Source organism: Mesocricetus auratus, unplaced genomic scaffold (assembly GCF_017639785.1).
Source record: "Mesocricetus auratus isolate SY011 unplaced genomic scaffold, BCM_Maur_2.0 Super-Scaffold_100013, whole genome shotgun sequence".
Taxonomy (NCBI): domain Eukaryota; kingdom Metazoa; phylum Chordata; class Mammalia; order Rodentia; family Cricetidae; genus Mesocricetus; species Mesocricetus auratus.
In genome coordinates this window covers 79,993,846-80,065,934 of record NW_024429196.1, presented here as the reverse complement: position 1 = coordinate 80,065,934, position 72,089 = coordinate 79,993,846, and the positions used below count along the sequence as shown (strand labels likewise).

The 72,089-nt window shown below is 48.4% G+C and overlaps 3 long non-coding RNA genes across 3 annotated transcripts; all 3 read right to left on the bottom strand.

Annotated features, from left to right (window-relative positions):
- Nucleotides 1-26,209: 26,209 nt before the first annotated feature.
- LOC121143699 lies at nucleotides 26,210-36,910 on the bottom strand. Its single transcript, XR_005881017.1, has 2 exons — nucleotides 34,947-36,910; nucleotides 26,210-27,667 (listed from the first exon to the last, which is right to left on the bottom strand). It is a non-coding gene; the product is annotated as an uncharacterized LOC121143699 (long non-coding RNA).
- Nucleotides 36,911-47,316: 10,406 nt separating this feature from the next.
- LOC110342518 lies at nucleotides 47,317-62,111 on the bottom strand. Its single transcript, XR_005881016.1, has 3 exons — nucleotides 61,529-62,111; nucleotides 61,062-61,144; nucleotides 47,317-48,030 (listed from the first exon to the last, which is right to left on the bottom strand). It is a non-coding gene; the product is annotated as an uncharacterized LOC110342518 (long non-coding RNA).
- Nucleotides 62,112-69,468: 7,357 nt separating this feature from the next.
- LOC121143789 lies at nucleotides 69,469-71,610 on the bottom strand. Its single transcript, XR_005881114.1, has 3 exons — nucleotides 70,723-71,610; nucleotides 69,978-70,204; nucleotides 69,469-69,553 (listed from the first exon to the last, which is right to left on the bottom strand). It is a non-coding gene; the product is annotated as an uncharacterized LOC121143789 (long non-coding RNA).
- Between the last annotated feature and the right edge of the window lie 479 nt (nucleotides 71,611-72,089).

Here is a 72,089-nt window from a genome sequence, read left to right as displayed (position 1 = left end):
GACAAGGCTCCTTGGCTTTTGCTTGGAGTCACAGGAGTGAGAAACACAGACTTGTGTGACCTGTAGAGAAACATGGTTCAGTAAGTGTCTAGAATTCTCCAAAGAGATGCAAGAAAGTTCCAGATTCATGGGTTATAGAATATGAACATAATATAAACAGCATTTCACAATTCTCAGAAGAAGCATAGATTTGCTTTTGGTTTTCAAAACTATGAATATGTGAATCATATATATATTATAAAATTAGAAAAGAATAAAATTAAGAAAAATAAGATACCAATTTACCCACATTCTTCATGCAATACTACTTTCTTGCCATCTGCTATCTGCAAACAACAATTTGGTGTATATTCTCTGTTCTTGCAATTTCTTTATGTATTATGAATGCACACTTTTGTATTTATTGGCATTTTATATATTGCATCAGGCATATATTTTTCTATAGCTGCTCTTTTCCCTTAACAGAATTTCTTAATCTTTTATGTCAAGAAGTATAGTTATGTTTTTTTGTTTTTAAGTTTTTATTATGAAATAGTAAAAAATGCAGGTAAGAAAGAGAATGTAACACAAAAGTCATGCATCTGCCAACTGGATTTTCATAGCTATTAACATTCTATGTAGTTTGGCAGACTTTCCAAGGAGATAAAACTCTACAGATAAAGGCAAATTGCCCTCTTTGGCTTCACCAGAAAAAATCCTCTCTCTTCATTTAATTTCCAGGCTCCTGAGAAATGGTTGAGTATTCATTAACTGCTGACTTTCAAGAAAGGGTGTGCAGATATGAGCAATGGAGAATTACAGACCACCCCTACTAAACAGCTCATGCTAATTTCTTTATCATTTGGCATTTTAGCAACCCCCCAGATTTCAAGGAAACTGAAATGGCATAAAATCCTCTTCCCAGGTGAAAGTTCGAGTCTGCCCATGAGGTCACCGTCTTTTGACAGAACGAGTCCCAAAGCAGGCAGAGTTTACTTGCCCCCAAGAAAAAATTATTCATACTCTAAGAAAAGGATATGACAGCCAAAGGGTTCCTGACTTCTGGGGAAATGGAAAGTGGGAAGCTTTTGGGAAGAATTACAGTGTGCTGGTCCATGCCACCCAGAAGGGAAACTGAGTGTCAGACTTGTAAGTTAACACCGCTGAGAGACAACGGGGGTCCCCGGATAATTCTGTTCTCTCCCTGGCCATTCGTTTCTCTCCTCCTCTTGATTTTCCGTAAAAGGCTGCACGCACCTCAAATACCTCCATGTCTTTATAATACAGAACAGTAAACTGACAGCCCGATTCACACATCACTCTCACACAACGAAGGTAGGGTTGGAACAAAGACCCCAGAGCTCTGCGGTAAGTGGGGTAACGCATGCCCCCTTTTCTAAGCCTACGGCTTGCAGCATAGCCACAAGGAAACACTTCCTACTACTGGAACACTCTGGGCTCTGGGAATCCTAAACAAGGGTAATCCTCAGCCAAAGGCCTATACTCATCCCTCCCTACACCCTCACCCACTCCTTCCACCCTCACCCCACCCCACCCCACCCCCACCCTCCTCACCATCACCATCCCCACCCTTTCCTTCACCCCCACAAACGGAAGTCACAATAAATCCAAGTCCTAGTAACCCCTAGGAGACAACACGCTATCTGACTGCCTAGAGCCGAGCCCCATGCCTCTGCCCGAAAGACGTTAGTACGCCAGGAGAAACCAGAGCAGCTCAATCTGAGGAGAGGGTGCTAGCTGTTGAAAAAAACCTCTCAAACCTGGCTTGGCCCATCGGTTGCAGTCTGAGCATCTGTAGTCTGCAGTGCTAAAGCTCGAAACACTGGTTCTGGAGCATCTCTGGTTTAAGGCTTTCAAACGGCGATGGTTCAGTTGGTAGAGTCTGTGAAAATATCCCCTCCTCTGGGCAACTGACGTTGGAAGTGTCTTGGACAAAGGGCACTCGGTCTGCACTGAAGATTGTACCACTCATTTCCACTATCTTAACAGTGAAGGACAGGCTGTCAGCTTGAGATTTAGGGTCATGTGAACGCAGCTTAATTGGTGTTCCAGACATCAGGAAGAGCACCTCACTGGACTTAATGGAAAACCAAACTGCAGGCTGGTGAAGGGACAGTATCAAGTGGTCCATCTTGTAGCACACTGGCACCCAAGAGCGACCAGAACAAGGAAAGGGAAAACTGCTGTGACTTTCTGCCCTCGGACCACTTTCCCAACTAATAATGGCCACTGTAGTCATTGCTGGCCGGTACAATAAGAATTCGCCCCCCTTTAGATACATGAATATCACTGGCTGCCCATGCTGTTGCTTCTGATGTTTTGGCAGGGCATTTGAAAAAGCCCCAGATTTTTAATGAAGGTCAGATTCCTTCATAAGAGGAAAACATCTGTCATAAACACTGCACAAACATTTATAGGGCTAAGCTGGCAATAGACCGCCTCCCCGCCCTCCTCTTTAATCAAGTTTGAATGTGCAAGAGACAAGCAAGCGGACAGCAAACAAAGCAGGCCAGTCACAGATGGCGGCGCAGTGTCCTCAGATCCAGAAATAAAAAAAAGAACAAACCATTGTGTTGCTTTCCTACTTACTTTAAGTAGGTTGCTGGACTCTCTGGTTTATCTTATTTAACGAATGGTCTCCTTCCCTTTCTGGTTTGTCTTTCGTTGTGTTGGGGATTGATCGAATGACCATGTATATGGCTGGAGAATTCCCATCACTGAGCTAACTCCTCAGTCCATTTTTTTGTTTGTTTGTTTTGTTTTGTTTTAATGAGAAAATACAAATGTCCTAAGTGTGTTACTCTGATGACTTCCTCCCTACCTTCAATCTGTGTGATGTAGTTCAATATGCCATGCTAATTATACTCCACATTGAAATAATGTTTACATGATGCCCAAACACAGACTAAAAAGATTAACTCAACCACCCCAACACACACACAAACACACAAACACACACACACACACACACACACACACACACACACAAAATGACAATAGAAATCACAGAGATGCTACTGGTAACACTGAATTTTTTAAAAGTCTGTCTTTCAACCTTTTTTCCCCATTCCCATTGTCAACATTAAAGAAGAAGGGAAATATTTTGAGCTGAAAGAGAAAAAACAAGCAAATCAGATTTGTAGAATGGAGCTCAAGTCACATATCGAGGGAAATAAGAAGCTCTAGAGGTCTTTAGTAGAATAAAGTCCTCAGATTAATGTCCCTAATGACCCAGCTTCCCAGGTGTGACTATGAAGCAGCAAAGCTAGATGAAGGTAGACGAGCAGGCAGCAGTGTTGACGTCCCTCATGACTTCAGATTCAAATGTCCTCCGATATTTTCAGAATGGAATCCAACAACCACGAGAGGAATCCAACGACGGTTCAACACTAGAAAGCCAATAGATGTGAAAAGAAAATACTGCATTAAAAGACTATAAAAGGCTTGGTGCCCCTACGCCCTCTGCTTGAGAGCCTACATCCAGTAGCTGATGGAAGCAGAAGCAGGCACCCACAGCTAAGCACTGAGCCATAGTCCAGGAATCCAGTTCTAGAGAGGGAAGAGGGATGAGCAAAGCAGTCAAGACCCTGCTGGAGAAGCCCACAGAAACAGCTGACCTGACCTAGTGAGAGCACAGGGACTCCAGTCGTAAAGCTTGGGAACCAGCATTGGACTGAGTCAAACCCTCTGAATGTGGGTGCCAGTTAGGAGGCCTGGGCAGTCTATGGGACCTCTAACAGTGAAACCAGCATTATCCCTAATGCACAAATGGACTTTGGAGGCCCATTCCCGATTGCACCCCAGATACACGGAAGAGGGCGTAGGCCCTCCCCCAAATGATGTGACAGATTTTGATAATCCCCCATGGAAGGCCTCACCATCTTTGGGGAGCGGTTGAGGAGTGGGCTGGGGAGGATTGGTAGGGGGCATGGGAAGAGAGAACGGGAGGAGGATTGATATGTAAAGTGATTGCTCCTAAATAAAAAGAAAAAGGAAAAAAAAGGCTATAAAAGAAAACCCATTCAATCATTCAGTCAATGTGCTCAGCAGTGTCTGCATTTGGCAGACTCCAGCATCAAATTCTGATAAAAAATCCTCCCTAAACTGAGAACATAGAGTTGACAGCCTTCATCCATCCGTCAAAAGACATCTACAAAAATTTCTACGGCTAGGATTATTAACAGTGAAAGACTGACAAGCCTCTGCTAAGGCAAGGAACCAGGTAGCAGTGCCCTCTCCCATTTGTCCTATCCAACAGCATCCTGGTGGTACCATTCGGTAATGAGAAGCTAAGAAGAGCAAAAGGTTTGAGCACAAACTTTGCTGAAAACAACCTGGAAATCCGAGTAAGTGCATAAAAGACTTCCGACGCCCCCAACCATGAGACAAATGGAATTTATATAAAGAAAAAAAAAACCACGTTGACACACCACCGTACAACAAACTAAAATGGCTAGCTTTGAAAACCTGCCCAAGAAGAATGGCAGCTGGATGCAATGTTCTGAGTGATGGAGAATGGTACTACACCAGTTTAGAAAACATCTGGGCAGTTTCTGAAAAGCCATTGTATACCTTAAAAAATATGCTTGCCCTTTCAGGCCTGGGTACTTAATTAGAAAAGAAAAGAAACATAGTTTATACATCCATGCTCATAGCAATAATATTTAGAGTACTCTTTTTTCTCTCTTTTTTTTATTTAGAAACAATCGTTTTACATATCAATCCCCCGTTCCCTCTCTCTCCCATCCTCCCATGCCCCCTATCAACCGCCCCGCCCCACACAACCCAATTCCCACCAGCTCCCCAAGGATGGTGAGGCCTTCCATGGGGATCATCAAAATCTGTCACATCATCTGGGGGAAGGCCTAGGCCCTCTTTCACGTATCTGGGCCGCAATAGTATCCCTCCATAGGGAATGGGCCCCTGAAGTCCATTTGTGCACTAGGAATAAATACTGGTTCCATTGTTAGAGGTCCTATAGACTGCCCAGGCCTCCTAACTGGCACCCACATTTGGAGGGATTGTTTCAGTCCAATGCTGGTTCCCTAATTTTACGACTGGGGGTCCCTATGCTCTCACTAGGTCAGGTCAGCTGTTTCTGTAGGTTTCTCCAGCAGTCTCCACTGCTTCGGTCATCCCTCCTCCCTCTCTACAACTGGATTCCAGGAGTATGGCTCAGTGCTTAGCTGTGGGTCTCTGCTTCTGCTTCCATCAGCAACTGGATGAAGGCTCTAGGATGGTATTTAAGGTAGTCATCGACCTCATTATAGGGCAAGGGCATTTAAGGTAGCCTCTCCACAATCTAAACTTAGGTTCCTAGTTTGGGTCATCCTTGTGGATCTCTGTCTTGAAAAAACAAGCACTTAAAAGCCTGGGCTTGTGACTCAGTGGCTGAGTGTGTCCAGTGCAGCATGGGTGAGGATTCCAGTGAAATCCTCATCGCTGGAATGAGCAGAAACAAAAAAACAAAAAGCAACCCCAAGGGCCATCAGCAGCACGTAGAGAATTTCAGTGTGCCTGCATCGTGGATGGCTTTCTGACAATCACGACAAATGGCAGCCGAGATCTAGAATGACGGCATGAAACTCAGAGTATACTGCTGAGTGAAAGAGGCCAGGAAACACCAGTTAATCAGTTGCCCGTGTTTCCATTTATATAGAATTGTAGAACACGTAAGCGGATCTCTGGTGAGAGAAGGGGCTTGGTGGCTTTCTTGGAGTGAGGGACGGAGGCGGGGCTGGGGGCAGGAGGATTACAGGGGCCCAAGGGAAACTCCTGCAGAAGGTGAGCTCTGTTACAGTTTTGTCAGGGAAGACCACAGGTGCTGCCCTCGTCAAGGGACCGGTCACTGATAGACTCGTGATTTAGTCACTGATAGACTCGTGATTTGATCCGGTGTTGGGAGTTGGCAGGAAGTTCCAGTTGGAAGAAGCAGGTCACACTGCCATGAGCCCCTGAGGTCCTGCCCCTTCCTCTCCCTCTCCCTGCTTCATGACTCGTGTGACATGGCCAGCTTTGCCTGCTGCTTGCTTCCTACCATGAGGTGAAGCCTCCCCTCAAGCCCCATCAAAGAGTCACCTGCTGGGAACATACATAGCATCTGCCTCCTCCTTCCCAGGAACAGAAAAATAAAGGAGGAACAAGGGACAGAGGCGCCTCTGCTCATTTCCCTGCGTGCTCTTCCCTCGAGGCTTCAAAACTGGTCTTTAGAAAACATTTAGCCAAGTCCTTAATGTGTTTTACCAAACACTTTTCCCCTTGATTTCTAAACCCATGTGTTATTTCAAGAATAATAGAAACCATGTGTCCCTGACATATTTACACTTAAATCATCATGATGCTATTTTGTTGGAGCTTTTTGATGTCTTTTGAGTGTTTTTTTTTTAATGGGACCCTCCTAGGAGCAGCAAGTCCCCATCACAAATAAACAAATAATTAAAACAAGAAAAGGCCTGAATCAGGACTCAGTTTCAGACTAGCCTTATGGGACAGATTTGAGACTTGGCAAGTGGCGTAACTCTTCCCTCGCCCCAGGAGAGACCGAGAATAGAAACTGGTGTCTGATGGTCATTTCTGAATTGCGTAATTCTGTTTATAGATCCAGAAGGGGTAGCCGGTCTGATGACTCTACAGAACTCATTCTCTCATTCTTGCAATGGAGACAAAGAGACAGAGAGAGAGACAGAGACAGAGACAGAGACAGAGACAGAGACAGAGACAGAGAGAGGTGTGACACAGAAACCCCGTCATGAGATTCAGTGATGACCAAACAGGGGAAGACAGCAGAGAAGCTGACACACCTTGGGGAACACTCAGTCGTGCGTGTCCAGAAAAGCTGTCTGGGTTATGGTGACCTGGATTCCCAATACCCCAAGCTGGATCCCTCCTTTCCCTTGGGATTCTGTGCTGCGCTCAGCCACGGCTCACAAGCCTGCCCCTCTGAGAGCCCTTCTACAGCCAAAGACAGCTTGCTTGATATCATGCTATGTCCGGGTCAGTGGAGAGCCGCCGAGCGAACTGCAGAGGCTTCACTCGGCTGCTCCAGGGTGCAGCAGGTGAAGGGGACAGAGTGGACATCGGGGTCGGACAGCTGGATTCAGATCCCACCGCTGCCACTCACCAGCTGTGTGACCTTGGGCAAGGCCTTTCCAAAGCTGTTTCTTCATCCGCAGAAGGGAGATGACGGCGCCGGCTCCTTTGGACGAGGGTGTGAAGCTGTGACTCTTGCGGCTGAACACAAGAGATTCAGCTAAACTAAAAGTTACTATTCTGAAGCCTCACCGGATGTGGAAAAAGATCTTTCGATGATTACTTAAATTAACAGCATTTTAACTCCGGGGGATCGCTGTCTTACTACACAAAACAATTTAACAAAGGACGCAGGTGTTGTTAGACTTGAGGAGATGGCCCCGCCTAACACTGTTAGTTATTCTTGCCTGCCCAGTCACTTCATATATGCCACTGTTTGGTTTCAGTCAGCTAGCAAGTCACCACTCCATAAACCACCATTTTCAGCCCCTGGTGTATAAGAGCATCTCTGTTTTGCAAAGTTCTTATGAGTTCTTTAGAATTTTAGGACTGGAAGATGGTCTCATTCCCTGCTTTACAGACAAGGGAGGAACCGAAGCCAGGATGTGTACACTAGCATTTGGGATGAAGACTCGGGCTGTTGGGTTTCCAGGTGACCTCTCCCTCCTCCTTCCCCTCCTCTCCCTACCCTCCCCTTCTCCTTTCCTTCTTCCCCATTCTCCTCTTCCTCCCCCTCCTCCTTCTCTTTCTTCCTCTCCATCTTCCTCCCTCATCATCTTCTCCTCCTTCTCCGTGTTGACTCATAGCATCTGTTTTTTTTCTTTTAACCAGAACCCAGAACCCATAGACTGTTTTTAAAGAAGAACTAGCCTTTATCTACTGGTCAGATGAACCAACTCTGTCAGTGAGAGCTTCTGGCCAGAGAGTGACGAAGGGTTCAATTTCTCAGTGTCCCCACCCACCAGGTGCCAGTGGCACGTTACTCAACACTATAGCCAGTGACACAAGGAGAGACCTGTTTATGACTATTTAAAACTATGGAGGGGCGGTTTATGGGTTTGGGGAACATTTTTGGAGGGTTTTACTAAAGAGGAAAAGAAAGGGCATCTGGCATGTGCTAATTGACAGACTTTTCCAGAAGAGTCTGAAATATGAAATACAAATGGCCAAACTCAAGGACGTCTGAAGTGCAGTGTTGGCTGAGAAGGTCAGGGCTGCTGAGGAGCTGGGTGACCTGCACCCTGCTCAGGCACAAGTCATAGTTTCCACCCAGCTTCAGGGCTTACGCTGAAGCTCTGCCTGGATGATCTGAGCTCCTGAACTGGGTGCAGACATCCAGGTGATTGGGGTCGCCATGTGTCTTTAAAAGCACGTCCCACCTTGTCCCATCTAACCCTGCATCAGGCAGCTGCAGCCGGAGGCTCCGAGGCAGAAGGAAAAAGATGCCCACGATGGACCTGAAGCACAGATGGTGGCTGGTGAGACAGCCCCCAGTTAAAAGTGCTTACTGCCCGTCAACCTGAGTTTGATCACCGGAACCCTCAGGGCGGAAGAAGACAACCAGTGGACGCAGGTTGTCCTTTGACCTTCACGTTCGAGAAATGGCATATGTCCCGCTCACACCCCATGTACGGGGAGGGCCAAGAGGAGAGATGACGTCTTCTGCAGCATGGAGAGAGTCGTGGAGGAGAGCTAAAGCCACGTGTGCAGAAAGACTTTCTACCCATCTTGGACCAGCTGAGGGGATGCCTTGCCCAAGCCACTGCTTCCCCGGGCAGCTTAACCTGGGAGGCAGCCTGGACGTTCCCAGCTGCGAGAGCTTGGCCTAGGGTGGGGAGAAAGCAGGAGGCCCTTACGGATGGCAGCCACCCCTCAAAGTCGGCTGACTCCCCCCTACAAAACAATGAAGCAAACAAACAAACAAACAAAAAAAACCCACCGGACAAACACAGTGAAGTGGGTGACTGTCTTTAAATCTAACACTTTTTTTTACCCAGTAAGAATGATTTTATTAAGTAAGATATTTCGCTTGACTCATGTTTTACAGTATCTATCTATTATTCTTTGGTGCTATCACACATACGTGTACAAAGAATTTGATCGTATCCACAGGCAGCTTCCTCCCCAGTGCTTGGAGCCACAAGCGTGTGGGGGTCTCCCACAGTTCCCAGTAACATGTGCATAAAGGAAGACACAGATGCTGCATGTGTGGAGAGATGAGAAAAGAATACAGGGAAGAGGAGAGGAGAGAAAATGCAACAGGATGACATTTGTAGAACAAGCCACGTAGGACTCACAGACGTGTGATAGGATACCCGGGAGTTTCCAAGGCAACAATAATCAACAGTATCTAGCTCTCTGTTGCCAGCGTTTTCTGAATACTCAATACCAGTACGTACTCATTGTAATCTCAAAGCCTCCCTTCACTTTCCCGGGCCTCAAGTTCTTCAAAAGCATGGATCAACTAGACTTTGCTGTGAGATATCAGACATCAGGGATGGTGGCACACACTTGCAATCTTAGCTCTCCATAGGCTGAGGCAGAAGGAGCACAGACTTGAGGTCAGCTTGAATGACATAGCAAGTCCTTGTCTTTAAAAAAAAGAAAGTCAGAATGACAAGAACTCTAACGTTATGAGGCAGGTCCTCATGGTGTCACTTTTTGTCATTTTGCTGATATGGAAACGGAGGTGGCGGGAATATAAGTTAACCTCAGTAACTTCTGAGGCCACGAAGCCACTAAACAGCCAAGTGGCTTTGAGCCTCTGTATTGTATGCTACAGAATCGGTACGCAAGCAGCTATTAGCACAAGGCTCCAAGGATAGAAAATGACCAAGGTCAGGGCATGTGACCACTCAGTAGCAAGCAACTCTGTCGGTGAAACAGCTGAGAAATAAAAGGAGATGAAAGGGACTCTACTTAGCAGGTTGGAAGAAGGTTGCATAAAAGGGGACTTCAGATCAGTGTTGAGCCCGCTCCTCCTTAGAGCAAGCTTGCCCCCCACCTTCTGTTGGCACCCTCACTGCTATAGCAATTCAAGAAGTGACATAGCATTGCCCCTCCTGCCACTTTGCCCTGAGCCCTACTCTCATTCAGTCAGGTTAAACCACCCCCCTTAATTACCAGCGGGAGCTCAGCCTCGCACAAGGAGAGCACGGATGGTAAGTTAAAACAAGGGACCTTTGTCTGGTGCTCACAGTTAGGCATCGCAGTCACCTTAATTATGCAATGATGTCACCCGCTACCCAGGAGAAGTTCTGAGGCTTAAACCCTGGGAGGCCCTTGAGTAATGAGCAGTGAGCCATGAGCACTGTGTAGTTTGCCTCCTCTGAGCATGGGGAACTGGGGAGGGAGACGGCGAGAGGCAGGAGAGTAAGATGTCCAGAGAATCTCGATCAGATCTTGACTCTGGCATCCCTGGGCTTCCAGTTTGGGCAATAATGTAAAGATGTAACTTGTTGTCTGGGGGGGATGCACAAGGACCTGGGTTCTGGTCCTCACACCTGCGTAGAAACACCAGGCCAGGTATACATGAAATTCCAGCATGGGGCAGGGGGATGCACGAGGGTCACTCTATCCAATCAGTGAGCTCCAAGTTCAATAAGACACTGCTGCAAAGTAATGAGGTAAAGAGGGACAGAGTGAACCACCTGGTGTCAACCCCAGCCTTAGTATGCATGATGATACATGAACAGAGAGACAGAGACAGACAGACACACACGTGCACACACAAACACACACCACACACAGACACACACAGAGAGAGAAGCACAGACACACATACACACACAGAGACACATACACACCACACACAAACACACACACACACACACACACACACACACACACACACACCACAAAATAAAACAAGGTGGTGAAGTGATTGAGAAGACCCCTGACATCCAACTATGGTCTCCAGATGCACATGTGTGTGAGCATGCCCCATGCCCCTCGAGTCGCGCCCTGTGCCCCACCCAAATCATCTCCTACGAGATAGAGAGATGCCAGTGAAACAGCACATTCATATCTAGGGCAGTCTCCAGAGAAAGGAATCACTTGGGGTAAGGGGACCGCTTGGCATTAAGAAAACTCTGGCCCTTGCCACCCAAGAGGAGCCCACCTGAGACTTCCATGTCACTGTGGCCTGGCCTCCTCAAAATCCTACGCTGAGACTGTCATATGTCACCTCACTCCCTCGGACCTCCGTTTCATAGCACAGACTGAAGATTGGCCAGGCTTTGCTTGGGGACCCTGGCTAGCAGAAGATGTCCCACTCAGAGCCTACACAAGTATGGAAGACAATGGGGACACAGATGAGGCCATGGTTTCTTCCCAACAGGGAGGCAGTTTGATCACCACCAGCTTCCAAGGTTTTCGACTACTAGGCTAAGCCAGCCTCTGCCCCAGGGGAGGGGCTGAGTCCCTGCTCATTCAACTCTTCAACTCTTCAGCTCTTCCTCGACGACGGTGGATAGATGTACTCGTTTGCACACAGTCATGCAAGCACATGCTTGCACATGGGCACACTCCTTCACACAGAGCCATAAAGCCCTTACACACTCAGGTGTGCACCCATGGACATCACCACCGCACCTCAGCACCGTTGCCCATACTCACGCATCCTACACCAACCCACAAAGGAGGTAGAACTTACCATGCACCACACCAACCCACAAAGGAGGTAGAACGTCCCATGCACCACACCAACCCACAAAGGAGGTAGAACTTCCCATGCACCACACCAACCCACAAAGGAGGTAGAACTTCCCATGCACCAAGGTCCATCGACAAGAGATCCAAGTCCTGCATGGAAGTTCCTGGAGACAACAGGAAAATGCCCTTCAATACCGAGGGGATGGGCTTAGCGTGGAGGCTTTGTGATCCGACTCTCAGAGCTAACGCAGCTTCATTGGATCCAGAGGCAGCCCGGTAGTGCATGCTTAAGGGAAATGTCCCACCATGAAGACGAGGCCACCCATGAAACGTTGCCTTCTTGCTAATCCTAGGCTTATTTATAGCTTGAGTCCTGGGAAACAAATGTTCCAGCCCTGCCCGTGAGAACATTCTCCTGGGTGAGCTCTTGCCTTGAGAGTACCTAGGAGAAGCTACACCCAATTACAGAGAGCATGGTGCTCAGGAGGCCAAGGCATACATGGGAGAGACAGATGTCCCTAGTTGGGATGCTAGGGAAGGGGCATCCTGACTGCCCGTGAATTCTATCCTGGCCATGAACTGGAGGTTTGAGCCCGCTAGGGACAGTGTGGGTGAGGGAAGACAGTGCCAACTCTTCTTTCTCAAGAGCCACACCCATTATCATGTCGAATGATGAAAATATTTTTGTTTTCCACATAGCTTGGGGGCTTCCCATCCTGGCAGAGATGGTGCGGACGCCAGAGCATTCTGGGCTGCCTTGGAATTTGAGCAGACTGGCTAAGAACAGAGCCCTCAAGACCAGGCAAGCCGCTCCCATTCAAATGAGTCAGCACTTCACTCTTTCTCTCTGTCTTTTTTTTTTAAATCAGGACTCATCAGTGCTTCAGGTTTCTGTCCTACAAATACAAGGGAGGTTTTTTTTTTAAACACATTTCTCTGTCTGACATGGATGTGCTAAATCCTTAAACTGTTAGTCAGTCAGTTCTCTGGGTAGCAAGGTCAGCAGAAAGCATGTCTCTCGCACACACACACACACACACACACACACACACACACACACACACACACGCGCACACACACGTCCTCGGAAGGTTCCTGAGCCCAGCTGCCCTCCCGAATCCCTGCTTCCCTCCTCTTTCTTCCCTTGCAGCATGGCACACAGGCTCACATTCCCACGGAAGCCTCCTGCGGCCATCTCAGAAAAGCATCGCACACCCTCCGGTACCACTTCTCGGTGACCAAGAAACAAATCCAACAGATTAAGTAAGACAACACCCTCTCAGCTCAGGGAGGCAGAGCTTGGAAGTGACGGCAGCTAGAGGCCTGTGCTCCCCGACGCAGGTTCCTGGAAGGGCCCGCCTATGTCCCCCGACTTGTGTCAGTGACATCACAGTGTCTGCGTCTGTCTTCAACGCCCCCCCCACCACTTACATACGTCCTCAACCGTCTTTCTCTTATGAAGACGGGTGCCACTGGGCTTAGGGTCACCGGGCATCTTTTCTCACTATTCTTCATTGATTGCAACCACAGTGGCGCTTTTTTTATCCAGTAAAGTAACAAGAGTCCACGGATCCGCAGGGCCACGAGACTGGACATAAATCTTTCCGGAAGCCACCGTTTGCACCGTCACTACCACAGTGCACAAGATAAAAGCAACCAGCAACCGTGTACAGTATAGTTGTAACATGCCACCCTCCATTCTGGTCTGGATTTAACAGATTAATTTTTCCATTTGAATTACGAGTTGGCTCTGCGCCTGTTATTCTAGGCTGGATGATAAGGGACGCAAAGTGAGAATCTCCTCCGGACCATTCAAAACCAGTTGTGTGGTCAGCGCTTGTCCCATCAAGGTAGCCAGGATGGAAGTTTTTACCTCATCCCCTGATCCCTACCCACAGACACTGGAGCACACACGCTTACATGCACATGCAGCAACACACACCCACAGCTGTATGCACGCGCAGTGTTTTCAAGTTTACACAGATGAAAACACGTGCGCATGCATTTCTGCACATACATCAACTCTTTCCTTTTTTTTCTCTCAGACTTCTTTTGCTCGTTAGGAATACATCGTGCCCCAAAGGCATGAGGCTATGAGAAGAAAGCATGGAGGAAAGGAGGAAGACAGCCCCTTGCCATCAACGCGGGAAGCCATTCTGCTGTTCTGTTTTGCTTTGGAGGGATAGGACTTCAAAGGCCCGGACAACAAACGCCAAAGACAAGAAAACGGTCGGCAGGCAGAAGAGACAGCTTAGAACAGGAGAGAAAAATACAAACTACCCATCTTATAGGGACTAAGAGCCAGAACGCATGAAGAACTCAGAGTTGGTCCCAGCCTGTAGACTAGTGCGATGCACACATCTCTGTAGCAGGGAAAGAGAGATGCCAAAAGACGCATTTTCCAAAGGGAGGCCCGCAGGTAGATAAGAGTACCCCGAACCCGTTCATCATCGGGGAAGTAGAACGAAAATCGCAAGGGTGGGGCTGGAGGGACATTTCCAGTGGTGAAGTGCTTGCCACTGGGGCGTGAGAACCAGACCAAAAGCTGGACTCAGGGGCTGCCGAGATGCCTCGGTGGTTAAGAGCACTGGCTGCTGTTCCAGAGGACCAGGGTTCAATTCCCAGCACCCACATGGCGACTCACAACCAACTACCCGTAACTCCAGGTCCAACGCCCCGTTCTGGCCTCTGAGGGCAATGCATACATGTGGTGCACAGACAGACATGAAGGCAAAACACGGAAACACATGAAATAGTGAAATTTTATAAAAGATCATCTAGACCCTCGAGTCACAGCTACTAGTAATCCCTGAACTGGGGATGGGGACACAGGAGGCTCCCTCCTGCTCACTGGCCACCCATTGTAGCCAAACTGGCAAGCTCCACAGGTTCGGCACAATAACTTGCATATAATAATAATAATAACAATAATAATAATAATAAGATGATGAGGATGATGATTATGGATTGTAAAAGACAGCTGATAACAGCCCTAGGCCCCACGTGCACATGTATGTACCCATGACCAACAGCTGCTGGGGAGGGGGTGACTCCTCTCTTCAGTGGAGCTACCCGCAGATTGGGCCAGGAGCTGCAGGGGTGCGGCTTCTCTGAATCCTCTCATCTCGGGGATGTACCTGCATCAGAGTGACCCGTGTTACTGCAAGTAACCTCTCAATCACACCACCCTGGGAGCCGGGCTTGGGCACAGATACCACAGGCAGCCAGCGGACAGTAGAGTAGGTGTAGCAGAGGCAGAAGGCCCTGCCTATCACCGGGGTGGCAATGGGATCAGGGTACCAACCGTGTCGGCACAGCCGGATTATCTGTCTGGCTCCTTTGATGTGCTTTGTTTAGCCATGGCGTTGGCCCTAGGACCTGGGAAGGAAGGGCGGTGTTTAAATTCTGTTGTTGTCTAGCCCTGTGCTGTAGTGGGCACTTGTAGTCTGACTCTCTGAGAAAACACGTGAAGAGAAAAAAAATGCAAAGATTGCTTTAAGGTCTTCATCATGGGCGTACCCTGGCCGGAAAGTTTCCCCAGCAAGGCCAGTGCTGCACAGATGGGTCTCGTGTCTGGTATGACCAGCCCCCCAGCCACCCCCAGCCTGGTGCCCATGATCGTGATGGGAATAGAGTCCAAGCCTGCTTCTTCACCGGCTTCCTGTTGCCCTTCTCCCTCAGCAGCACAGGTTCAATCCGCGTCCTGTAGACATTGTCTCCCACCTGTGGTTAGGGATAAACAAAGGCTCCAGGTGGAACAGAGCTGAGGATGTAGCTGAAAGTGACCTTGAACTTGAGATCTCCCCGTCTCTGACTCCAAAGTTCTGTTTGGCACCAAGGATCAAACCGTAGACCTTGGGCATGGCCAGGCAGACGCCCTACAGGCTGAGCAACATCCTTTGCCTGACATCCTGAATCTCCAGCCAGCTCTGAAATGTCCCCATCCCGAGCGGGGAGACTTTAAGGCACCGGGTAACCCAGAAGCCGGTTTGTCTACAGCTGGGGTGTCCCTCATCACACACCTCCACTCACAGTTGACTTTCTGCTCCCAGTGGCCTGGAGAAGGACGGTAGAAGGCTCATAGGGTGAAAGGTGACTCAAGGAGCCTGCCCATCCCCGCTCAAGGAGACCACCAAGAAATTTGCACTGGCACAAGAAGAGGTTAAGGGACCTAGACACCAAGGCAGCAATCCCTTTTCGTGGCTTTTTCTAACAAGTTGAAGGCCTCCCAAACCGTGTTTAATGGACACTTAACTTTCTACAAGTGAGCTCGCAGAGCATGGTCCTGTTGACGACTAAACCAGAAAGGAAGCGTGCGTTCTAATCGGACGTCCCAGCTCAAGAATTCACTGTGAGACGATTCACAATTACCGTCTCTCGACCCATTCCCCAAGGAGGAAAAAGAAAAAGAATTACTAAGAAGTGTCACTCTGTGTATATTTTTTTCCTGGACTCCCCACACCCTGCCCCCTTTGATTCTTGGATGCCTCCATGGAGCTGAACTGATAATTTGCAAACAGAGGGAGCTTTCTCAGGGCAGCTTGCCGGTTGGTTTCACAGGAGGCCAGGCAACTGGTGAAAACAGTTCAATTTAGCACATTTTAGTGTGCCCCCAAGGAAGTAGGCCCCATAGTTAAGCCTTCCGGCAGTCCCTAGGTGGGGGATCGTGCACCACAGTTATCTCTTAAGAGTCATTTCTGAAATCGGTTGTCAGGAGTATCTGCAAATGACAGATGATGTTCTCTCTCGGGACATGAGGCCGGAGGTTTGGGCATGTTTGCTGGCACCTGGTGCCCGTGGGTGGCACTGATTGCCAGAGGTTTCTTAAGGAATACATGATGAGGCTCGGCACATTTGGGCTCGTTAGCGGGTTCCTCTGCTGCTTCTTGTTGGTCCAGTTTTCTGACGGATGCTGATGGCCTGACTGCTACACACTCATCTCTTCAGGCTGCAGAGAGAACAAATTTGTCTTTGCTCCAAAAATAATCACTGCAGACATGTCATTCCTGACTGCACGCTGGAAGCCCTGTGGACCAGGAGCGGATAGATGTCTTGAAGAGGATCGGGCAGGCTGGGACCCTGCGCTCGGTGGCATCTGGGAGGCTCCACTGTGCAGCTCAGCTTGGGGAAGCTGTGCTTGGCTTACTAATTCCCTGCCAGGGGCAAGAGAAACCCAGATTGCTGCCAAGAACCATCTTGAGCTTGCTTTAACTTGCAGATGGAAGGAGCGTATCTCAAGCTGAGCAGCAATGGGCAGAAGGGGGATGCTTGACACCAGGAGATGGTGCCCGCTTCAGAAGCAGGGCGTGGAGCGGGTTGGACTTCCGCTGCTGCTTCCAAGCGCCACGTGAACACCTTTCCACAGTTGCTCGCGGTTGGGCGTAAAGACCTGGCTGTCTTCGAGTATTGTAGAAATGGAAAAAAATAAAGGTGACTACCAGAGTTGCACAATGTGGAGTGACTCAACGCGGGCCCACGGGAATCACGAATGGCTACAGGGACCTAAAAGGGAGACAAGAACCATGTTCCTTTGAGGATTTTTTAAATTTGGTTTTTTCAAGACAAGGTTCCTCTGTATTGTCTTGGAGGCTGTCCTGGAACTCACTTTGCAGACCAGGCTGGCCTCAAACTCACAGAGATCCACCTGCCTCTGCCTCCCAAGTGCTGGGATTAAAGGCATGCACCACCAACGCCCGGCTTGGGGATGGATTTTAATGACCATCGAGTGATCAGTGTGCCCAACAGAAACACGGTGTCGCCAGCTCTGAAGCAGCCTCCACTCCACAGGGCTGAGCTGGGGGCAAGGAGGCGGTCAGTGGGGAATGCAAGACAAAATTCTTCCCAGGAGACAGAGTGGCAAGGAACAAACCGAGCGTTGAGGAATCCGGGAGCAGAAGGGGCGGGGTGGGGTGGGCCATGATCTCCTTTGCAGACCCTGAGCTCTCTAAGGCCCGACTGGGACCCCCAGTCCCAGAGCCACCCACGGGATCCCATCTTCCACATTCAGAAGTCGTCTCTGCCATGAACCGACAGAATGTGACTGTGCCAACTCAGACAGCCACCCCACTCTCCCACACTTAGCCTGGAACAGACCGACACCAGATTGAGTCGAGGAAGGAACAGAGGGGATGAATTAAGCCTCCATCAAGAGTGAGACTCTGAAAAGACTCCCATCCCAGGCCGTTGCTCACTGAGTCTGTGAGATCATAGCCTGCTTTAGGCTCCTTTGCTCACTCCACGGAACATCTGATTTGCATACCCCTTAGCTCACCACCCACACCGGGGAGTGACCACAGTTTAAGTGAGCCAGGGGACCACAGAGACAAAGAGATGCAGATTTCCGGGTTTTTTCCTTGTTGTTGTTTGCCGCACACAAAGACTTTCGCCAGCCAAAGTTTAATTAATCTTATATTTTGTCTACATACGATAAATCTGCATACATAGGATGGTTTCAAATATTTCAAAAAGGTAATAGCTTAAATAAAATGTACTCAAAATACATGATGATGGCTGGAAGCATAGCTTAACGGTAGAGGGCCTGCCTCATGTGTTCAAGGCCCTAGGTTTTCTCAGCTCTCTCTCTCTCTCTCTCTCTCTCTCTCTCTCTCTCTCTGTCTCTCTGTCTCTCTGTCTCTCTGTCTCTCTCTCTCCGTCTCTCTGTCTCTCTCATCTCTATCTCTGTTTTTCTCTCTCAATCTTTCTCTCTCTTCCTCCCTCTCTCTCTTTCTCTCAACCTCTCTCAATCTCTCTCTCTCTCACACACACACCATTCCCATTTTAAAAATTACTAAAAATAAAAACAAACAAACAAACAAAAATGATGTTTCCATCCAGGTCAGGCTCTGCAGCAGTAGCAGAACTCTGAACGCTCAGTGGCACAGCACACTAAGGTTTCTCACGCTGCCATGTGTTCAACTGAAAGGCATAGGGGAGGCTGTTCTGCAAGAAGCAGGCTAAACTAAGAACGCCTACAGCCCCACAGAAAGGGGAGAGGACACCAACAAGGGCAAGAGACACTTCAGTGCCTCTTCTGCCTATAGCCCAATGGTAGGAATGAGGCCCACAGTTCCAGTCTCTGCTCTGGAAGTTCTCTCTCCCTCTCTCTCTCTCTGGTTATTCCAGAACCAGCAACCCAGAGACAAGACATTTCCCCTCCTCTAGTGTCTCAAGAGGGCTAAGAGTGATATTGTATGGAAAATAAACCACTTGAGATGGGCTCACCACGGGTGCCCTGCTCCCCTTCAAAAGGGAATGTTCACATTGCTTTGAAAGCTTAGTAGGATTCGGCATAAAGAAAAAGAAACTCATTGTAGGGAAAGGGGGCCAGCCAAAGAAACACACCATGACCAGAGCCAAAGAAGCACACTTTGGCCCTGAAACCAGAACCAAATCTGACCCTAACCCTGTGCAGAAAACTAACCAATCCTTGAGCTCTAGCCAATCTGAGATCAGCACTAAAATCTGACCAATCCCCACCCTGGAAGCCCTATATAAACCTTGTGTCTGTTCAGTTCGTGGCTGCTCATGCTACCCAGCTATCCTCTGCCACTCTGGCTCCTGGATTCTTCCTTACCAATAAACCCCTTCTATGAGTCTCGGGTAAAGACCATCTTTTGCAGTGAAGCAGAGATGACCCTGGGCAGAGCAGAGCAAGCAGGGCTGTAAATCCTCCCCTGGCAGAGCGGAGTTGTTACATTCAGCTCTCCATTCTCCACTCTTCAGGAGCAGAGCTGAACTGCAGCAACTTCACCCCGGAGCAAAACTGCTACACTGGGCAAACATCCCCAGCTGGAAGAGCATCTCCTGTAGGAGCAGAGCTGACACACTGGAGAAGCCTTTCTCTGAGGCAAGGCTGTAAGCTGCTAAGCTTACTGCAACCTGTGGTCATCCTTGGCTCCCGAGCTCCAGGATACTTTCCCGTCTGAGCTGTGTTAACACTCAGCATCCTGTGACTCCCGAGCTCCAGGATACCTTTCCATCCCGATCTGCCCGAAATGCCTACACTCATGACTGTTGTTTGCTGCAGGTGATGAAACATGAAACACAAAACGAGGAGTTTATTGGGGAAAGGGAGCAAAGGGAGGGGTTGGTGTTGGCCAACTGGGAACAGAGATGAAAGGGGAAAGGGGAAGAGGGAAGGGGAGGGGGATGAAGGCAGAAGAAGAAGAGGAAGAAGAAGAAGAAGAAGAAGAAGAAGAAGAAGAAGAAGAAGAAGAAGAAGAAGAAGAAGGTGGAGAAGAAGGTGGAGAAGAAGAAGAAGGTGGAGAAGGAGGGGTAAAAGGGGAAGAAGGAGAAGGGACAAACAAGTGAGGATGTGCTCACTTAAAAGGGGAAGCTTGCACACGCGTGCAGAGCCCTTACCCAGCCATGCAACACATGATGTAGCCACGCAACACACGGCCCTTTGAGCTGTCTAAGATTCTGCCTGAATGTCGGTGTGCACACCCTGGCGTTGTCAGGGGGGGTGGGTGGGGTCAGCATAATGCCAGGATACCAGCAACGACGAGCTCACCAGAGGCCATTGTGCCAAGTGAAGCAAGCCGGTTCAGAAAGACATGCTCCACGTTTCCTAGTTGGCAGAATGCGTGCTTACGTAAGTGTGTAGGGGTGTGGGGGTGTATGTATCAGGTTCAGAAAGACATGCTCCACGTTTCCTCGTTGGCAGAATGCGTGCTTACGTAAGTATAGGGATGTGTGTATCAGGGTGTGGGGGTGTATGTATCAGGGGTTCTGAGTGTAGGAAGGGGAACCACGAGAACGGAGAAAGAGATCTCCAGGGAGCAGGCAGGGAGAGATTAGCGGTGTGCTTACCGGAAGGAAGGAATTGCTTGGGGGAGGAAGGGGTTTGGACAGCAGAGGGGAATGACTCATAGGAGAGGACTGAAAACATTGAAATGAAGACTATTGGCCAAGAGTCCTCGTGTCTACTCAACCACGTGGGCGCCTCTCAGCTGAACCAGGGACCCCAGCACCTCATGGTGAAAGACCTTGACCACGCGAGGACCAGAGCAACTATTTGGTTTGGTAGTCACACCACAAGGCCTCTGGTTTTGTTTTCATTGATGCTTCCAACTAGGGGCACCATGCAGCACAAGAAATGCATCAAACGATGGAGCCTTTAGGATACAGGAGACGGCCATTTTTAAGGACCTTGCTTGGGTGTTTGGTTTTATAACGTGCTAGGAACCCACCAAGAGAGTAGACGTTCAGAACATTAAACGGGGATTCCGTCTGGGCTGAGCCTCTACAAGTTTAGTGCCTGCTGCCTGAAATGCCGCGAATTCATACGTGCAGCAGCCCTGCTCTGTCCACTGACAGGGAGATGGGCAAAATTCTCAAAGAAATAGCAAAAAGATGAGGGAAAAAGCCTCTCTTAAACTGCCCTGCTGTGAGCACCACTGGCCAGCTGCCAAAATGAGTCTCAAACTCTTTCTGGTTCCGGACCTTCTCTCGTCTGGAGGGATACTGACTGCGTCCCGCCCTCTTTCCAAAGAGCTAAGATGGATGCAGGTTCTCTCTCTTCCCATCAGAGGAAGATGAAGTTCGAGGTGCAAGAGGGTTAGCGGGTCATCAAAGCAGCCCAGGGGGGCAGCGAGAAGCGTGCTGTCCACAGGAGCCGGCACTTGGGAGAAAGCCTAGCTGCACAACTGTCCATCACAGCAAGGTGGGCATCACAGCAAGGTGGGCATCACAGAAGGTGGGCATCACAGAAGGTGGGCATCACAGCAAGGTGGGCATCACCAGGCAGAGGAACCCTGGGACAGAAAACTAAATCTTGCAACATGGGAAAGGAAAGAGGCAAGCATAAGAAGAAACGATGATGGGCAGTTGCAGGAATAGACTGATCTTACATTAACACCTTTACCAGAAAATACGGTTAAAATGAAGTGGATTGGGTCGGGGCAGACAAAGCTTAAACTACCTGAACTTCTGAGAGGCTCGCCCAGGGACACCACTTCAGTGGGATCCGTCAGCAAAGCCATTCGGTAGAGTCCCTCTCTAGAGGCGGGTCCTGATCTGAAACCATCACACAGGTGAGCAGAGTCCACCTGGCCAGAACGTGACCCCACAGAGAAAGGTAAGAGGTCCCTGGCTGTGGTTAGCGACTTTTAGACCATCTTCTCCGCACGCGTGTGCCTGCCTCCGGCTCCCAGGAATGGGCGTCTGTGGCTACCCAGACGTCAAACAGTCGGATTGGGGGCACTGAGACAGCACGGGGGTTGTGGGGACTCTGATCTCTTCCAGCACTCAAAAAGCAGTCCCCAGGGTAGAGTTCTGAGCTGGGGGCCTTCTTATGCTCCATCACCTGAACAAACAATCTCCTTGTCACACCACTGTCACTGGAGAGAAAAAAAAAAAAAAACAGCCAAGGGTTCGCTGGAGCATCTGCTAGTGAGTGGTTTACAACATTGTCAGCTCTCCCACTGAGTGTCCACCCTGCCGCTCTGCTGTTATTTAATGCCAATGAAAAACAGGAGACCCGGGTGGTGATTACCAGCTGAGCCAGCAGTTGGCTCCGGCAGCTCAGAGTCCCTCATTGCAAGCCCAACTCCATATCCTCCCCCTGGCAGGGGCAGATAGATACACACCCGCCCCCATCCGCTGGGTACCAAAGCCGCTGCCCCCTTGGTGGGAAGTTGTGAGGGCGCCATGTCCCTCGGAGCTTCCACGAGGCTGATGAGGCCCAGGAAGGGTGGGCGTGGCTTCCTAGGAGACAGAGTGTGCTCTGTTCTTTGGCTCCCCCTGGGGAAGGGGGCTGCCTGGGAATTCAGAAGGTGGAGGCGCCCCCCCCCATGCAGGTATGCCACATAGGTATAGACACGCTGAACCTGGGCCAAGTTCTGCGAAGACTGAGGTAAAACTGGGTTCTTTCTACAGTTAATTACGTGACTGTTTCCTGCCAGGGGCTAGCTTGTGCTCGATGCTGAGTTTTGCATTAAAACATCAAACGTGAGGTCAGTTTTCCTATACCATAAAAGTGGCAGGACCAAACTTAAGCTTCTCTCTCTCTCTCTCTCTCTCTCTCTCTCTCTCTCTCTCTCTCTCTCTCTCTCTCTCTCTCACACACACACACACACACACACTGTGTGTGTGCATATGGAGGTCAGAGGTCAATTTCAAGTGTCATTCATCAGGACCCATCCAGTTGGCTTTTTGAGACAGGGTCTCTCACTGGATCTCAGGGCTCTCAGATTAAGGCAAGTCTCGGAGACTGACTGGCCAGTAAGTCTCTGGGATTCGCACATCTCCACTCCACCCACCCCCAAGCAATGGGATGGCAGGCGGGCACCACGTATGTGGGCGCTGGTGGTCAAACTTGGGTTCTGACGTCTGCATGGCAAGCACCCTGACATTGCCTCAGACCCTAAACCGTCCACTTTCTACACTGGAAAAACAGATATTTGGATTTCCAAAGTATTTTGTTCCTTCACAGTTGTTTTTTTTTTCAAGACATGCCAATTCTGAGTATTCTACAATAGACTGAGCATGTCTACAAGTGCACGTCATGAGCCAAGTGGCTCACAGATCCTAGAGCCAGGACTTCATTGTCTGAAACTCGGGAAGCTAGTGTGCTATGCATTATGCAAGTTTGAAAAAAGGTCCAGGAGCATCTCTAACAGTGGATTTGAGACGGACGATCTTTCTCACCCTGCAAGACAGCTGATGTAGCTATGGGTTGAGCCGTCTCCTATATAGATGCTGTGAGCCCTTCCGTTGAAACCACTGAGGTCCCAGGAAGCTGTTGGGGGAAGGCTAAGGTCTCAAGTCCATGTCCGGAAACACTGTAAACCAATGATTTTGGAAGCTTGGGGATTTGTTTTGTTTTCTACATTTAAAAAAAGTTGTGCATTTGAGTCTTCCTGGCTTGTATCCCCCTCTAGGACTAACTGAAATATGTAAAGAAAGCAGCACCAGATAAGAGATATCAAGGTCAACTCTTCTGCAGATACTCCCCCCCCCCGTGGCCATGACATTCATTCCCTGCTGTCTATGGACAAAGGAGGCACTTGGCGTGGCTTACTGTCAACAATGGGTTCTTTAAAACCCTTGCAGGGCCCGGAGAGATGGCTCCGTGGTTAAGAGTACCTGCTGCCCTTCTAAGGGTCACTTCTCAGCACCCACATCGGACAGCTCACAACCACCCTTGACTCCGCCTCCAGGGGTTCTAGTATCTCTGGTCCCCAAGGACACCTGTACTCATATGTACACACATACACTTTCTCCACACACAGACACATAGTTAACAACAAACCAAATCCCCAAAACCTTCTTGGTCTGTCAGCGTCATTCTTATCCCAGCAAATGCATGAGTCCAAAGGATTGAGATCAATTAGCAAAGACCACTGAGCCAGAGTGTTGGAAATAACAAGTCTACCTCATCTGCCTGAGTCGTGATCCATCAAGGCCATGGCCATGCGAGGCGATTGGAAAGGGGAAGCGTGATTTTAAAAAGACCTGCCTCTGTCTTCATGGGTTCCTGCCTATTCTCCTTTATAAAAAGGCAGGGGACTCCGTGTAGGGTTTACAGGTTTCCTGGAGTTCACACTGCAGCCGGCACAAAGGGAAGGAGGCCCTCAGCCTTCACCTGCTCCCTCTGCTTACCGCTCCAGGGTCTTCTTTACAGTGCAGGGAGCCAACACATGTGTCCATGTAACGCACCCACCTGTACCCGACCGTATGCACCATGCTGCCACCACGTCTAGAGATTTGCGTGCCGTTCTGTCCTTGAAAGGACGATGGAAGGAGCCCGTAAGGCCTGGGTGTGGATTCTGAAGTTCGAAGGGAACGTTTCAAAGGGGGGGGGGTTCTAGAAGGGTCACATCCCCTCTGGGCTGGGACACACCTCAGGAGAGCATCTCTCCTTCCCTTTCTACGTATCTATCTGTGTGTGTGCAGGTGTGTGTCTGTGTGTGAGCGTGCGTGCACATGAGTGTGTGCATATGGAGACCAGGAGTCAATGGCGGGAGACCTCCTGCGTCACTCTCCACTTTACTTATTTTTGAAACACAGCCTCTCGCTGAACCTGCAGCTCTCTGATTTGCCGACAGACCGGACAGACTCTCCAGAGAGCTGCCCGTCGCCTCTGCATCATGGCCGGGGGTTGGGGATCCAATCCAGGTTCTTAGGCTTATGCAGCAAGTCTTTTACCCACGGGGCCATCCTTCCAGCACTCCTCCCCCGCCCCCCCGCCCCAGTTTCTTGACCTCATCTTTGGATGAAAAGGAAACGCTTAAAAGGGGAACAGGGCCACACCAAGAAAGGGTGCCAGGGATGGTAGAAACATCCCAGGTGTCTTAGTCACCGTTCTATGGCTGTGAAGAGACACCATGGCCAAGGCAACTCTTATAAAGTAAGCATTTCATTGGGGACTGGCTTGCAGTCTTAGAGGGTTAAGTCCATGGCCATTGTGACGGGGAGAATGATGGCTGACACGGTGCTGGAGAAGTAGCTGGGGAACTTTATATCCTGAACCAAAGGCAAGAGGAGGGAGAGAGAAATACTGGGCTGGGTGCGGGCTTCTGAAACCTCCAGGTAACATAGTTCATGCAGGAAGGCCACACCTATATGAGCCTATAGGGGCCATTCTTATTCAGACTATCTTACCAGGTAACATATTTATAGGTTATTACAGAAAATCGAACATCTCATGGTTTGTGTCTCACACGTCCTCCAAGGACCTGTATGCTAAAGGACCTTAACCCTACCCTTCTCTCTTTCTCTCTCTCTCTTCTCTACTTTCTGGCCATCATGAGATGAGCAGCTCAACTCCACCACATACTTCCTTCCATGGCTCTCTATATTGCCACGTGTCTACAACAGGGTCATATGGCCATGGGCTGATAGCTGTGAGCCAAAATAAACTCCCGCTTCCTGCAAGCTGTGTGTCTAAGGTGCCCTGTCACAGTGATAGAAAGATAGTCCCGCATAACTTAGCAAGTACCGGTAGATCACTCACTCGTTGGTGTTCCTATTTCCGTGGACTGGAACAAGTCACACCACTCGGTCTAATGGAAAAGGCGGCTAGAAAATCTACTGGACACACATAAGATTCAGTGAGAAGTAAGTAACGTGTGCCACAGTGTTGAGGGTCTTGTCTAAACGGAAGGGAGGGAGGAGACCTTTGCGTCATTCCTACCTGGAAATCTGACGCCCTCCTTCTCGTTCGCATGTTCAGTGTGGATTCATGCTCTAACCCCGTGTTATCCCCCCCAGGGCTTGGCTCTCCGTCGTGAAGAGTTGAGAATCAGCAGCACCCAAAGGAGACACAACTTCCTGGAGAATCTGGTTTTTGTCTGATTAAAATGCGAAGCCAGTCTGCGTAATGATAGCCCTTCTGGCCCCGGGTCAGGAAGAGACAGGCACCTACACGCCCATGTGCATTTATATAATTTGTGAATAATGGATCCTTTTATTGGGCACTTACTATATATCTCTGTGATTGTTGTTTTATTGTTATTACTGTTGTTTAGAAAAGCAGCATGGCCAAGTCAGACTCTGTGGGACTAGATAACTGAGAACCAGGTACTCCATCTGTTCAACCATTTAAAATAGAGACGGGAACACCACCTCCCTGGGAGTTTTGTAGAGGTGAGTGAAAAAGTTGGAAGTTCCACTTCTAATATGAGTACTCCATAAATAAGAGCGAAGCCAGCAATGTTGCCAATAGTTAACCTAAACAGAAGAATTATAACTCAAACCCACCATGTATTTGAGTAACGGCGGAAACCACTGTCCGCCATAGCCTTTCCTTCTTGAAAGGAAAGAAGAAGCTGGCGGGGAAGAGAAGAAAATGAATGTGGAACGCAACCTCTGAATCCCTTTTCTGGTGTGCAAAGCCACTGTGCACAAGTGTGCCGCTTTCCCCAGACAGACACTCAGCACCGAATGCCACCCCCAGAAGGAATTTCACAGCATTCTCAATGCTGCCCCGCCCCCAGGAGCTCCAACTGCCCCTGAAGCCCGACTGACACTCCACAGTGTCCATCCAAAGGAAGAGGCTGGCAGCATGCAATAAATACTGACCCTGCCATGGTTTAATTAAATCTTTGTGGAAAAGTATCACTGAGAGGTGGTGGCGCTTTCTCTGCTGCCCTTCACCGAGCGGCCAACTCACTGGGTGTGTGTCATTTCTCCCTGTCACCCCCTGTACCAACACTTGAGCTAACACCGTCACTCTTGCCATGATGTCATTCCCCAAGGTGTTGAAATGCTATTTGAAAACACAGCCCAGATTTTGAAACCAGACCGTCAGTGGGGAAGCCTCCAGGGTAGAAATTCTAGATGTGACTTGATGCCAAGCAGAGACTTGGAATCTGTGACTCTTGCTATGGTGAGAAGTGAGCCCAGCAATAGTGAGGACCAAAGTGGCTGGTAAGCCCAGAGATGAAGGACTCCCATTTCTGCGTCCCAACCCACCCACAGGCAGCCCCAAAATCTTCCTGGTTAAGCCCCATCTCTAGTCACTCCAAGATGAGATGGTCCTAGGAGGCAGGGAGGGAAACGTTAGATACAATAAGACCTTCAGTTCATCATTTGATCAGAACTTCCAAAGTTTCTGTTTCTTCTCCCCTCAAAACCAGGTTTAAGGCAGCCGGAAAAAGATGGCAGCTGTGGTTGGAAGACGGAAAGCTTGTTCTAGCTTGGAGCCGTGACACATTCCAGGATCTTTCGCAGCTTACCTGCTGTGTGAGGAAGAACTAAATCACGGCCCTGATTCTGCTGCACTGGCCGCACAGGAGATGCTATACACACATCCCTAGAACAGGCCATGATGGTAGGTCAAGGATCCAGCAGGGAGACAGCGATAAACTCCAGGCAAAGGAGACGGAAGGAGAGATTGGGGGTGTGTCAGATCTAAACCAGTGGCTGACAGGCCGTGAAGGAAGCTAGGTCAGGTGGTGCTGACTGTGAGACATCGGATCCCGAGGGGTATTTCCACTGGAGGAGTTCACAGAGCGGGCTCTTCCTTCTTTACCCAATGCGCCTATGATCGAAAGAAATGAAACAGAAATCTCTGTATGCAGCACAATTACCAAATCAAACAATCAAGAACAGACTGTCCTAAGCACTGTGCACCACAGGAAGCCAGAGAGACCGTAACAAGCCATGCAGATCTGCATAGCCAGCGGGGTCAACTGCACTCCAGGACTTGCAGTGTCTCATGTATCCCGGATGGGCTTGCACTGGTTCCTAAGGACTCTACACAATCCAGATGGAAAGCGGGCTTGGACAATGACTGTCCTCGACTTCCTGAGGAAGCTGTGGGAAGTGGTGGGTGTTGGGACATGTTAGCAATGTCTCATCTGGAAAATGTGGAGCTGGAGGGCTACACTCTTCCTCCGCCATGCCTTCCCCATTGAACTGTGAGATGAGAGATGAGTTTAGAGAATCAGAATTCAGTGCCTGGGGTGGGGGAAAGCTCTGCTGGTGACACTGTTTGTCCATCAGGATGGGCGGGACTCCAAAGGGTCCTGTTCTGAAGGTGAGGTTGTCAGACAAAAGCACCAAAGTAACACTGCCCAGATATGGTAGGCAGAACATTCAGTGGTGTTGTACAGCATATTAATAGTGATCAGATACTAGTGATAGGGTCAACCACCATGGAAGGTCTCCAGAATAGATGGTGAAGGCAGAAAGAAAAGTGATGCCCAAACCAGGTGGATCCAGAATGAGTCTTCCTAGACATTAAACTAAACAAAGGTGTGTTCCGAGATTGTCTTAAATCCTAGCAAACATGAGACTGTATTCCAAGATTGTCTTAAATTCTAGTAGACATTAGACTAAACAAAGGTGTGTTCCGAGATTGCCTTAATTCTAGTAGACATGAGAACAATGTTCTGAGATTACCTTAAATTCTAGTAGACATGAGATTAACAAAGGCATGTTCTGAGATTGTCTTAAATTCTAGTAGACATGAGACTGGGCAAAGGTGTGTTCTGAGATTGTCTTAGGTCTTCTTTGCTTTCATAAATACCATGGCCAGAAGCAACTTACAGAAGAAAGGTGTATTTGCCTTACACATCCACATTACAGTCCACGCCCTGAAGCAAGTCAGAGCAGGAACTCAAGACAGGAATCTGGAGGCTGAAAGTGACCCAGAGAAGCCATGGAGGAGTGCTTGCTCAGTCTGATTTGTTACATAGCCCAGAGCCACCTGCCAGGGTTGGCACTACCCACAGTGGGCTAGGCCCTCTCACATCAATCATTAATCAAGAAGATACTCCACAGGCATGTCCTCAGGCCAATCTTCTAGAGCACAGACTGTCCAACTGTTTCACTCTACTGAAGGCTACCTTTCCATAAAGCTGTTTCAAATATTTTGATGACTATTCCTGTCATGGTGGTTCTCCAGGTTATTGGCCTATTCCTTATGACTTCTCAATACCCTGCCCACATCTCCATAAAACTCTGAAATTACCCAATTCGCAGCACCATGTGTTTCCCTCCTGATTCATGTAAGACTTTGGAGTAGATTGCTTCAAAAAGCTAAGTACCATGCAAAACACCGTGCCATAGGAAAACTAGTGTTGCCAAGAAATCTACTCCCAATGCTTTTTTATTCTAGCAAGAGGTGTGTTGGAGATACTTGATCACACCGAAAACCCCAGAGATTGTATTATTTAAATAAAATCAACCACAAGCAAACAGGCAGAGCCAGCAACTAGTTGACTGAAATTAACCATAGAGAACAAGGGGAAGCTAGGAGGTTGGAGGGAGAGGGAGAGAGAGAGACAGAGACAGAGACAGAGACAGAGAGAGAGAAGAGCACAGGAAGTAGAAGGGAGGGACAGCCAGCTAGAGGAGTTTTGTTTCATGAGATAGAAGAAAACTCCCTTTCTGAGGGGGATGAAAGTCAGCTGGCTGCTTTCTCTGCCTCTCTGAGATAGTAGGTTTTCACCCCAGCATCTGTCTCCTGAGTCTTCATTAGCAAAACAAAAAGACAGAGACTTAGTTAAAACAACGTTTGCCTCCCTACATGGAAGTGGCTGAGGAGTGAGCAGGATGCGAAGGCTCTCCCAGGCCCAGGCACCAGCAGCAAGGTGGTGGCGTCAATAGAATCAGAAACTGTGCTGCAGTTTCTCACCCTCGAATGTTGATGTGTAGTGTGATAAAGGGAACAACCCCACTGCACAGACTCACCAGACCTTACCATGAACTAGATGCGGGGCTTTGGGGGTAGTGAGCACTGTATACAGCAACAGTATCCATGGTCAAAGGAACGGGCTGGACTCTGTTGACCTTCATGTTCAGGCACAAGGACTGAGCTCAGCTGAGGGTTTATATGTTAGGATGGGTTGACCATATGCATGTCTATGATAAACACAGACGTTACAATTCACATGTTGCAAATTTCCAAGCATTATGCTTGGAAGATCTTACGCCCTTAATTCTCAATACAGCAAGAAGTAAATTATCCATTTATCCATACATGCAGTAACACATATGATGTGGGACAGTAATTAAAATTGGAACGTTTGAGCTTAAAGGTACAACTGAGAGGCACTCTGTTCCCACCATTGCCTGTGGTTTCAAGAAGCTAAGTATCTCAACTGTGAGGGCACATGAGAAACCCATGGTAAAAATCAGGGACTCTCCCGCTAGACTCTCGGGTAGACCCATAAACTGGCCATCCCTCACCAGTGCATGAGACATTTGGGATTTTGTGATGACAACAAATACAGTTCAAAGAATGCTAAATTCATACATATGTGCCCACAAAGACATGATCCTTCGGCTCAAGCTATGATGTCATCCCATTCACTAACAACAGGACTACATTCTCAACAGAACTGTGGGGGGGGCGTCCTGCCACACCCACCCCAGGAAGAGTTAACTGCCAAAGGCATAGTAGGAGCCCTGAGATAAAGGTTGCCGTCAGCAATAGACTAGAGAAAGAAGGCCACAAAGGCCAAAAGGACAATGACATCTGTATGAAGGAGAACCATGAGTAATGACAATGTCATGTGCAACTCAGTCCGAGCTATGTCTGTAACAGACTCGATGGTTTCCCTTGTGGCAGATGGTCTAGCAGAATGCTACAGGCCTTCACTGGTAGCTGTGGGATGTCCCCTGGTGATGGACACATTTCAAGGCTCTGGTCTGCATTTCTCCTTTCCTTGGTGCTGTTACTTATTCTGTGTCCTGTCAACTTTTAGGAAACACTTGGGTATAAATGGAATTCTTTACTGATCTAAGTAATAAAAACCCGAAGTCAGACAGAGAAAAACGCTGAGAGATCAGAGACAAAGAGCAAGCCACAGCCACACCTTACTTCCTTAGTAAGTCATCAAGAGAGTGAGTTCCTGTTTCTCCCTGCTTACATCCTGTTTTCACCCAGCTACCTCACTTCCTGTCTGTCTGCACAGACCTCCAGAGCTGTATGGTTAGTTAGTAGCAAGCTCCATTCTCTGACCCTCAGACAGGCTTTATTTGTACAAGCAAGATGTCACCACACTTGGGGAATTCTATATTTCCCCACCATCCCACTCCATGCCCATTTCTCTTACCGACCATTGGGTACTTGTCTGGATGTAGAACGGGCAAAACCACCACACGCCATTCTGCTGTCACCCTCCCTGTACTCAAACACAAATATGCAAAACACTTTCCCAAACACGGATAGCATGGACACACAACATGAAATGCTAGCCCCTTCAGCTCCAATGCCTTTGCTTCCTGGATCACAGAGTTTGAACAAAACACACAGCACCCTTGGTTTCCAGAATATTCATAAATTCTATTACTGCTCCTGGGAGTCCTGCCCCCCTCCTCCATATCAAAGGACAGAATGACTCATGGATGTCAGTTTCCTGTTACTCAACCCCAATCCTACCACAGTGTCACACCCCAGTGCCTTTGATATTGTCTCCAACAGATTAGATCTCCTTTGCAAATACCCATAGGAAGCAATGCTGACTGCTCTGGGTACCAAGACAAAATAGAACTGTGGACTAAGAACCCTGGGAAGGTCTCTGTGTGTGCTTGTTTCTGTTTAGATTCCTTTTAAAGCAGACGATTATCTGAACGTTTCCCACCAACTTCTCAGATGTTAGCCCATGTTGGTAATCATTTTAAATAAACGAAACTCTGAGTATCTATCCAGGGAGGAATTTCTGAGCCCATTCTATAATTTTGTTTTGAATTCAATGTTAATGCAAAATTATTGACATTAAGAAAGTACTAACAAGATTGTGAAGAGGCTCGCCTGGTAAAATCTCTGCTGCCCAAGCATTGCCTTTGGCTATCTGGGGCAAAGGCAGAAAGATCCCAGCAACTTGCTGCCTGCCACTCTAACCAAAGCATCAAGCTCCTGCTTCAGTGGGAGACCCTGTCTCAAAAAAATTATAAAGTGGAGAGCTAAAGAGATGAGTTTGCAGGAAAACGTACTCCTGAGCTCCGCCCTCCAGACCCACGTGGGCAGAAAAAAGAGAACTGAGTCCCAAAGGTTACCCTCTGACCTCCCAAGGCACAGCCCACACCCCTGCAACAAACAAACAACAAATGTAATATTTTTAGAGGTGGGGAGTGATAGAGGAAGACATCCCAACATGAGCCTACAACCTCCTGTGAACCCGCAGCTGTGCTCACCTGCAAACACGTGCAGACAACACACATGATCTGACAGTCTTACAAAATGGGGCTGTCGTGGACCCCACGTCACTAGATGCCTATGCTCTGCTTCACAAGACAGCAAGGTGGTTCGTTGTTCATTGTTATTAACGAGTACAGAGCCATCTTCTCACCCTCCACACAAAACAGGAGAAGGAAGGTTTGACTGGCTCCCAGCCCGAAGTTCTTTGTCTATGCTTGTCTTCTCTTTGTTCTCTCTGTCTGCTGTGTTTGGGAGGCAAGAAGACAATGAGCCTCAAAGAAATTTGACATTTGCTTGATCTAGCTCAGGGACAGTTAAGCTAGCTCGGGGCAGTTGACCTTGCCTTGAGCTAGCTCATGGACTGCTGACCTCGAGAGAACTTTCCAGGTTTTCACTTACAGCTTGTGGAATCTGAGTTTATTCCTGAAGATAAAGGGAGATGCCAGAAAGGAAAGAGGCAATGACACCTAAGACCCAGCCCAACACAAGCAATGTCAAAACTGTTGGATTCGTCAGGCTTCTCACATGAGTGGTTTACTTATGATGGAATAAGGACAATGTGAGGATGACATGCGTGTGTGTGTGTGTGTGTGTGTGTGTGTGTGTGTGTGTGTGTGTAAGAGAGGGTCTTTGTAAGAGAGAGACAGACAGGGTGTGTGTATGTAAGAGAGAGGGTGTGTGTATTTGTGTGTTGCATGTTGTGTGTGTGAGAGTTGTGATTGTGTGTAATGTGTGTCTGGGTATATGTTCATGAGTGTGTGTCTCTGTATGTGTCTATGTCTACCTGTCTTTCTGTGTGTATATGAGTGTGCGTGTGCGTGCGTGCGTGCGTGTGTGTGTGTGTGTGTGTGTGTGTGTGTGTGTGCTGGAGATGAGGGCAAAATGAACTAGAATATCACTTCATTTTTTAAGAGATCAAAGTCTGTCAGAGTCATTCTTTTCTAAGTGTTTAAATTTTTGAGAAGACTAATTAGTTGTTCGTACCAAGAGGAAAGCCAGTGTTGATGCCCTGCCTCACCATGGATTAGTTCATTCATGAAGAGAGTCTGGAAATATATGTCATTTTAGGTATAATATGTATAATTCCATAACACAATATGATATCATATATGTACTTACACACGTATATATACATGTGTATGTACATATAGTGTTACATCCTAGTATTTCCTCTGCCTGCTACACATAGAGTACTATTTAATGTTGTACAGATAATAATAACAGGGAAATATGCACACTTCTCATTTTTCTTTGTGTTTTTGGTTCCCCCAGTTTCTATAACACAAATACAGGTGTATTCAGAAAACAGAATAACAAATCTATTTCTTAGGGATGTAAGCAGTAAGTAAACCACATGATGCCCCCATTTCACAAGCGGGTTTCAGATCTGCCGGAGAAACGCTCACCCTCGTGTGACCTTGTTAGGAAATGTCAGATAATGTTGTGTGCGAATGGGGAAAATGGACAGAAAATGAGAGAGGAGAGAAAGAACGCAGAGGGAGGATGAGGCTAGCTCAATGTGGCAGCCACAGCCTTCCAGATGTGGCTGGGAGGTGTCAGCCTCAGCACCGGAGAACCCCTCTATACCCAGTCCCCCCAGACACTCAAGACCTCCTTCCAAAAATGACACCCACTCCTCACAGGGACTTGGAGTGAACGGACGGGTGTGGGTGAAGCAACAAAGAGCTCGTGTAGGAGGGTGGCACGGGTGCCCGGTGCACAGCTTGCCTGGATCCAAGGGATCAGTAAATAAGTGGATTTAACAGACGTCAACACAAAAGCTTTGCACTGGCACAGGGGTCTTTTGCTCCCCGGTGTCAGACCCCTGGGGGTTCAGGGTCCACTCTGGGTCTCTGCTCCTCAGATCTCCTGCCTGTTTCCTGCTTCCTTACACTTTGTCACTGCTGTTTTGTCTTGAGACAGGGAGTCACTTTCCAGCCCAGACTGGCTTCCAAATCGCAATCCCCCTGCTTCAGCTTTCCCAGTGAAGGATCTGGAGTGTGCCCCCAGGCCTCACTTGTTTCTCCAACACTGTCCATCCTCCACCACCACCACCTCCACCTCCACCCCTCGGCTACACAGTGACTTCTAGGCTAGCCTGGGCTACATGAAACTCTTGTATCAAAAACAAACCAAAACAAAAATCCCACAGGCATCAACACCGAGATTGTTCACCATGCCCTATATTTAACTTTCTATAGCAAAGGCTTTATTTTTAGAAGTGTCCTCTCTTTCTCTCTCTGGAATTGTAAGCCAAAAACCTCTTTTGTTTTTTAAATCACAGCAACAAAAAAAGTAATCAATATATGTATAGCTTTAGAGTTGCATTAAAAACAATGAAGATCGAATAGCGTCCTCACATGCCCTCCATGTTCAAGATGATCTAGTAACATCCTAGATTAGCATGTTATATCTTTTGCAATTAATTAACCAATATAATGCATTAACTAAAACCGGTGATTTACATTAGCCATGGCCCATACGCCGTCAGACTTCCTCGGCTTTCTGCCTCATGCCACGACCAGCAAGCACAAAGGGTTACATATAGCTGTGAGAGCTAGTCACCTCTTGGTACGCCAGCTTCTCAGACTTCCCTGCTTTGGGGTAGCCTTGGCCATTTTGAGGACTACGGTTGTAATCTGAGGCCTGACACTCTCCTCCCGGGACTTACCCTGTGTTTCCTCTTTGCTAGTCCTTAGGCCAGAAGGAAGTTTGCACAGACCAAACGCTGCTTCATTAACTCATTTCCACAACAGACTCTTTACACCTGAGCCACCCATGTGATGTCTGTCCGGGTCGCCTTGCTGAGATCATGATTTCCAGCCCTTCGGAAGGCAGTCAGTCGGTCACAGGCACAGCCCACCTTGAGTAGGGAGCGAAGTTCTACTTTGGTGATGATGGACTTCCGACATGACCGGTGGATCCCTACACAAGAAATGTGTCTCTTCTTGCCCATTTACTTATCCAAGCCACTGACTTGCATGGTCTCTCGTGGATGTTGGCTGTACACAGTCTGCTGCGTACTATACGATTTCATTTATTCTCTTGCTCAGAAGACTCCCTCGCTCCGACCACCGGGAACCCTCCATGAGGTTAATGTTTGAGGACATTGCCACTTGTAAGATTAAACACTTTGCATTTATCTTGGACACTTTCTGCCTGGTTCTAGAACCAGTTGTTGACCTAAGGAATTATGGTCCTTTATATATTGGAGCATGGAATTAGACACCAAGAGCTGGGCACTGTGCGTGTGCTTACTTGTTCTGGGACCATGCTGCTGCTGTTGTTGTTTGCATTTGTAAAATTCCTGGGTATATAAGGTACCTTTTGATATTAGCTAGCAGCAGTTACGCATGTGTGTGTTATCTATAAATAAATACGCACAAACGCATCATGAGCATGTGGCCCAGTCTTAACTCCTGCGTAACAAAAGTACTCCTGGCTAATTTTGCTGTAAAATGTTACCATTAACAGAACCAGTCCTAACAAACAAAAGTCACCGTGACTCCGCCATGATTTCAATATTCCTGAGAGAATCCGTTACTGAGGCGCTGACCATAACTCCACGGCCAAGAACGGCGAGGTATGGCTGCAGTAGAACCGCCACGGAGTCAGGGGAAAGTTAGTGCTGTGAGCTATGCATTTGCTTGGCCACAGCAGGGGTGCAGTCAGGAGAAGCTTCAGCCAGGGCTTCAGGGGACACAGCCATGGCCAGGGCCCTGAGTGGGTGACAGCCTTGGCCAGGATGCTGGGTGAGTCCCATAGCTGAGTTTCCTCAGACAGAGCTGGACAGACCCTGGCAGGGTCCTCCTGGCCGTCCACCTGGTTCCTGGACCACCGTGGGCATCGGTCTTCCAGTTACACACCTGTCTCCACCAGGAGCACCTGGGCGAAGATGTGGTTGGGCAGGCAGTGTCTCTCAGGCCTGAGAACAAGGAACGAAAGATGCGTCTGCCGCTGTGGGGGTGCTGACATAGGAATGGTGAGCCATAAACTGAAACCAGGATCACAGGTAGAGATGTGTCCCCCGTTTCGAGCTTTCAGATATATCCCACTCCTCTGAAAAGCACTGGAGCCCCGCAGCAGGAGACAGGTTAGTGCTGAGCCTGGTTCTTCCGGAACAGATAAACACCCCGAAAATCAACGCTCTTGGAGAGAAAGCTCCCAGGGGCCTCCCCGTGGCCCCTGCAGGCTGCACACACAGGCAAGATGGAGATACAGACCAAGGGCAGACCTTGGGCTCGGATTTCATAACAGCCTAACCTTGCAGGATTGCTGGTGATGACTTCATGGGCAAGATGGGAACGCTCTCTCGAGGACTGTGTCCAGCTTGGGACGAGGTTGGGTCACCTTGGAAAGCCGCCTTCCACAGGGAAGGGCCTGTTCCTTCCGGACTTTCCAGATAGAAGAGCTGGCGTCGTTGATAATGTCTGCCAGGAGAAGGCATCTGCCTGAGATTTTTGCCTCCGTCTGTGAAGATGTGTTCCTGAGCACCGGATGCTCTGCAACCTGGTCTGGAGCAGCCACAGTGCCACTGGCCGCTATTTCCCATCCCTTCCTATTGGCCTAAGAGGGGTTCAGCCATTAAGCCTTGCTCCTTAGCAGCTGGAATCCCAGCTGGGAAGAATCCCCCAAGGCAGGCAACTCTGTTTCCCTCTGTCAACCCCCACCCCTCCCCTGTCCCCTAGTCCTCTCTTGTGCCTTCCCCTGCTGGCCTCACAAAGCCCTCCCTCACCACAGCCAGGCCAGAGAAACAAATGCATTCTTGTCAGCGAATCCACAAGCTTTCAGTTTGGGGTTAAAAGCACAGAAAATCGTAGTATCAGTTGTCATTGTTGCAGCCCTAATGTCACCCTAGTCAAAAGCACCACTGATTAAAACCAGGGCAGTTAATAAACCACAGGCTTTATTTCCCCTCAAATGTCTATAACCACTTTCTTCAACCCCTATTAAAAGGCAAAACCCCAAGAAAAACACAGCTTTGGAGACCAAGCGCCCCATTCCCCAGAGGAGAGGAGAGTGCGCCAGAAAGAAATTGTTCTCCTTCCCTCTCACCTTTCCCCCACTTAGCAGAGTCAAGCATTTTTTTAATAACTAAAGAGAGAAATCAATAAAACGGCAGGAGAGAGCTATCCGTGCTCTGCAGCGTGAGAGCCATGGCAAGCAGGCCCCCTCGGCCTGGCCTCCTGCATCCAGGCATTTGCCAGCAATTCCCCAACTCTGACTCACATCCTGGTTACCTCCTCCTCCTCCTGCCTTCCCCTTAAGGGACCCATTTTTTTTCCCCTCCCATCTAAGCCAAAAGAATTTTTCTGGATTAAGAGGACTGATGAGGGCACTTTTAATATTTGAGTTCAGGTTTGCAAGCTCCATAAAACGGACCGACTCCCAACTGCCTGCTTTGTGATCCCCCTGGGATGCTTTTTCTTCCTCATTTGCTCTGCAGCAAGCAGGTAGACCCCTCCGCAGGTGCTGTCTCCGTCCCCCTGGAAGCTTTGCCAGCTGGACGGCCAGCCCTGACAGCCTCACTCTGCTGTCCACCCCCCCAACCCCCAACCCCGGTGCAAGATGTAACATCTTCCAAAAAAATACTTCACCCAGTGGTGGAGGGACTTAGAAGACATCTTTCATGTTGATGCCATCTGTCTCTCAGTTAAAAACTGGTTTGACGACATGCTGAGCAGCTCAGAGGGGAGCAGGTCCCAAGCCTGGAGGGGAAAGTTTTGACAATTGATTCCAGGGAACACTGGATTCCCCTCCAACCTACCCTGGCCCTGGACTAACAAGGAGGTGGAAGGGAGGGAGGTTGGTGAATTTCCAGGGCTTTCCAGCCCTGGATCATCCTTTGTTCTTTGTTCTTCTGCATTTGCAGGACTGTTCCCTTGCTCCCCAAGCTAAAGCCAGCTTTACCTTAAATCCTAGGAACCCTGAAGTTAGTAGGGCAAACGGGCCTTTTATAAGGAGAATCCTTGCCAGGAACCACACAAACTCAGCTCCTGTTGGTGAAGGCTTCTCAGAGGCAAGGGGCCTGGGCCAAGCCTAGCACCATCCTGAGCCTGAGGTCTGAGACCTGACTGCTGCTCCTGAGCCTGAGGTCTGAGACCTGACTGCTGCTCTGGGAGGTAGCTCCATCCACACAAGTGTCCTCCCTGAGGTCATACCAATAGTCCCTCTGGTCTCCCAAATGGGGAAGAAAACACAAACAAAAACAAAACTCCACCAAGTGCCTCCCTCCCTCCCTCTGTGACATTTTCCATCTTTTTTTCACATCCAGTCACACCACCACCCATGGGGTAATCATTTTCAGATGACAGCAATGCGCTAAATGTCACGCTTAGTGGCAGGGTGGGGAGTGTGTGTGTGTGTGTGTGTGTGTGTGTGTGTGTGTGTCTGTGGAGTCTTCAGATGAAATTATAAATGCCACCTGAAGGTGCATGGTCCTGAAGAAGCTCGCCAACTCAGACCACGTAGTCCTGCAGGAAAACTGCCTTTGTCTGGATGAAGACACATTAAAGACATAAAAAGACACTTTTTAATTGGGTGTGCTCTAGCAATTTTAGTACTTAGGGCAGGGCTGTCAGTGTTTCCATCTTAAACATTTTCAGCAACAACAACAACAACAAAAAAAAGCGAACAAAAAAAATCCTATGTCACCGTTGTTCTCCAGAGAACTAGGAAAATGAGTCCACGCCCTGTCAGGACTGTCCTCCTCCCTGTAAGCCACCATGACTAAGGACAGTCGTCTCATGAGAAAGTGTTGCCCATATCTCCCACCACCTTATCTTTTGGGACAGGGTCTCCCATCCAACCTGGGGCTCATCTGTTCATCTGGCCTAGCTGGCCATGGAAAGACACCTGTCTCAGCCTGCCGAGAGATAATCCTTTTGCACACCGCAAAGATGCGCTGCTCTCATTGGCTTAATAAAGAGCCAATCGGCCAGTTCGAGGCAGGGAGAGGTTAGGCGGGTAAGCCACGCTGAGAGGATGCTGGGAAGAAGAAGGGCGGGGTCACTGGGGTGAGCCAGTTAGCAACAAGCCTAAGCTATCAACCGAGCATTTATAATTAATAATAAGTCTCTGTGGCTATTTGGGAACTGGCTTATGGGACAGAAACTTCTGCCAACATCAGTCCAACCAGCACTGGGCTGATAAATGCACACCCACCTCTGGCTGTTAAATATGGATGCTGGAGATCAATACTTGGGTCCTGTTGTTTGCATGACAAGTACTTTACTGACTGAACTGTCTCTTGAGCCCAAGGCGCCCCTTTTAAGACTTGTCCACTGGTACCTCGAACTGTGCCCTCAGGCAAGCTGGTTAATTCAGTGTGGAAACAAAAAGAACGAATATAAGAAAAGAGATGTGTAGGGAAGAAAGGGGGATTTACAGGGGTGGGAGGGACGTGACAGAATGTGAGGAGAGCAATTAGAATACATTATACACATGTGTGAAATTGTCCAAAGTACAATTCAGTTAGTAAAAAAAAAAAAAGGTTGAATGCTAATTTTCGTCTTTACACAAAATAGAGCAATTCACTTCACTACTGAAAAACGGAAAGGCATGTATACATCCCGGTGAGATTTTATTATCAACTTGATAACACCTAGATTTACTTGGGGAGAGGGTCTTGTGGCCATGTCTGTAAGGGACGGTGTTGATTAATAATTGACACGGGAAGATCCAGTCTACCTAGGGTGGCACCATCCCTAGGCAGGTAGGCATGGGCTACATAAGAAAGACAGCCAAGCATGAACCACTGAGCATATTCCACTCGGCTATGAACTATAGCCTGTGGGATGAAATAAACCACTCTTCACCGAGTTGCTTTTGCCTGTGGTGGTTATCACAGGAACAGAAAGGAAACTAGGGCAGCATCTGCAGTGGTTCGCATGGGAACAGCCCCCATAGGCTCATGGGATTGAATAATTGGGTCCAGCTGGTGGAACTGTTTGGGAAGGATTAGGAGGTGCAGCCTTGTTAGAGCAGGTGTGTCACTGGGGCTGGGCTTTGAGGTTTCAGGAGACTTTGCACTCTCTACACCCAGTTTGCAGTTTGAGATATGAACACTTATTCTGGTCCTCTCTTTCTGCTATTGTGAACTCTAGCCCTCTGAATCCATAAGCTGAATTAAACACGCTCTTTTATGAGTTTCCTTAGTCATGATGTCTCACCACAGCAGTAGAAAAGTAATCAATACAGCATAGCTCTTGTTCCCCTTCCCTCCCTCCCTCCCTCCCTCCCTACCTCTCCCTCCCTTCCTTCCTCCCTCTCTCTATCCCCCCTCTCTCCCTCCATCCCTCTCTCTCTCTGTCCCTCTGTCCCTCCATCTCTCTCTTCCTTCCTTCCTCTTTCCCTCGTTCTCTCTCTCCCTCCCTCTCCCTCCCTTCCTCCCTCTCTCCCTTCCTCTCTCTCCCTCTCTCTCCTTCCCTCCCTCCATCTCTCTCCATCTCTCCCCCCCTCTCTCTCTCTCACACACACACACACACACACACACACACTCATGAAACAAGGACTCCTGGGACAGTCACACAGTGGAGCCATCTTTGGCTGCAGATTCTGTAGCCCCACCGGAGCCTTCATTTGGCTGCAGCCCCACCTGGTAACCGGCACCAACTAGAGGCAGAACTACCTGGCTAAGTCACCCTGGATTGCCAACCCACAGTGAGATGAAAACCATGTGTCACTTGAGTTGTCCACGTTCTGGGCTAATTTGTCACAGAGCAGTAACTGATGTGGACATTTCTCTCCTAAGACACATTTCTTCCAGAGCAACTCCAGTTGTCCATGTGTGTTCTGTAGCTGGCAAAACTGAACAGAACAAGGAAATCAAAGTCCTCTTCCACTTTCTCAGGACCGGGAAACATACCACACGCTTTGAAACTTCGTGAATAGCTACTCCGACTCTACGTAGACCACAGGGCATTACACCTGGCTGCCTCGCTTTACTGTGATCCAAACTTAGGTGCAGGTTCCTCTTGCTTCTGAAGTCCACACCTCAACCTCCCGACGTCTTCACATAAGGAAGTGGGAAGTTTCCCTCCACCCATCCCTGTCTGTTTTAACATGATCCTCACACCTCTTGACCCAGAACACTAGAGACTGGCACTCATGTTCCTTGAAGTCACTTTTAATTGGTAGAAAAACATTTCCGGGGGGGGGGTAAATGAGCTGAATGCAAGCCTTGCTGCAGCTTAGATGGGATGGAGATAGATTCCGGCACTCCGGAGTCTCAGAATACTAAGTGTTACAGCTCAGATGGAAAGGTATCCTGGCACTTGGGAGTCACAAAATACCACAGGTCACAGTAAACATAGCAACTTACAGCCTTGCTCCAGGGAGAGGCTTCCCCAGTGTATCAGCTCTGCTCCAGCAGGAGAGGGTTTCCCCAGCTCCAGGGAACAGCTTTACGGTGTAACAGCTCTGCTCACCCAAACCTCATTCGAGAGATTTATTGGGAGGGAAGAATCCAGGAGAGTAGCTGCCCCTGTCAGGGTGGAATGAAGCAGCCAGACAGCCACAAGCTGAACAGATGCGGGGTTTATATAGGGCTCCTTAGGGGGTGGAGTTCTTCCAGGCAGATTTCCAGGGTGGGGATTGGTCAGATTTGAATCACTGAGCTCAGAATGGCTAGATCTACTGCTCAGAGATTGGTTGGTTTTCTTCACAGGTTTACGGTCAGATTTGGCTCTGGTTTTGGGGCCAAAGTGTGTTTCTTTCACTGGTCCTTTTTGGCATTTTGGCTCTAATTTTAGGGCCAGGGTGTGTTTCTTTCACTGGCTCTTATTCCAGGAGCAAAGTGTGTTTCTTTGGCTCTGCTCAAGGTGTGTTTTTTTTTTTTGGCTGACCCTTTATCCCCCTACACTGACTGTCTCCCTTAAATGCCTATTGATGTCTAATGTCACAGGAGATATTTGGACATCTTCACACTCAAGACAGTTTCTCAGCATGGCTTTGACTCCTCTGAGGCCAACTAATCCTAGGACAAAAACACTGGAGTGGTGGAGAAATGTTCATGCTGTCACATCCCATGCTGCCTCAGACACACTTCAACACAGCCCAGCTCCAGAGGTCCAAGAGGCTGGAGAGGTTTCCAGACTTGTCAGGATTTCAGAGACGTCCAAACTCATGCCTTCTGCTGCTGCTGCTTCCCAGTGTTCAGACATTCCTGTTCAGAGGACTAAAGCATGGAGGCATTGCCTCCTTTATAGAGCTGCAAATAAAATATCCCCTTGAGAAGGTCTCCCTGGTGAAGCAACACATGCCTTTCATTTCACTGCCTCTGCAAAGCACTTTTAAAGCTATCCCGGAGAGCCCTCCCTGGGCCACAACGTGCAGGCTGCCTGCTCCCCAACCCCAGCAGGAGGATAACACACAACCACATTTCCCCCTTCCCCCTTTTAATCAAGAGCATTAGAGCATGCAGGCAGTGGGGGAAGGGTGCCATTTCTCCAGATGGTTTTCCAGAACCACCAAGGGCTCCATTCAGAAGGAAATGGAACAGGGTTTCCCAGCTCGGGACCTTAAAATTGGTGTGTTTTCCCAATGTCTCAGAGCATGCTGACATCACTTTCCACTGAACTCTAAGAGGTTATGAGTCTGTCTCACACCAGAAAGGAGAGTGCACCTGGGATTGCGTGCCCACGCACAAACAAAATTAGCTTTCCCTCCCCATTATGGGGGTGGGGGGGGCTAAACTACCTGAGACTGGGCCTCGCAAAAGATTAATGCAAACTCATAAAGTTATGTGCGCGGAAGATTTTTTTTCTCTTGGCTCTGCCCGGTTCCTATCTGTCTTTGTTTGGGAAAGACTATGGTGCTATGGCGAGGATAAAAACCAGTTCGTTTACATGCACCCCCTCCAGGCCACACCCAATCAAAGTTGCCTGATTTCCAGGAGAGTCACTGCCCTTTGGCACATGATGCCAACAGCTGTATTCATCCCTCAAGATCTGTCCCTTCGAACCCAGAGCACAGAAACCTCACCCTCTGGTGGCACGTTCCACAAGTTGGTGCCTGTCTGCACAGCTGTTATGCCAGTAGACAACAGCTTTCAGTTAAGGCTGTCTGTTGGAGGTACCCTGTTCAGGTGTTGGGTTCCGTGCCTCATCGAGTAGTTGAGACTCTCTGACAGTAGCCTCTCTAAATGAACTGAAAACGAAGCTTAGAGGAGTTACGCAATAATGTGTCCACCAAGACGATGGACAGGGTTAGGATCCTGGCATCTAAATCTGAAAAGGGAAGAGTGGACGCTAAAATCCTGGGAAAACCAGGTGCTAAGTCCCCAAGCAGTGCCATACGGAAGCTGTGATGCCCCAAAGACAAGTATATAAACAGCTTGGTAGATGAAGGAAGGCTGGGAGGAGGACTTCATGAAGGCTGGGACATTTGAGCTTGGTCTCCGATGATTGGCAATGTTGGCAAGGTTGACAAAGAACTATGTAAGCAGCCGCTGTGTTGTTCAGTGAAGAGTAACAAGGGTGTATGGGTATGCTTGGCACAGACCTGATCTTTTCCAAATATTGCCATGCGTGTTTGATGAGAACATGGAACCCACGGGCACAGAGGACCAACTCTGTATCGGTCCCTCCTCCAGCAGGTAGATGCTTAAGCTCAGCCTTCCGCAGGCCAGACTTTATCCCACAAGCACTTTCTTCTAGACTGGAATTCCTCGCAAGGATTGCCGCCACAGACCTTGCACACAAGGAAGCCTGCTTTGAAGCGGACTGACGCTTTGCTGCGGCCAGTCATGTCTGTGCCCGACATGGCTAACTGAGGCTCTCCGGATTAGACACAGCCTGAGTCACACAGGCTTCGGCTGTGTGCGCAGCTCGGCATTCAGAGAGTCAAAGGACACGAAACAGAGTACACACATCATGTTACAAAAACGCAGGGCAAGTCAACTCGGAGACTGGATTTGCTGTCTGTGTTCTCCTTAAAGATGAGGCATGCATATCTTTGTTGAGGCCACGCCTCATCCAGGACTTGGCTGATAGTACGCCCTCCTCAGGAAACATTTGAAGAACTGGCATGAGTGTAAGACACTGCTGCAGGCTCAGGGTTCCCACGGTGAACATTTACAACCCCATGGACAACTGCGCCCCAGAGAGCTCCCAGTATGTCCTATGGAATAAGAACACGCTCCCACTGGCTTGGGTCCCAAGAAGCTAAACAAGTCTCGGCAGATGTGCTCCCGCACATCCACTCACGCGTACACTCAGGAAATGTGAGAGCTTGGGATAAATTAAGTCTAGTCGGGCAGAGGTCAGGAGCAGTAAGACAAGTCCTTACTCTTGGACTTGAAGCAAGGTCAAGGTCCTAGGGGCGGGCTCAGCTTTTTAGCCAAAGGCTAAAAGGACAGCCTTAGTCCCCCCACACCTCAGCAAAAACAATCTTTAGGCATCACAGTGTAGAAAGTAAAGTCTGCCCTTCTGCACCCCCGTCAACTTTCTGAGCCTCGCTCCGGTGCCGCCCCCCCCCTCTCCTCTGGGCAGCGGATGCCTTCAGAGGGTGACTGACATTCCCGGCTGTCCTGCTGAAGTTCCGTCCCTGGAACATTGTTTTGTGGTGAGTCATTGACACTGCAGAAAGAGTTTCAGGCAAGGTGTCGCATCTGTAGGAGTACGTGTGCCTAGCGCACCACTTTCAGAAGGAAAAGCACTGGGTGAGAACTATTAAAGCCCTGAAAATAACCAAGGCGTGTGTGCACACACACGCACGTGCACACGCACACTCACACACATGCACACGCGTGCACCCTCACACACACGCACACTCACGCCCAAGCACTCATGCACACCAACAACTTGCCACTGACCCAGCCAACAGATAGCAGAAAGCCAAGCTTGCTCCTCACTCCCAAGGCTGTGCTTGGGTTCTGGGAACCCAGACCTTAGACACCATCCTGGAGCAGGGCTTGCTGAGGTCGTTAATTAGACGAGGGTGAAGCATCCGATTGGATGGGACAGAGCACGTCGGCCCCAGCTTCAGTTCACACGCTGGTGGAACAGCGGTGACTTGGGAAGATCCAAAGACGCAGTTACCATTCTCGAGGCAGAACCCCCTCCCCGTTTGCCTTGGAGACAGCACTCGGTGAGTCTATGTTAGAGCAGTCGTTGCCGGTCAGCTTGGGCCCATCTGTTCTTAAATATGCCTTTGGCTTTTACTACCACCATCCCCATTACTAAACCGGGAAACTGTGCTGTGGGTGACTTCACTGGTGCAGGTGAGGGGGCCGAGTTGGGAAAGGCGTCATTCAGTCAAGCTGATCGCTTCACTCGTGACCGAAGCTGTGCACGAGGCCCAGGAATAAGACAAGCTTGGTTTGCTCAGTATGAATACGTAACTCTCCCTCCCCCTCTTCTTCCCTCCCCTCCTCTCCCCTTCCCTCCACTCCCCGCCCCTCCTCTCCCCTCCCCTCCTCTCCCCTTCCCTCCTCTCCCCGCCCCTCCCCTTCCCTCCTCTCCCCTCCCTTCCTCCCCCTTCTCCCTTCCTCCTCCCTGCCTCTCTCCCTCCTCGTTTCTCCCCTTCTCGGTGTGTTTTATGAAGATGGGTGAAGCCTAGCGGATCAGATCTTCGTCCTTCAGGGAAAGACACAGCCGTGGCAGGCTTGGTGCTGACCCGTGGGATACAAGGGGGAAATGATAGAAGCTGTTTCTGCTCGTTGCTCAGCTTCCTCTGGGTTAAGCTGTGGTGGGAAGAGTGTGGGCATAGCTTCCTTGTCCTGTAAAGACAATGCTGGGTCTGATAGCGGAAGCTTGGAGATAATCGGGATAGATCTCCTTAGCCACAAAGGCCAGCTACTTGGTTCCCTCTCTGAGGCCACCTGCTGGGAAGGCAACAGGCCTAGACTCATGCCCACAATTCTGACTCCTTCAGTTCAGGTGTTCAAATGCCAGCTCTTCTCAGAAGTTACACGGCCGAGGATCCAGCCCTGATTGCCCATGCTGCGGCTTAGGGTGGGGACTCCCTTCCCCCTAAGGGATGGGGAAAACGGGCGATCTTAATCATATGTGGCTCTGAAGAAGCCGGCCTCCCAAGAGCTGAACAAAATAATGGCAGCAGAAGGCAGAGGAAGGCAGGGGTGAGGGGACAGGAAGAGATTGGTCAGGGAGTACCACATCGCAAGGCAGCTCTTAGGATGGTGGGATCTTGGTTTGTATCACACACCAGGGCGACAAAGGCTGGCAATATTCCATTGCCTACACCTGGGTATATGGAAAGGGGGACGCCGTAAACATTCACGTCACAAAAATATAACAACTCGCGTGAACTGATGATGGACACGCCGGACACCAAACCCTACCCACGCCTGCAAACACCACACTCTGCGCCATAAATACGCACACTCACCGTGCGCTGGTTGCAGCAAAACACGGGTCCTTAGACCAGTCCTCAGCCCCGCAAGAAGGAAACAAATGAAAACGTTTTCAAATTTTGCATCCTGTGAGTTCAGACTGAGAGAATGTGATGCTGGGACCAGAGCAGCTAAGAGCGTGTGTTGCTCTCTCAGAGAGCCCTGGTTCTGTAGCTCCAGGGCCAGGGGATCCAGCGTCAACCTCTGGCCTCTGCAGGCACCTGTACCCGTGTGCACAAACCCACAAAGACACACATGCACACACATAATTTTAAAAAAGTAAATCACTTTTAGCTGGGCGGTGGTGGCGCACGCCTTTAATCCCAGTACTCGGGAGGCAGAGGCAGGCGGATCTCTGTGAGTTCGAGGCCAGGCTGGACCGACAGCCTCCAAAACAATACAGAGAAACCCTGTCTCATAAAAAAAACAAAACAAAAAAAAAAAGTAAATCACTTTTAAAAGAGCATGCGATGGCATTGTCTTTCACGTCTTGCCCTTTCTAAGGAAGATGAAACTTGAAACAATGGGGAATATAAAATGGGAGGTCATCTCAACATATCCAGTTCTAATCTCTTGCCATTTGGAAGAGCTTGCCAACAGAGAACACCGACCTCGGTAGCCCCTGTCCCCTTTCCCCTCGCTCCCTCCCACATGGGTTTTGTTTTGCATTGCTGGTGTCTGAACCTAGGGTCCCACGTATGCGAGGTGAGTGCCCTACCACCAGCTATGCCTCAAGTCCTCCCTTGGCTCCTGGCAGAAGGGAGGTTCCAGACTTCCCTGGCGCAGCACGGTGAACCCCTGAGCACTGTTGTTTTAATTGTTAGCAAACATCAATAGGGCCAAAGACTCACCTCACAGCCGTCATGAACCTCTCCCTCTCTGGGTTGGTCTTGCCCAAGATGCCGGTCTCTTGCTCTGGGCTCTTGAGGCTGTGTAAGTTTCGCATAGTGTGAAGACAAGAGGAGTCATGGCTTGCCCTCAGCCTTCCTGGTGTGAGGAAGATAGGAAGTAGGCCTTTCCTCTGCTCCCTGCCTTGCGGCCTGCCTGGGGGAGCATCGGTTATTCACCTGTCAAGCTAGTGACAAGGGCTAGAGCCACAGGCAGGGTCCAGCTGGATCCTACTTCGGATGCTGACCCTTTGGGGTTGATATAGAAATCCCGGGTCTTTAGTCCTTGAGTCTAAGTCACCAATTCCAGGGGCACCGAGTGCCGTGGCTCATTCAGTAGCTCACTGTTCACTTCTAGCGAATGCTTTGGAAAATAATATTTCACGTCGTTGCAGACATGTTCCTTTTCTGCAGACACTGGAAATCAGTTCTCGGAAAAGCAAGTTGGACAGAGCTTGGAGTCCTCCTGTCCACTCACCAGTCCAGGAATTAAGCGGCAAAAATGAGATCTCTCACTACACACGTGCAGGACAAGAAAAAACAAAAACAAAAACTGTGAATTCACAACTCTCAAAACCGCAGGACAAGCCTGCAGTTCTGAACACGCAGCAGGAAGGGTGGAAATATCAGACAAATGTACCCCACTAGCAAGAGACTGTAAGCATCAAGGGTGACAGTCAGGTGCCTGCCTGATCCTCACGGTGACACAGATACCAGAGACAACAGCAGACAACACACCAGATGTGTTCCTTCTGGATTCCTCACAATGGCACCCCACAGGACCAGCTGGCATCCTCAAAGTGCTTTCAGACATTGTTATCAAGTAAATTCAGAAACTCCGTTACTCTTTTCCTTTTCTGTTTCTGGGACACCCTTGATCTTAAGTCTTTACTGGGTCCTGCCTTCAACCAGTCATTTCCTGTCTCTGGGCACCGATTTCCTCTCTTATTAAACGAAAATGTTACCAAGTTATTTCAAAGATATCATTCTGCCTTTAACACCCTCTTAATAATATGGCTGTTTTTTCAAACATGTGGCCATTATTTCCAACAACAAGATTTTAATTACGCACGCCACTAATTACACAAAAGTGAAAACATTTTTAAAACAATAAAAAAGCATGTAACTTGACATATTTATCCTAATCCCAGCGCCCTCCCCCCCATTATAAGCAAGCTTATTGTTTTGTTTTGTTTTTTTATTTTTAAAGGGTTTTTAATGACATACTTTGCTCATAGAAAATATACAGTCCTGTTTTACTTGTTTTCCCAATGAAAAGTCCACCACGAAACATATCATTCTGCAATCCATTGTCTGCATGTCAGCAAAGGCAAATTCTCCACAGCCTGCAGTGGACCCCATCAGGCTTGTAGCCTGGCTAAAGCTCACCCCCTTCTCTGGAGTTTTCTTGTGTTCATGGCACTGTGTGCCAAGGTGGGTAGTGAAAGATTAACTTCCCGGGTCACAGACAGGAGTTCTCAACCATTAGGGAATGCCAAATTGTCCTCACAAGTGTCGTTATCGACATTGCTGATGGGGTGGGTGCCGGCGAGATGACTCGGTAGGTAGTGCGCACTTGCCAGAGACACCTGAAAACCATCCCGGAACTCACATAAAGAAGGGCGGCAAAGCCATCCTCTGGCCTCCACATGCACCTGGTGGCACTCGGACGCCTCACATACGCCCCCCCTCTCCTCTCTCTCTCTCTCACACACACACATACACACCACATACGCACACACACATACACACATTCTCTCTCACACATGCATACATGCATTCTCTTCTCTCTTTCACACACACAAACATGCGCACCACACACACACACACACGCACACATCACACACACTCACATACACACCGTACTTACACACATACACGCGCACACACACATACACACATTCTCTCTCTGTCTCTCTCACACGCACACACACATTCTCTCTCTTACACACACATGCACACATCACAAACACTCACATACACACACGCACACATGCACACACACTCACATACACACCACACACACACACACACACGTGCTCGGTCACACACACACACACCACCACCACCACCAGAAGCATCACTAATAATGACAGACAGAAAGGTTCGGAGATACACAGTCACTGGGCTGCACTCCGGCCGACTGGCTGCCTCTGCTCTTGCCTGAGAGTCCTGAGATGAGGTGGAAGAGACCCACTCTCCCCACACGTGCAGGTCGAAGGGAAACAAGACCCTGTGAGGGAGATACTGGCGGCATGGGCGGAATGAAATCTGGGGGTCCCTAGGCAGCTCGAGAAATGTGAGCCTGGCCTGCCACAGACCCCCACCTGCATGCGAACGCCAGAAGAAGCCGCCCCGAACTGCCCCAAGAGACACATTTGTCTCCAGGAACAGGCCTGTTTCACAGGAGAACATGAAAAGCAAGGTCCGTATCAGCGCCGCACGGATCATGGACCGGGATGTTCCAGCCAGGAGTGAGTCACAGGCTGGTCAGGGCCTCCCGACTGTAGCTGGGTACCTAATAAGGTCGGGCGTGCAGCTGTGGACACTCCTGGATGCGTGCCACTCTCCATCACGGCGGCACCCGGCCACGCCGCTGCAGTTAGGGGCTGTCGGCGTGAAGGGTCCCTGTAGAGTCTCATGCAGTAGCTGGCCCTCACTGAGGAGACTGTTGAGGCGGTCAATAAGTGCTGCTATTTGCTCTGCAGACCTGAGATGTTCACTTGACTCTGCCATTTACTGTACAAAACTGCACAAAGTTAAAACAGCAGTAGAATAATGGGCTGTCGGTTGGGTTCTAATGGTTCTGCAGGTGTGAACATTCCTCTTTTGAACTATTCTGAAGAAGGAATGATGACATTCATCTTGAGGTAAGTCCCAAGAGCACCACGGGGCTGAGAGCAGGGTTCTCCCTGATGGGGTGGTTAGCCACGAGAGGACCGGTGACAGCTCTCCTCCTTATGTTGACCTTTGGCAAACAGGCGACAAAACCTTCTTTAAGGACGGCAGGCAGGGCACGTCTGATGAAGCTACCCAGAATGACAGTGTCTTCCACCCTTCCACTAGAGACGTGCCTGTTGGAGACTTGACACGTTGGCCGGGGTTCCGCAGCCCGCCACAGACTCTACCACAACCTTCCGCCAAATGGGAAGATGAGTGGAAAAGAGAGGGGAATGGATGACGTCTGTATAGCGATAGCCGAGGACGTCCTCTGGCCTCCCCACACATGTGCACACACATGCATACATGCATGTTCTCACACCACACACACACACACACACACACACACACTAAATAAAAGAATCAGATTTTAAAATAGGCTCACATGAGCAGGACATAGTTAGCTCTCAAGAAATGATAAAAATTAACTATTCAGATGTCACTTTTTAGTAGGTAAATTAGTTAAAAGTGTATTATCCACCCTCCCCTATATACCCACTGCCTCATCTCCAGATCTGTGAATATAGTAAGAAAACACCCCCCAAAATAACTAAATACAAGAGCTTTAAGTACTGCTGAAGAGTTAGTATTTACATCCCATTGATTGTAGGACACCGGGTTAAAGAGACGATCTAGAAACATCAGCTTAGAGTTTTCTTCACCTCGTTCTCTTACTGTTCTTGCCTTTAAACTTTGTTTATGGAGATAATATTTTAAGGTTCATTTATTCTGTTTTTATCTATTTATTTGTGAGAGGTGAGGGAAGGGGTGTGCTGTGGGACATGCATGAGGTAAACTATGGTACATGTGTGAGGTAAACTATGGTACATGCGTGAGGTAAACTATGGCACAGGTGTGAGGTAAACTATGGCACATGCGTGAGGTAAACTCTGGTACATGCGTGAGGTAAACTATGGCACATGTGTGAGGTAAACTATGGCACATGCGTGAGGTAAACTCTGGTACATGCGTGAGGTAAACTATGGCACAGGTGTGAGGTAAACTATGGCACAGGCATGAGGTAAACTATGGCACAGGCATGAGGTAAACTATGGTACATGCGTGACGTAAACTATGGCACATGTGTGAGGTAAACTATGGCACAGGTGTGAGGTAAACTATGGCACAGGCATGAGGTAAACTATGGTACATGCGTGAGGTAAACTATGGCACATGTGTGAGGTAAACTCTGGTACATGTGTGAGGTAAACTCTGGTACATGTGTGAGGTAAACTATGGCACATGTGTGAGGTAAACTATGGCACAGGTGTGAGGTAAACTATGGCACAGGTGTGAGGTAAACTATGGCACAGGCATGAGGTAAACTATGGTACATGCATGAGGTAAACTATGGCACATGCGTGAGGTAAACTCTGGTACATGTGTGAGGTAAACTATGGTACATGCGTGAGGTAAACTATGGCACATGCGTGAGGTAAACTATGGCACAGGCGTGAGGTAAACTCTGGTACATGTGTGAGGCAAACTATGGTACATGTGTGAGGTAAACTATGGCACATGCGTGAATTTAATTGGCCCCCATAACTCAGAGTGACTGTCACTATTAGGAGGTGCGGCTTTGTTGGAGTGGGTGTGGTCTTGTTGGAGGAAGTGTGTCACTGTGGGGGTGGACTTTGAGGCTTCATATAGGCTCAAGCCACACCCAGTGCCTCAGTTCACTTTGTGCTGCCTGCGGATCAAGATGTAGAACTCTCAGCTCCTTCCCCAGCACCTTGTCTGTCTGCATGCTGCCATATCCAACCATGATAAAAAATGGACTAAACCTCTTTAAGCCACATCAGTTAAATGTCTTCCTTTGTAAGAGTTGCTGTGGCCAGAAGACAGAAGTTGGTACCACGACTGGAAGATTGCTATGATGGGCCTGACCACGTTTGTTTGGAGGAATTTGGACTTTGGTACTTTGGGTTAGGAAAGCAGTGGAATGCTTTCAGCACTGCTTAATGGGCCATGCCAGTAGAGGCATGGAAGATTTAAACTGTGGGGGCCTGACTCAAGAGGTTTCAGAGGGGAAGAATTTTAGTATGTTGACTAGAGATCATTCTTGTGACATTTTGGTGAAGAATGTGGCTGCCTTTTGCCCTCGTCCAAAGAGTCTGCTCGATGCTAAAATGAAAAGTTCTTGATTAATTCCATTGGCAGATGGAATCTCAAACATCCTGCCCTGCGGTTTTTCATGTTAACCATAATGAAGGCTTATAATGAGAAAGCAAGCTGAGAAAGTAAAAATACAAAATGTACAATTTGAGGAGAAAAGGATCACTAGGAAGTGGGATGGACCTGCATCCTGTGTTCAAGAATGTAAAAGGTCAGGAAATGGAATGAAGGAGTGGTGACCTCAGGATAAGATCCCACCTAGCTAAGTTTCCAACCTGCGGAGAGGAATTAAAGAAAAGCTTAGAGCTGGGTGTGGCGATGCACACCTCTAATTCCAGCACCGTGAAGGCAGATGCTGGCATATCTCTGAGTTTGAGGCCAGCCTGGTCTACAGAGCAAGTTCCAGAACAGCCGAGCTTAGGCAGTGAAGGAAAACAGAAAACAGGAAGCTGGGTGAAGACGTAATCGAACTAGAGGACCACGTTCCAGCCACGTCAAGGAGCAGAACTTGGCAGCTTCAGCTACGCGGTTCAAGCTTTAGAGTCAAGGAGGTTCTAAGGAAAACCACTGAGGCCAGGCATGTGTCAGGGGTGTCCCTGCATGGAGGCTGAGAGATGTCATGGTGTGAAGCCTGGATTGCCTTGAAGCCTGGATTGGAGACCCCAAGATGCTGGAGATGCCAGAGCCATGGGAAAACTACTAACAAGGGGTGGAACCAGCCCAAGAGAAGGAAGCGTGTTGCAGTCAACAAAGCTGGAAGGAGCTGGAGATCTGAAGAACGCTTTGACATCAGACATGGAGGTTCAGAGTCTGGAGTTTGCCAAGGGTTTCTGTCTGTCTCTGCTCCAGTATTTCCTCCCTCTGATCCCTTCCCTATGTTTTAGAACACCAATGTATAACCTGTGCCATTGTATGTTGAAAGTATGTGATCTGTTTTATGATTTTTATTTTATAGGAGATTATGGTTAAGAGATTACATAAATTTCAGAAAGGACTTTGGACTTTAAAACATTGTTGAGACTGTGGAAGACTATGGGGAGCTTTGAAGTTGGGCTAAATGCATTTTTCATTAGGATGTTGTTACAAGTTTGTGGGATCCAGGGAGTGGAATATTGTAGTTTGAATGTAATTGGCCCTCATAAGCTCATAGGGGGGTAGCACTATTATGAGGTGTGGCTTTGTTGGAGTAGGTATGGCCTTGTTGGAGCAAGTGTGCCACTTGGGGTGTGGACTTTGAGATGTCATACATGCTCAAGTCACACCCGGGGTCTCAGCTCACTTCCTGTCGCCTGTAGATCAAGATGTAGGACTTTCAGCTCCTTCTCTAGCACGGTGTCTGCCTGCACACCATCATGTACCACCATGATGATAATAATTCTCTAAACTGTAAGCCACACCAATTAAATGCTTTCCTTTATAAGAGTTTTTTTTAACTGTGTGTAATACAAATCCAGTCAAAACAAAAGTGCAAAAGACTTCTTATAACATGTAGTCTTCCCGCCAACCGCCTGGGCCCTGCCGAGCTGTCTGAGCTCCCAAATAACACACAGAATGCTATATTAATTATGAAGCTGTTGGCTGTTTGCTTTGTTTCTTACTGGCTATCTCTGACTTAAGTATTTAACCCATAATTGCTAATCTGAGTATTCCCATGTGGTCTTCGCTTACCAGAGGAAGGGTCCACATGCTGCTTCTCCTGCATCCTACGTTGTGACTGACTGTGCCTCTCTTTCCCGGAATCCTCCTCGACTCCTAGTCCCACCTATCTTGCTTCCCTATTGACCAACAAGTGCTTTATCCAACAAGCAACAAGAGAGACATATACACTTGTGGTCATGGTGTCTCTTCACAGCAATAGAAACCCTAACTGAGACACTCTGCTGGGGTCCACTGAGGTTCTCTTTCACAGCTCATGTTCCCCACAGTCCAAACCCTTCCCCCACATATTTCTCTATCCAAACAGATAGGAGTTTCTGTGAAAAACCGAGCCTGTGTTAAAATACCACAGTGTTTACCAGAACATTCTTTTCAAACAACAAATGAGCTCCCCCAACCACTTTTCTTCTACTTCAAAGAAGAAAAGGGAGGAGGAGCAGGAGGAGGAGGAGAATGAGAAGGAGAAGAAGAGGAGGAGGAGGAGGAGGAGGGGGGAGGGGGAGAGGGGGAGGAGGAGGAGGAGGAAGAGGAAGATGATGATGATGATCTCCCTGATACCTCTTGTAGATTAGTTTCATGTACTCTGCCAGACTAACCAACTGCTGAAGGTCTGCCCTTCCCATGCCTGGGATGACCTATCCCCCATGGGGCTGGAACCCAGGAGGTAGTGTGTGCCAACTTTGCTTGGTGTTCAATTGTCCATGAGATTATGAAGAATTATTAGCAATTGCTGAGGCAAATGAGTTGTAGCAATTTACTAGTATGACCCTAATCCCAGCCACCAATGAGACCAGCTCACGGACATATCACTCATCACTATGGTGCATACAGTTTGTAGTTTTAGTGGCTGTCAGTGCACTGGCCATCATGAACAGAGTCTGAAACCACTGGCTGTTCTATAAAGTATATCATCCTGTAGGGTTTTTTCTCTCCCCACCTTCAGTTTTGCTGCTGTGTGGGCAACTCAGCTTCCTTTTCTCCTAGGCAACTTCATGGTCCTTGGTCAAGAAGCCTGCTAGTGATACAACATTATGAGAACCCGAGGCATCATTTGTAAGGTGAATGGAAAGGGCAGATTCTGAAGATGCTGGGAAGACAAGGAATTTACAGGTCAATGGCATGCCTGATGCCTCCTTGTAACTTTCCTGCAGTGCTCTGTGAATGTACAAAGCCACTACGGCATGTGATGTTGGCGGTAACTGGTGTCTACCTGCACCATGGTATCAAGTGGTGGTGTTCATTGAACAAGAAATCTTAGGGCCTTTTCTCTCATTTACTACATCTCTATATCAAGTGTGTTGGTTTCTCTGCCCTGGGGTGCCTTCAATAGTATATCATGCTGCTTGTATTTGGAGAACCAAGTATTCAGCACATGCCGTAGAGTAGTCAGCTCCTTTCTGTGAGGCTTTGTAAGGTGATTCTGGCCAACTCCAAGCTGCAGTGGATATATGACATAGGCTGGCATCTGGTCTAGGCTTTGAGGGTGGGTAGTTCATCTGTCCCAAGTATATTTTCAGTCTCTACCCTGTGCGTCTGCATCCAAGCCTCCCAAGACCAAGGCTGGGGTAGGGGACATAGAAGAAGCTAAACAGATCCAGGTGCACACCTCATGCTCTCCTCCGCCGAGACGAAGCTAGAGACCTTTAGCTCCAGAAACAAACTCATCAAATACTGATTTGCACTCTAAATCAAAGCCATGATTATTTTAACAACAACATTTTAAGTAACTTCCAGTTAAACAGCATGCTACCACTGTCACACCAATTTCCGAATCAAACTGTATTTCAGAAAGTGCACATGTACAGAAGAATTTGCCTACACCCAGAGGTCAATGTGCACCCCATTTTTGCAGGCAAACATGTGGAAGCTTACAGAAATCAGAACACCGTGGAGGGAGAACCCAACTTCTTTGTCAGCTTGATCCTCCCTTCCCTCATCTCACAGCAGACTCTAATTCAGTGGGAACAAGCTTAATTGCCTGGAATGCCAGCCAGTACAAAGGTAGGACCTGGCAGAGAGGAGACTCCTGCCCCTGCCTGAGGTCAGGATCGTCTCTCGTCTCCAGCCAAGTGTTTCCATGTGGGGATGCAGACCAGAGCAACAGTCTGTCAAACCAATATATTTTTATATAAATTCTTCTGATTTGATCAGTCTGTGCCATCAAGTAGATGAGGAAACTAATAGTTCATAGAAATGAAAACCAAAATAAAATAAAATAAAACATGGCCGATGATTCTCACAAACTTATAATGGAGAAACTACATCTATGCGTAAGAAAACCCAGAAGACAGGAAAATAAATTAAGTTTGGCTATACATATATATGTATTAATATATTTTATATTAATATATAGTACATTAATGTATTATATATTAATATGTGTGTATATATTAATATTTATATATTATATAATATATATATTAATTTTGGAAGGCAAATTGATGTGCAAAAATCTAGAAAATGTGCATATGAAGATAATCTTCATTCTCCTAACACCAAAAATATGCTGTTAGAAGTGAGTCTTATATAAAATTAAATATTCTAGCACAAAGCTGTTGGCAACAATATATGCAGATGGTTCATGAAAAGGGAAATGCAACCTGTCTTCAAACACATGAAAAGACATCACTCCTAATAAGGGAAATGCTAATTGCACCATGGTGGCACGGCTCACTGACTAATTTGGCAGAGATCAAAGGACTCCAAATCATACGGTTGGCAGAGATGGGAAACAGACCTCTCCTGCATTGGTGGAAGGTTATAAATTGATAAAAAAATGTCTTCAGGGGGCATTTGGCAGACTTTGCAAAATTCAAACTAATACATATGTTTTGACCCAGAGAGTTTGTATGCAGATATGCAAAAATGAAGCTGGGGTGCTCATAGGAAGTGGGTTTCCAAAGGCAAAGCCAGGGAACTGACTTGATTCAGGCTAACACAGAGGCAAAGTAAAGAGAATCCTGAGGGCTGAGCCCAGAGCCAAATCATGAGTTAGAGAACAACAGGGGTGCAGCTCCTCTCTCACCAGGATGCAGAAGGCAGGGTGAGAGGCCTTAGGCAAACCCAGCTACAGAGCAGGGATGTCCGCCTTCAGATCTACACGCAGGCTGTCACAGGCTTCGTCCTCTGCCTTCTCCGTAAACCCTCACAAAACACTCAAGTGTGTGGCTCTACTCTCAGCTTTACTGACACCAACATCATCTCCAACACATCCCAGGTGACGAGGGAGGGCGGCCGTGCCTGTCACTTCCGTGGTTTCTAATGTGGAGTGCTGAGATATCTTGTGTTCACAGAAGAAGCTCGCTAATTATCCGTGAGGGAGTACGCAGTCTCGGCCCTTATACATCAAGTGTGGCAGGACCACCTGCCAGCTTCCTGTCCACATCCCGCATCCTCCAAAGGGCATGAACCACCTGCCAGCTTCCTGTCCCCATCCCGCATCCTCCAAAGGGTGTGGACCACCTGCCAGCTTCATGACCACATCCCGCATCCTCCAAAGGGCGTGGACCGACTGTAGGCTGTGAGCTCTCTTGGTCAGCCGTTTGGCTTTCAGAGCTTCTGCTTTGCTATCTGGGGACAGCAAGGGATAGTCACTGCCCCACAGCAGTGCTGGCCAGTTTAAGCGGCACAATTTGCGGGGCATCCACAAGCTGTTTTCATCGCTCTCACAAAGTTCTCCCCCTGGAAGAACCAGCACTCCTCCACCATCAGGTAGAGTCTATTCTGCCATTCCCCCTCCTAATCCCGGCACACCCTGGGTCTGCTGTGGCTCAGGGTAGGTGGAGAAGTGATGGCAGGCAGCCCTGTTTGCTCCTCCTAGAAGCCCTCTACAATGGAAGCAGGGAAGCTTCTTCTGATAGCTATGGCAGGAGAAGCCCAGGCTGCAAGCCTGAAGGGTAGACACCATGTGGAAGGAGGGAAGGCCAGGAGCACAGGAGTGAGGTGGTGAGGAAGATGACCACACACAGGATAGGGATGTCATATATTATCTCATTAGAGAGAAATCACTTACGTTAGAAGCTGAGAACTGAGGTCAGAGCTCTACTGGTCTCCACGACCTCAATGGAACCCCAAGCGAGAAAGTGGTGTCTGTGGTCGGCCCACATTCACCGGTCCAGTGTCGTCAGCCTTCACCACATCTCCTACATAATCCAGAAGGCTGAGGCCTTCTGTTTGAATCATTCCTAGGAGAAGCACTATCTCTAGGAATGCTTTGCCTACAATTTCGTCTCAGATGTCCTATTCTACCACAGTTAAAACATCTGGCATTTTGATTTCTTTTCAAATTTCTGGAGATTGCTTCTCCTACCCAATTTTCTATATCCTCACGGTTAAGGCATTTGGCATCTTGGTGCCTCTTCAAACCTTTAGAAATTGCCTCTCCTACTCAAGCTTCTGTATCTCGATCTTTATACTCAATATTAGCTGTATACAAGACCCATTCGTCCAATGGTGCTGATCTGATTTTTAATGGCCAAAGTACCTGTTTGCATTGTGGATTTGCATTCTCATAAGCTAGAATCTGAGTCAGTTACCTGCAATTCTACTGCTCTGGACAATGTTTCCTAAAATTCAGTGAACTTTTCTCTTGAACCCTGTACCACCTTGGTATAAGGTTCTATCTTCTCTCCTGGTTCATGAACCTTATTGAAAGTATCCAGAGCTGCTGTATGGAATACAGATAGGATGTGTTTGTCATACGCAGCCTGAACCCATGGATCAGCATAAGCACCCTCACCAAGAATCTTATCTTGGGGAGCTTCATATCCTTTCTTTAGGTATGTATATATGTGTTATATATGTTTGAGACAATTTAGTTTTGTTTCAAGTCTAAATCTTTTTTCTTTAGACTAAAAGGAGAATTGTAGGGAGAGATCTCACATACCCGTAGCACTGACCACGCCCGTTTGGGCGTGGTACAGGTACACAGGGAAAGGCAGAGATAAAGAGCAAGGAAAGAGGGGTCACTTTCTCTCTTGGGGTTCCGGCCAAGGTCGGAGACCAGCAGAGCGCTGACCTCGGTTCTCGGCTTCCCACATAAGTGATTTCTCCCTAATGAGATAACATGCGGCATCCCTACCCTGTGTATGCTCACCTTCATCAGCGAGGCATGTGAGTGATGGAAAGGAAAAGGAATGTAGCTCCGATACGCCACTGATGCCATGTATGCAGAAACAGACTACCCAGCTATGCCCTGGGTCATAGTCTACGCCTGAGTGCTCACTTGCTCATATTGGCTTCATGTACACGTAACAATGGGTGACTGAAACATCTAGTGTAGGAGACTTGAAAATGATGCCCACTGTGATTTCAGTACTAGAGGCGCACCAGCTCCGTTGAGAAACATTGAAATAAACACAAGAATTCCATTTATGCATCTGGAGAGATGTCGTTATCAGCCACTCGTGGGTAAGAGTGCTTGCTGTGCAAGAATGATGGCCTGAGTTTCAAATTCCCAAAGTTATGTAAAACTCCAGTTTGGCAGCACACACCCAAACCACCCCACTGGGGAGCAACCAGTCTGGTCAAAACAACAGACTACAGTTCAAGGAAAACTTCATGTCAAAGCGTGGTGAAGAAAACATCCTGACATTAACTTCTGGTCTCTACTCCTCTCTTCGCAGGTACACACACACATTTATAATTTTAAATATTTGTGTTTCAAATATTAAACACTAGTGCTAAGAAGCAAGGGCTCCAGTAATTCTCCAAAAACTGAAGAATGTAGGGGAGGAATAAATCAACTCTTATCTACATACTATTCCCAAGAGACACCAGAATTATCATGAAAGCAAGCTTAATTTCTAGAGCAGAAAAACAAACCCAAGTCTTCATGTTTCTCAGCATTTTAGAATTGGTTTGCTTGTGAATGAACATGGTGATGACTACACTCATATTTCTATTGCACATTGAAACACTCATGCCTTAGCACATCCTTATCGTCAAGAAGGACTGGCAGGATTCACCCTATCATCTACAGTGATTGACAGGATTCATCCTTAATGTCTAGAATGATTGGCAGGATGAAGCCATAGTCAGAACTCTTGGACGTGAGTCTCTGGGTTGCAGAACGCCTAGTATGACACCTAACTTTCTACCTACTTTTGTCCCCTAACAGCGTGGCTGGAAAATACGCTCAAGCTGCGTGAGGAGATTCCACTGTAGCCTGCCCAGTGTGGACACACTAGGCAAGGCAGCGTCCCCTCAGTAGTCCACGATCGGAAACAACCATTGGGCGGCACTAAAATCTCTCACATTTAACCCATCCCAAAGCTCAGGAGCCCTCCAGAGCCCTTTAGATAAACACCATCTCCTACATCAGAAGTGTTTCATAATGAGGAAAAACATCTTTATTCTCTTACTACTAAAACACAACCCTTCCTATGAAGGGGCCGCTTGTAGCTTAGCCTGTAATAACTGTTCTGTCCACCTTAAAACCATATAAACTGCAATAAACTATAGAATACAAAGGGCACAGAGGCTGGAGAGATGGATCGCAGGTAAAAACACTTGCTACTATTGTGGAGGACCTAGGTTCGGTTCCCAGCACTACACAGGGGCTTATAACCATCCACAGCCCAGTTGCAGGGGACCCATCGGACCCTCCTGAGCCCCACAGACACCAGGCATGCACGCGTATGGTACGCAATACACGCAGGCCAAAGCACTTGCACAAGTACAAATGAAATCACCTTTAAGACGAAGCAAACCCATCTTTATCCTCCTAAAGGCCTTTTTTTAATCTTTTAAACGTATAGGTCTGAAAGCAGCTACTGACCTAGTTAGCACACAAATAAGGGCTGAACAATTTATTTATAAATATTAGCCAACTTACCTGCTGACCTACGTTTTAGCTTTTAGTGACATTCTCTGCAAGGGTTTGTTCTAGACACAGGAGTGGATCTCGGTATTTGGGTCCTGGAAGGTGGTAAGAGCAGCTTTTTATCATGAGAAAACATGGAAGGGTACAGAGTCATAGGACAAATGCTGGGCTGGGAGTTACCAGCCACCGCACACCCACAGGGCCCGAGCATGGTGGAGGCCACTGACCGTGTGCATCGCCGCTTGACTGCACAACAAAATGAAGTGAACGTTTTTTTATCTGTCTTTTGTCCCTTATGAAATGGAGTTCAGAGGAAATGTCAGTACCGTTCCCTCTCCCCACCCAATCTCAGTCTGGGCACCTACTAGATTCTGCCCTTCCTCCCACTCTATGTGGCTCCGGAGGGATGCCAGGACCAGGATCCTCCCTCCTGACCAGCGACCCATGGGGCCCACTATCTCTAGATGCTGGGATCTTACCAGCCCGTAAAATGTCAGGGACAGGGGTGAGTATGTCACACAGCAGCAGCATCCAAAGGAGACAGTGCGCAATGCTGTCTAATTTCAACTCCCCCGCTCCCTCTCAAGGCATGATGGGTAGGTAGCTCGGCATCAATTCCACCAGGCTTGTTGGCTGCCTGGCATCTTGGCACGAGTGACTCGCTCCTTATGGGACCCACTTTCTGTGGTTCACTGTCCAGCACTCCTGCCGACTCAGTACCAAAGAGTGTGACGAATGACGAGAAGCTGTCACATTGAGACGGGGAAAAATGAGTTGATTCCTGCTTTGGGACCTGGGAATTGGAAATGAGCACCTGTCAGCACAAAGAAGCCATAGGTCAGGTAAGTACCTGTGGTCACCAGGGCCACACACCCCCGGGGACAGAGCAGTCACTAGACCGAGAGGTAAGTAAAGAATGCCCGGGGAGGTTATAGCTGTGGGACTCGCTCTCAGTGACTTATTATCTCACAGTTATAAAGAGAAGCATTTTCCTTTGATAAGAGCCTTCCCGCCAGCCTGGTTCTAGAGCCGCATCAGTCCCAAATAAACACACAGGAGGCTATATTCATTATGAAGCTGTTGGCCTTGCTTGTTTCTTACTGGCTAGCTCTGACTTAAGTAATTACCCCATAATTGTTAATCTAAGTATGTCTCTTACCGGAGAAATTTCCAGGCCTCCTACCCCATGGCGTTACATCTCGAACTCTCCTGTGTTTCTCCTTCCCAGAATCCTCCTGGACTCCTAGTCCCACCTATCTAGATTCCTATTGGCTCAACAGTGCTTTATTGACAAAAGACTTCCCCAACAGGAACCAAACCTCAGGAGTCGACTGTTTGCTGGATCCAAGCACTAGTCATGCCCTGTGCATCTGTCCCACAGACGACTTATGAGAGCTTTAACATGACTATGGAGACTCAGTAGGTGTTTTACGTTTTGACCAGGGAAGCGTTTGTAAAGTGAAGACCCCAGTGTGGTGTTACCTTAGATTTCAGAGACAGCGGGTGTGCAAGCACCCTGGAAAAAGATTTTGCTCTGCCCAGTCCTCTCCTGTGGCCATTTTGACAAGTGCATATATTATTCCCTCAGTCACTAAAAACCCAGGCATTAACTATCTAAACATAGATCCCATGTCTACTAAGAATGTGGCATTGTCTTCAGCACAGTCGGATAAACAGGAAGGGGCTGAAGGAGTTGTCAGGGCCTCCCACATTTGGTCTCCAAGGTAAGATACACTCAGGGGAACGAGCCAGCTCCTCCAACCCTCATGAAAGGCACCGTGTGGCTCAAGAGGCTGACCAAACTGCAAAGGCAGACATGTTTTCTCTAAGTCTGCCTTTCTGTCAGACTTGTACGGAAGTCTGTGTTTTTGAAATAATTATGAAGCCTGCCCTATGAGTTTCACAATGGACAGCAGAAAGGTAGGAATGGAACAGATCCACTTGTCCTGGTTTCATGTCTGTTGCTGTGAGAAAATGCCTTCACGACCAGCCTCCTGGGGGAGACAGGGTCATCCAGATCATATGTCTTGTCTGCAGTGCAGCACTCCGGGGAAGTCCAGGCAGGGACTGAGGCAGCGAGGCACGCCGGGTCAAGAGCAGAGAGAAATGAACAAGAGCATGCGTGTTTATCGCTCCTTTTGCTTCCTTTACCCACATACAACCCAGGGCCAAACACCAGATGGTGCCACCACCCTTCAGGCTGGGTCTTCGGGAGTCCATCAAAGCAATCGTGCCTCCAGACCAGCCTGATCTAGACGATCCCTTATGGAGACTCTCCCTGGGTGAATCTGGGTTGTGTTGGGTTGACAACTAAACCACCACAGAAGGTAAGGTCCTGACTAAAAAAAATGTATTATTGACAGTAATTATCATGAGCAAATTATTTCATGCAGTTTGACCACTTAAATAACCAGGCATTCAGATGGATGACACAGAGATGATAAAATTTTAGTCTTGTTTTCCTTTTTTATCTTTGAGATTTGTCTTTTTGTTATTTTTGATCATATGTATGTGTGTGTGCTTAGTATATGCATGTGTGTGCTTAGTATAGTGCAATGCTCAAGGAGTCCAGAAAAGGGCGCCGGAGTGACAGGTTGTTCAAAGGTTCCCAGTATGGGTGCTGGGAACCAAACTTGGGTCCTCTGTAAAAACAGGGCTAGCTCCAACCCTTGAGCCATTTCCCCAGCCCCTCAAGGTTCTTACCTTCAAAACTTACCTAATAGAACACAAAATGCACAATAAAAACCACACTTTACTCAACACTATCACAGAGCCCAGCATGGTGGCCAACATCTGCAGTCCCAGTACTCAGGAGGCTGAGGTTGAAGGATGGATGCAAATTGGAGGTTAGCCTGTGCTACGTAATGAGAAGCTTTATCTTGAAACCAAACAAAAAACGATTGCAAGGAATCACACTTTGAGCACTGTGAGAAAAAAAAGGCACAGACCTGCAGGGATGGATGTGGACGTTTTGCTGGCCTGCTGCCTTTTAGATTTCTGTATGATGCCTATAGCAGTTTGGGGAACTCTCCCACCTACATGCCTCCAGCCTCCGATTCTGAACATTTATATCTCATCCCTTAAAAGGAAAAATGGAAAATTATTATTAACTTCATAAAAACATATACTAAGTATGAGTATAGAAGAAGGCATGGGCCTCCTTGGATCAAAGCAGCGATATGTGTGTCACTGTATGGCCTACAAGAGGGAGGGAAAGAAGGAGGGAGGGAGGGAGGGAGAGAGGGAGGGAGGGAGGGAGGGAGGGAGGGAGGGAGGGAGGGAGAGATGAAGGGTCTCACCCTGCAATCCTGGCTGTCCTGAAACTCACTGTATAGTGTGATGATATCTTGTGTACAAATAAAGCCTTCCTGGGGGTCAGAGAATGGAGCTTGCAACTAGCTAACCATAGAGCTCTGAAGGTCTGTATAGACAGGCAAGAAGTAGGGTAGCTGGGCAGAAACAGGATATAAGCAGGGAGAAACAGGAAATCGCTCTCTTGTCTGCTGAGACACTAAGGAGGTAAGGTGCGGCTGTGGCTTGTTCCTTCTCTCTGATCTCTCAGCATTTCCCTTTATATCTGACTCCAGCTTTTTATTACAGACCAGTTGAGAACTCCATTTACCATATAACCCTAAGCTGACCTTGAATTCATGGTAATCCTCCTGCCTCAGCCTCCCAAGGGCTGAGATGACAGGTACGATCTACCGGCCGTCGGTTGGAAACATTTTTTTCGAGAACAATACTTCGTGACGTGGAACAACAGTTCTGTGAAACTCACATCTGGGTGTCCACAGACTGGATCCCAGAAGAAACACCATATCATCCCCCTTGTTTTCCATGAAGAACTGAGCAGTTCAACAAACGAATGCCCAGGGGGAGCATGTGTACTCTGTGAGCTTCCAGAGAGTATTTGCTCTACCCAGTGAGAAGAAAAGAAACGAGAAGGTAATGGGCTGAGGAAACAGGGGCTGAAAGTGAAGGCCTCTCCTGACGTAGCTCTTTCATTCCTGACCGAGGAAAGATAAACCAGGGTAAAATACAGAGTGTGGGGCTGATACCTTGCGCTGTCAGAGACCAGACAAGATAGGTGGACTACTAAAGCCACTCTATGTCTCCATGGGATGCGTCACTGTGTGTAAATCCCAAAGACAGTCTGAGCATCCCTTAACAGTCACTCATGGCTGAAGCAGCTGGCAGGACACCAACCTTACTACAGATTCAGTCTTCCTGGGAGGAAAGAAAGGGGACGGGTTAGGAGGAAGGAATGGGAATACAGGCAGAATGAGATCGTAAACACAGAGGCTTTACTTAGGGTGCCATGCTATTCTGTATCACTCTCTATCATTGTGTGTGATTCTGTACCATTCTCTATCAATCTGTATGATTCTGTATTGTTTTGTGTATGGTTCTGTATCATTCTGTATGGTTCTATATGTGGAGAATGATCGATCCCAGCTTCGGGGGGATTCTCAGTCTCTCACAGTTCCTGGGCAGGGGGGGGGGGGGGGAGCCAGCGTCCTGCCAAATTCCCGTGCAGCAAGCCTTTACTTAATTCGGCTGAACAATTCAAATCGCCAGATTTGGGAGGTCAGGCGAAGGTTTTTTGCTGAACTGCCCGTGCTATAGCTCCATTTCAGTGTCATTTGGGGGCTTGGAAAAATTAAGGATGAGTCCTTCACCCGGGAACAAAGCTTGGGGAGTCCCGGAAACTGAGAGTCAGGGCCTCAGGTGCTGGGGACATGTCCTGGGCGGGGACTGTGGGATTCCACCTTACTCTTCTCTGTTTTATCTCTACGAGGTAAACCAGATCCCCCAGTGCTCCCCATGCGAGGGGCTGCCTTCCATCCCACAGGGCCATAGCCGCAGGGCTAAGGGAGCATGGGCCGGGACCTCCAAAACCGTTAGCCGAAATAACTATTCCTCTTATTACTTGTTGACTGTATCGTGCGTTTGGTTACAGTGATGGGAAGCTGACGGAAATACCCAGGGACATGTAGTGTGATCCCCATGAAGGATACCACTTACTCAGCTTTTAGGGATAAACTAACCAGGAAAATGAGATTCCGGACTTCAGATAGCCTACGCCAGTGGTGACTCTTTAAGTCTCCAAAAATTATTGTTCCTGCAAGTCCCAAGACCCAGTGACTTCTCACCTTGCCTCCCTTCACTGTCAGATTTTATTACTTTCCCTTGCAGATGTCCCTGTTTCTAATTAAAGCGGGGGCCTGACCCCTGGAGAGCTGATAACAATTTTGCCCTGAGCCCAGCGTTATTGGCTAACTGGAAAAGGCAGGTTAATGGTGTCCGCATGGGAAGGTATATTATTAGAAGTGAGCCTGTGAAGCGAACGCCCTGTGACTCTAATCTCCAGAATGCTGACTCCCGAGGTCAGTAATTGGGCACCACAGAATTCACGGAGCGGCAGGTCTAAGCCTGTCTTCAGACCTCTTTGAAATGCAGTTCCCGAGGTCAGCGGAATAATTGCTTCATTTGAAGGGGGTGGGAAGAGAGGGGGGAGAAGGAACAACCTTCATTATGCGTCCAGTTGGTCAATGCACCATGTTCTCAGTATCCCACTCTCATTAAAATAACACAGGCTGCCTGAGAAGCTCAATCATCTCCACAGCGATTCTGTCAGCTTGCTCTCCTGCCAACTCAGAGATGCCTGATGGCAGATAAGCCCGGAGTCTGGGACCCTTTTGCTCAGCCGTTAATTCAGCAGCCAGGGTGCCGTGGTGCTCATTAATGTCCTTTACGCCGGCTATATTAAACCCTTAATTAACAGGGAGGATATTTTAATGTCAATGCTTTGCAACTTTCCAAAGAAAAATGCCAATGTAATCAACTTGATCTCTTGACCACAGCTTCTGCAGCTCTAGGGAGGATCACTCGCCCTTGTGCTCAACCCTGCAGGCTAACTCTGGGCTCGGTTCCATTCCAGAACAGAACTTGTAAGCCTGGCCCTCAGGAGACTACTTGACAGCAGAACCCATCACCCAGGGATTTCTCTGAAGCTCAGTCATTGTATTCCCATCTCAGACAGCCGAGAGTTTGGTGTTCAAATGAGAGGAGGAGGAGGAGGAGGAGAGAGAGAGAGAGAGAGAGAGAGAGACAGAGAGAGAGAGACAGAGAGAGAGACAGAGAGAGAGACAGAGAGAGAGAGAGAGAGGGAGGGAGGGAGGGAGGGAGGGAGGGAGGGAGGGAGGGAAAGGATGTAGGATGTACAGCTCCTTTGGAACAAACTTGACCTTCTATAAAAAAAAACGAAAAAAGTGCTAATATAGTAACATAAATAAGAAAAGGGTAAACTAAAAATTCTGCTTTGCTAACGAAAAAAATAATGTGTTTCTGTAAAAGTGGGTTCCCTTGGTACAAGAAATAAACAAAATACTTGCCAGTCAAGAGAAACCACGAGGGAAATTTTGTTTTCTCTGATCTCTGCCTGTTGCATACCTGGGGAACTTTTAATATTTGAACGATTTAGAGATATCGGATTGATGGGAAATTCTTATGGATCATTTATGCCTTCTTCCAGGGGTACTGCTTTCTAAGGTTCCCAGGACAGTCCTGAACACGCTATCTCCTCCCCACTCCCCCGCTTTAGAGAGATGTCCTTATCTACGTGAAAGTCTTCCTTAGGCCTCAGAGGCTGTGACAACCATGAAGAAGCCAGGGGTCTCTTTATGAGGCTGTGAGACACCCTTGAAACATCTGCCCCTGTACTTGCACAGGAACAAGATAATCAAAACAAAGTAAACTCGAAAAGGTCAGCAAGGCTCGGTGGGCTGGAGGAGTCGGCCACAGCTCAGATCACACACGCAGGGCCACTGTGCTGTCATAGGACCAAGGAACCACAGGTTGCCAGGATTAGACATATAGACAAATTCTATAAAGATACGAAATGTAAGCACTGTATTATGCCGCAAGTTTGAATAATAACCACAGTAGCTTCGGCCTGAGGGTTTCTCTTGGCCACTCTGACCATTGAGAGTTAACAGTACACTGCTTGGGACACGGCAGTCTGTCCAGGCTGGTTTGGTAATTTTGTTTTGGTCTAGAGTTCTTGAAGCAACCAGAGGTACCAGCCTGAGAACAGGCTGTCATGTGCCTCCAGACTCTTAAAAATTGGGTTATGGGATTGATGAGTGAAAAATGGTTCTAAAAGATAACTGCTGACCAATGATGATTAAACTTGAAGGAAAATAAAAGTAAAAGATAACTCTGCTCTTTCACAGTTTATCAATGATGACTAAAAGAGGAGTGAAGCTCATGTCCAAAAAGGATATGATCTGTTTTGGAACAACATGAATCTATCCCTGCTTACTGAATTCTGTATAAATACACAGAATTCAGGCTGCAAGGTTCTCCCAGTCATCATGCTGGGCTCATCCTTCCCTCACCAGGACCTGTTAACTGGCTGGGTTTGGCTCCCAGCATCTTTGTTAGCCCTACCTCTGACTAAGCTCGACGTCTTCCCTTTATGTCCCCAGACATGCACCGAGCTAGAGCTTTAGAGCCTCTGGAATTCCTGTCCCTGCTCTACCTGACCCAGAACTGCAATCAGCTACTCCCAGGGCCCCCTGGACCTGCCTTGGTCCTGACCCACCAGCTGTTTAGGGCACAAAAACCTCACCTGCCTTTAGCAACAACGGGCAGGCTCAAGTGTGGCAGGGGTAATTCATACGCCCCATAGAACATGTGGCGTTAAATGCAAGAAGAGTTTCCAAAGAAATTAGCATCCCGTTCCCTAAAACACCAACATCCCTACTGCTTCTAAGCAAATATTAGAGACTGCAGAGATGCACGTTCATCACAAGGCGGACACCACCCCTCCCCCACACCCGCTTGCTCCTCGGGCCACAGCAGAAAAGCATTAGGGCAGGAGCAGCTCAAGGCTTAGAGACTGGAGTCTTGGAAATGAGATTCAGATGTGTCTATAAATCTGACAAGGAGACCTTTAAGCTGGTGTGGGCAAAACACGCCTGGAATTCGGTCTGTGACCTCACCTGGCCATTTGCTTCATTAACTCTGCCGCTCTGGGGCACGTACGGGTCTGGGGTCAGCTGGCATGCTTTCATCCGCCTTCAATAGGCATCCCTGTTTGCTCGCCTGGGGCTGCAGAGCCTCCTGACTCAAACTGGAGCAGAGAGGCAGGAAAGGGGGCTGGATGGACGGCCAGTTTGATCTCTAGAGACGAATTCCTTGCTGTGACTTCTGTCAGCCGTGGGAGGCGGGTGGGACCGTGGCATGCTACCCGCACATCCTGTGCCCCCACACACACGCACCTCCACGTGCTACCTGTACCTCTCTGTCCGGAGATCCTGGGGTGCCAAGGAGTGACACACAGGGGTTGCATCATGTAAGAAGCATGGGGTTTTAGAGCAAGGTGACTCTCAGACGGCGCCAGGGGGGTTGCCCCCTCACCAGCTGAGTTGGTGCATGCAAGCGACTTACCCTTTCTGGGCCTTGGTGTCCTCGTGGTGACGACAACACTTGAGTCCCAACTGCCATGAGAAATGAACACGGTAAAGTATGCGATGTGCCTGCACAGTGGGTCTTTTATTAATCTGCAAAGTCAGGTCCCCACACTACAGAAATGGTGCACTCGGAGGCAGGTGAAAACAGGAACCTCGGAAATACAGTCCCCAGCAACGGGGACATACGGCGCTGAGAACTGAATCTGGGTCCTCTCCAAGGGCAGCAAGCACCCTTAACCGCCATTATTATTATTATTATTATTATTATTATTTGGTTTTTCGAGACAGGGTTTCTCTGTGGCTTTGGAGGCTGTCCCGGAACTCACTTTGTAGACCAAGCTGGCCTCGAACTCACAGAGATCCACCTGCCTCTGCCTCCCAAGTGCTGGGATTAAAGGCGTGTACCACCAACGCCCGGCAACTGCCATTATTTTAAAGGATGATTTCCTACCTGTGTAACAAATGCCTTTATTGTGTTAACAGTGTGGTGTGTCAGCGGCTGCCTCAGAGAGCTGTGTCCTGGATCTCTTGGCTGCTCTAAGTAAAACTGACTCCCACCACCGAGGTTTGCAGCAGGACACTCTCAGACATTTGCAGAGGGATGTGTTTCTCAGGGTGCATCCTCAGGGTGTCCTCAGGGTGCAGGACGCCGATTGTTGTTTCTCCGTTTCTGTCCATCTGGGTTTAAGAAAACACATGAGGGATTACAAGCTAGATGTACAGCCTGTTCACAGCCGCCTGTTGACTTCAGGAACAGTGCATCCTCTTCTGGAGTCTGGGACCACTGTCTCATGATCTGTTGCATTTTTAGGCAAGGCAGAGTTTTTGCAGGATCTATTTTCAAAGCCGTATGTAGGTTGAAGGTCCTAATCCCAAGATGTGAAATATAAATGTTTCCAAATTCAAAACACCTTTGAGCATTAACACAATTCCACACCAGCAGTTATGCAGCGTGGAACTTTATAATTCCTGAGCAAAACTGCTGAAGCCCCATTGAATAAACTTATTGATGACTATGTGTGTCGCACACATGTGAAACACGGATATACTTTGTGTGCAGACTTGGGTTTCTTCTCTAAGATATCTGCCATGTTGATACAAAAAAAATTTAATCCTCTAAAATCTGAATCTTTTTTGCCTCGGGGCATTTTGGATAAGCCACACTCAGTCGGTATTTTGAAAATAAGAGCACTCACCGTTCTACTCTGATGGCCACTGAATATCCACCACCTCTGGGGAGCCACACAACTGTTGCTCCTCTGAATAACCAGAGAAGCTCACATCCCCCTTGGCATATACCGTTCCTAAGAGCACATCCACTAACATTTTATGTCCTTGTTCAGTGGCCGCCACTGTCTCCAAAGCCATTCCCTCACCGTCCTCTTCACTTCCCACGGTGGCACCAAGAGCAGCTGAGGGTCACTGAATCATGTCCCCAGAGATCACTCCAGAGAAAGCCTCTCTGTGACTGCAGGCGGAAGTCCCTAATAAAGCCTTTCAAGTCCTCCCCACACCTTCCTGCGTATTCACTCTAGAGCTGCTATCTTCCATCCCAGAATTCCCACAGCCACCACCATCGCCAAAGAGTGGGTCCTGCGCATTGTGTCCCAGGATGGAGTGTGGTCTCCTCCAGGGGGTTCCAGATGCCAGGAAGATGGAACCAAGTTCAGCAAATGCTGCATCTGGGTTGGCGGTCTCTCCATCATGACAGTCCCCTCTTCGCCATGCTTCACAGGCAGGATCTGGATGGTAGCCACGCTTGCAGCTTTAAAGGATGTAAGATGGGTCAGGATTTTTCTGGGGTTTCCTTTTCCAGTAAACCCCCCAGCTTGGACTCCTCTGTGTCTGCGTCAGCACAGCTACAAGCTCTTCCCCTTCCATGGGACTGTGGGAGGAAGAAGAGAGAGGGTGCGTGTCAGTTTCTTCCTGCCCACTGCTACCTCCAGTCTTAGATGTCCAGATTTCCACATCTCCGAAGCTGATGATAGCCCAGCGTTCACGTCTAAATCTGGACAGCCTTGGCTGATGATAGCATCTCAGATCTCCCACCCGGCTCACTAACTGCAGCATCTTTCGGTGATAAATAACCTGTGATTAAAACTTTCCATGGGTGAAAAGGCTGCTTTCTCTTCCGCCGCCATTCAGGGTAGAACTTTGAATTCTCCTGGTAAATTCTTGAACAAAGTTGCCCGGCCCTAAGCAGGTTCTATAGAAACTTAAGTGCCGGGTGTTAAAATAGAAGTCCGTAGGTCGTCCTGGCTTGTGCTTGTATTGTTAGTCTGGTTCCTATCGCTATGGCAAACATTTGAAACAACCAGCTTAAAAGAAGGAACTACACACTTGGGCTCACGGCTTCAAAAAGAGTCAGTCCGTGCTGCTGGGCTTGCTCCCTTTGTGTCTGTGGAAGGTGGGACACCATAGGGAAAGTCTGTGGAGGGTGTAGTAGGGCTTAGTTGCTCACCTCGTGACAGTCAGAAAACACAGAGAAGGGATGGAGAGGCGAAGGTCCCAATATTGCCTTCCTTCGAGGGCACACCCCACAAGCCAACTTCCTCCCATGGGG